We start from the raw sequence: 72,089 nt of genomic DNA, 5'->3' as shown, positions 1-72,089 counted from the left end.
GACCCTAGGGACACTCAGGATTCAAGGGGACTTAATCTCTCAACTCAGAACGCCCACAGGCCCTGTGGCGCGTTTTGAAGTTGGGGAAATAATTCCCTTTCAATCCTGAGGGACCCTGGGGTCCAACTAGCCCACCAGGTGCTTCCAGTAAGCACCACTGCTCTGCGTTGCAGAGAGGTGGTGCAGGCCATGCCACTTTTTACACCTCTCTGTAACGCAGCTCTGTGGCGCTTACTGGAGGTACATAGTGGTCTAGTTGGACCCTAGGGACCCTCAGGATTCAAGGGGACGTAATCTCCCAACTTAAAACGGCTACAGGGCGTGTTTACACAGAGGGGAAGGGAGGGGACGGGGCATGAGGTGACGTGTTCAAACACGCCCTGTGGTGCGTTTTAAGAGGTAGTTTTAATCCCCTGCCCTATTATATACTAGGGGCTTACAGAGGAGGTCATGCTAATCACAGGGGGACCCCAACACATAGTGTGCCCTAGTGTATGTAGGTGTTTTCACTGTATTCTGAGTGTCTTTTAACATAGCACTGGCTCTAGGACCGGTTAGTCAGACTCAGTTACCACAAGTATCCGTCTGAAAAAGTTGAGGGTACAGGATGATTTTGCAACAAGGCTTGTTTCTGCTCTTCTGTTTGTTCTTTCTGCACATTATACTTCTTCCTGCACTTTTCTTCGTCTTTGAGGACTTCTGTTGCTTCTTTCTGCATTTCTTTTTTTTTCTTTCTGTGCATTTTTCCTTCTTTCTTCACATGTCCTATCTCTGTAGGCATAGCTAGAAATGAGCATTTAAAAAACCTTTAAAATTCACTGAAAAAACCATAGGTTTCAGGGGCGTTATAGTTAGCTGGACTTTTCACTCGTACAAAACCATAGAAATTCCCCCGTTATAGTTAGTTCAGCTAACTATAACTTGCGCGCCCACAATGCACTGCTGATGACGTCACATATTACATCACTCATGACATGGTCAGTGACATCACTGATGACATCACTGATGACATCATCCTTGTGATAGAGTGGCAGACCTCCTCTCCCCCTAATATAACCTTTGATACACACATTCAAAAATAGAAATTAAAATTTTCAAAACAATAGACATACCAATACCAGTTACAACAACCTATTCAGTAATTGTAAGATCCACATCCACATGCACTCATTCACCAACAGTCCTATACAGTCACTCATACATGTACTCACTCATCATATGTACTCATACACCTATACATCCTGTTACACAATGCCACTCATCCATAAAGTTACTCACACACATAGTCACTCATGCTAATAAAGAATCAAACATCCGTTTACCTGCATATACAGTTATACACACACCACCACACTTACTTCTACAGAAACTTACACATACTTAGTCATTTAAACAATCACTTATAGAAACACATACTTATTCATACAGGAACTCTTTCAATCTCTCACTCTCACATATACTCACTTATATACACCAATAGTCACATATACTAGTTTAAAACATATGTAGTTACTCATAGAGACACTATTGAGACAGTCATTCACTCACTAACACAGCCATGCACACACTCATCCACCCATACAGTCCTGCACACATGCTGTCTTCAACACATACAAACAGTGAGTCACTCATTCATGCACCTATACACTACGTAATACCTCCCACCGAACCATACAGACATCAGACACTTATACTGATACTCAAAAAACCAACTAATAACCTATATAGACACTCATGTAGCTACTCACCAACCCATGCAGCCACTTATACACAAAGTGAGAGACTGATACAGATATTTACATATTTAAACATTACTCACTAAGCCATGTATTCACTAAGATACACTTATTCAGTCAGTTATACAATCAATTTTTCAAAAACAAATCATCCATTTAGACACTTATATACCCATTTATTCTTCCATCGACCTTGAGATATACATATATAAAACATATGTAATTTTCAGAAAAACACACATTCACTGGATGATGTCATCAGTGATGTCATCAGTGATGTCATTTGAGATGTCATCAGTGATGTCATGAGTGATGATACTGACCATGTCATGAGTGATGTAATATGTGACATCATCAGCAGTGCATTGTGGGCGCGCGAGTTATAGTTAGCTGAACTAACTATAACGGGGGAATTTCTATGGTTTTGTACGAGTGAAAAGTCCAGCTAACTAAAACGCCCCTGAAACCTATGGTTTTTTCAGTGAATTTCTAAGGTTTTTTAAATGCTAATTTCTAGCTATAACGTCTCTGAAACCAGCATGCCATAGACTTCAATGGTTGCAAAAGCGGTATTTTAATAAAGGCTTCTGACACAAATCAACGCGTTTCGGGGAAACCCCTTGATCACGAGTAGGAAATGTCATTATTTTTGGTGTTTAAATAATAGTCATGTGATTAAGCAACATAGTAAACAGACTTCAACGAGTTACTTCACTCGCAATTGTCCAACATAAAAGTGAAACAAACTTTACAATATTGTTATTCTTGTGTTTGGAATATTCAGCATAATTATTTAAACAAGATTTTTCAAACATGATTTTTATCACTAGTATTTTAAGTGAACTGTATCTCGTCCACAATTTCAAACAAAACTTTATTGTCCACATTCCATTTCTACAATGTAGTCCTTATTCATCAAGGCATTTGCCTGTCAGAGGTTGTATACTTTTGTATATATAATAGACTTTCACTTTCGTGGCGATAATCTTGCCCCAGTGGGCATTTTCAAACATGTCACAATATAAATAAAATATCTTTACACTTCCGCCTCAGTGGGCAAACGTATAATCATTTCTTGTTCATTTGGCCAATTTCAACTCTTACTAGAGTACTTCATTCAATGACTGCCTCTGTCAGGTGGCAAAATGAGGTTGGTGTTCAAGACAGTGAACAATGCTTCATGTTTTTCTCTTTCTTAACAGCATTCTATTCCTCCTCAGATCTGAACAAAACAAAGATTGTTTATTCTGTTTCACTTATAATATAAACAAACACAAAAAAACTGAATTAAAATACATTTAAAATCATGCTGCTAGGCAGCCAATTCAATCACATCGATTCAAATTTAATGTTGTTAAAATTCACCTAGTCGACACATACATATGCCTTAAGTGTCAAAACACAAGTAGTTCATCCTTTCAATTATGACAGTGGTCACGTTTCTTTAAAATTTAATACAGTTTTAGTAAGACAACCTTAAAATACAATGAACAGCCCAGCAGAAAAACCCCGAAAACTTCAGAAGATATCCTAACCTAAGTGGACTGAAAGTTCCTCATCACAATTATGACCTCCTGGGGCCATTGTTTGCTATTGAATGATCAATATAGATTCAAGGTGTCGCAGGTCTTGTACCCAATTACCTCCTCTAATATTCATATTCACTGTGTCTAAGACACAGAAAGTTAACAATCTGTCATCCTGATTGTGAAACCTCTGAAAATGTCTAGCAACCGGGTATTGCTTATCTCCGTTTCTTATGGCCCTCAGATGTTCCAGTACACGTTTTTTTGCTTTATGTAGTGTACTCCCTATATAGGTTTTCTCACAAGGACCTTGGAGAGCATACACTACGTGATCTGAATTGCACGACAAATATTTTTCAATAACAAAAGGTTTACATGTTGATGATAATTTACATTCCTTACAGTTTTTGCCATATTTACACGCCTTACAATTACGACATGTAAAAAAGCCTTTAATGTCAGATTTTTTACCCAGAGAAGTTTCAAGAGTTCTGCATATTGTATCTATTAGGGATTTGGCCTTTCTGAATGTTATTTGTGGATATGCTTCAATTTGGGGGGCTAAATTCTTATCAGTAGATAAGACTTGCCAAAATGTACCTAGGCTTTTTCTTACTTGTTTCGCTTGCCTGTTAAAGGTGGTGATAAACCTGATTTTCTGTTCTGAATTTGGTGATGTATTCTTCTGCTCTTAGCCTGAATCTTCGCTTTTTTGATAGAGGCCTTTGTGTACCCTCTCTGGAGGAATCTTTCTGTCATAACTGCTTCTTCCAGACCATACCTCTCCTCTGTGCTACAATTACGTTTTACACGTAGAAATTCCCCAAGGGGGATGCTTTGGATAGGACTTTCTGGGTGACAGGTTTTAGCGTGTAGCAAGCTGTAGCCTGCTGTCTCTTTCCGGAAGAGATTACTCTCCTTTTTCCCTTCTGATATAGTCAGTTTCAGATCTAAAAACTCAATGGATACATTAGAAAATTGGCTTTTGACCTTTAAATTAAATTAATTGTTGTTAAGAACATTAACAAAATTCTCAGCCTCTTCTTCACTGCCGTCCCATATGACAAAAATATTGTCTATGTAACGCGCCCATGTAACAACCTTTGTCTTTGTCTCTTCCATTTTCATAACAACTGATTCCTCCCAGAACCCCAAATAGAGACCCGCAAAGCAAGGAGCAAAGCAGGTCCCCAACAAAGTTCCGAGGGTTTGCCTGAAGATTTTTCCATCAAAGATAAAGAAATTCTGTGTAAGGCAGTTGAGCATCCTTGAAACCAACATTTCAGTATGTAATGTGTTGGAGACTGATCTTTCTTTAAGAAAATGTCGACAAGCCTGAAGCCCCAAATTATGGGGGATACATGTATACAAACTTGTGACATCTAAACTTAAAAGATTTTATCCAGTTTTCCATTCTATGGTTTCGAGGCGCCTAAGGAAATCCCCTGTGTCCTTAACATAAGATGGTAATTTTTGCACAAGGGGCTGTAGAAAAAAATCTACATACTTTGATGTGTTCTCTAGGCAGCTCCCCCTGGAAGAAACAATTGGTCTGCTAGGGGGATTCTGTTTGTCTTTGTGAATTTTTGGAAGTAAATATAGAGCAGGTAATTTTGGATTTTTACATGCAAGAAATTTAAACTCATCATTTTCGAAAATGCCTCTCTCCTTCCAATCAGCTAGTTGGACTTGGTAGGTATATGTGGATTTCTCATATTCTTTTCTGCTACTGATTGCATACTTTTCAGGGTCAGACAACTGTTTCATACCCTCATTAATGTACATATCACGTGATAAGACAATCACATTTCCACCTTTGTTGGATTTTTTTACAACTATTGAACTTTCATTTTTGAGATTCTCAATGGCATTCATTAGTGCATCTGACAGGTTTTTATTACCAAACCATCTTTCTGAGAGAGTTTGAGAAATTCCTGCATTACACCTCTCAAAAACTTCAATGGCATCATTCTTAATTTGTGGGAGAAATATTGATTTGGGTTTAAAACCACTTTGTACACTCATATCAATCGCACATTTTCCCTCAAAATTAGCAGCAGTAGCATCATAGTCATCACTTCCTAACCCCCTCAATGTATGCCAAAGTTCAACGTCACCTATACTGATAATACTTGGATTGTTATTCGTATTGTCTCTCATATCAGTAAGCTTAGTGGCATACCATTTCTTGATTCTAAGCTTACGAGTGAAATAAAACAAATCAATACGACTTTGGGTATAGTTAAAATTATAAGAAGGACAAAAAGATAAACCTAACAAAAGAATCTCTACCTCCATGTTGTTCAGTGGACGGCTGGAAAGGTTGATGACAGTATTCTGCTCCATTATTTTCTCTGTTGTTGGCCCCTTGTCCGACTTTCCACCAGGCTTCCCAAGTCTCCTAGCGATGTTGTATTTCCTTATGCGGCACCTCTGCCTCCTCTTCCACGACCTCGATTTGCTGCTTGTCTGTTGGCGGTCATCCTTCCCTTCACCATTAGTGTGAATTCCGTTAAAATACGTTCTTTTACTCCATCATGTCCTGATATACTTCACTATCACTGGCGATACTTTCATATCTTAAGTTCTCACTTGTTGCACCATCTTCATTGGTGTGTTTCCTTGTGTGGCTGGTACTCATTGCTTCTGTAGTTGTATGAGTATCACGTAATCAGTCGTATTTTTTGGCAAAAGTTAAGACTTGGCCCTTCTGGTAGTCGATCAAATCTCTATGAAATTTCTTTTGTTTTTTTGTTTTGATATCTTCTTCAATTTTATTGAGTTTTTCATCAAGCTTATCCATCTCTTTTTGAAATTCTTCCTGGCCACAACAAATTTTCAATTGCTTAGTCATGCTTTCTATCTCATCTGCTAGTTGCTCCACTTCTTTCCTTCCATATTTTACTAGCAGCACCAACATAATTGTGGAGCAGTTGTGATTATTTGCTGCCCAATCACTGATCAACTCTGGGTCCGGGTCATTAAAAGTGGGGGTTACAAAAATCCTCATCACTCTTGGTATTCGCCCTACGTCAATGTATTTCTGAAGCGCTGTTGCTTCCCACCATTTGTTCTGCTCTAATTTCAGGGCATTCCACATTCGATCCCAGAGTTGACGTTTATTTGGTGTTGCATTGTCATCCGTTACCAATTCACTCGCGGTCACTTTGATATTGTCCTTGTAGTTCTCAAACATTTTATCAGCTGCATCGCAATGTTTTAGGTTTCTGGACTGAGCCATAGTTGTTTTAAAAAATCAATGCGTTATATGCGTTACCGCTTGCAACTCCTGGTGGTAAAAGTTGATGATTTGACCGCGGGGAAGCCGTCTGCTTCAAATCGTCCTGACGTTTTGAAGGGTCCGACGCTGAGAACTAATCGACTTGCGTACCGTTCCTGATAGCCTCACAGCCTCTCGATACAAGAAGAAAAGTCGTTGTCTCCTTCGGCAGTGTTCTCATGAAGCGGGCAATGATTTCCAATTAATCCCTCAGCTGAGCGTTGCCATGCAACGCAGTCACCTCACCCTTGCCTCTCGCGGCAGTGTTCTACGACGGGACGCGAGCCCCTATAAATCCAAACACATGCTGATTCCTCCTTTAAAACAGCAGGTCGTAGACTTCAATGGTTGCAAAAGGCTTATGACACAACTCAACGCGTTTCGGGGAAACCCCTTGATCACCAGTAGGAAATGTCATTATTTTGGGTGTTTAAATAAACAGTCATGTGATTAAGCAACATAGTAAACAGACTTCAACGAGTTACATCACTCGCAATTGTTCATCATAAAAGTGAAACAAACCTTGCAATATTGTTATTCTTGTGTTTGGAATATTCAGCATAGTTATATAAACAAGGTTTTTCAAACATGATTTTTATCACTAGTATTTTAAGTGAACTGTATCTCGTCCATAATTTCGAACAAAACTTTATTGTCCACATTCCATTTCTACAATGTAGTCCTTATTCATCAAGGCATTCGCCTGTAAGAGGTTGTATACTTTTGTATATTTTAATTGGCTTTCACTTTCGTGGCGATAATCTTGCCCCAGTGGGCATTTTCAAACATGTCACAATATAAATAATGACATGCAGACTGAAACATGCACTTTCAATACCAGCAGCAGACTTCCCTGGTGAGCAGTAGCTTTACTGCAGTGATCTAATCAGCAACTAGAGTGCTAACATTCCGAATTTATGGCAAATTTGTGACACATCTGAATGCCTTCTTAATGGAATCAAAGTAAAATCCTGAAAGTATTTCCTACTGAGGAGACTGTAGTAAATGAGGAAATTAGGAAACTTCATAACAAATAAGTCTCCCAAGATGGCCACCAGAGACAAAAGAGCCCAAATGTAGCACAAATATCACCCAGATGTTGCCCAAGTATAGCCCAATGACAGAATGTCCCAGAGTGTCCTAAAGAACAACTAGAGCGCTAACAGTCTTACTTATGACAAAAGTATGGCACACCTGAAGCCATCTTGATTGGAATAAAGTGGTAACACTTAAAACATTTAATTTTCAAAGGAACACAATGAGGGGGCTCATTTTGCCATAGAAATTATGATTAGTGCTGCAGAAAGAAAAATTAGGGCACATTTTGACTTCTCAAATCCTCTTCTATTTCATTAAAAAATTCTGACATGCAGACTGAAACATACACTTTGAATGCCAGCAGCAGTTTTCCCTGGTGAGCAGTAGCTTTACTACAGTGATCTAATGAGCAACTAGAGTGCTACCATTCAGAATTTATGGCAAATGTATGACACATCTGAATGCCTTCTTGATGGAACCAAAGTAAACAAGCATTGAAAATGCAATAGGTCTCGCCCTCGTTTAAGTTAAAGCAATTCTGTTTGTAATTAGGTGGCTTTTTAGCTTTGCTTGTAGTAGTGTTTTTCAAACTTTCATGTACATAACATGCATATGTATGCATATATGTATATGTATATGTATGCATGCATTTATATTTATATAGATATACAGATTATATATATATGTTTATATATGCATGTACATAGATATACACATACATATATATAAATGCATTTGCTCCTCCTCACTCGAGTAACTGCCGCCGCACGCCAGACCAGAGGGTGCGTCGTCTTAAGCGAACTACTCCAGCAAAGTCCGCATACTATCAACCAGTCCTCTGCCAGCAGCCAAAGGATGACGACGCCGTGTCTGGGCTCGATAAAGTTTTATTAAATCAGCCGATTTGTACGCGTTTCGCCTGCCCAGCAGGCTTGATCACCCTGCTGGGCAGGCGAAACGCGTACAAATCGGCTGATTTAATAAAACTTTATCGAGCCCAGACACAGCGTCGTCATCCTTTGGCTGCTGGCAGAGGACTGGTTGATATATAAATGCATATGCATATATATGCATATATATATCGCCAAAACAAAGGGACCCAAAATTCCGGGGCACACTGGCAGCGGGTGCTCTGCATACGGGCCGGATCCAGGCCCCAAAATTCAATTGTAAATCCAAAGATGCGGCACTCAGGGAAGAGATTTTTCAAAAGTAAATTTATTTGCCAAACAGCTCCGCCAACGCGTTTCAGCCAACAAGGCCTTGGTCACGGTCAGTGAGTCCTTTCTCTATTGCACCTTATATACATCCACTAGATCGTAATGTTGCATTGTGGGTGATGTAGTGCATTAAAAAACAAAAAGTGTGTATAGATCCAGAAGGGTACTCAAATTCGACTGTTAAATAACAGGAAAAGAGAATTTCAACTGAGTTACGGTCTAGTACCAGACATTTCAAATAAGTGTGAATTATAGTGCTAGTAGAAAAACGATAAGTGACATTACTATCATGATATCTGACAGTGTAGATTACATGCTCAAGTAATTGTATAGTACAATTATTATATAAGTGGCATAATTAATGTAAAATGCAAAGGTTTCAAAGTCCTATGTTTTCTAGGGCGGAAGTAGAAAGAGGAGGAACACAAACAAGAAGAGAAAGCAAGTTAGTTGAGAGAGTAGAGGTCCCAATCAGGTTCATCGGAGATCAACAACTTCATCATGTAACGGGACTTTATTCCAGGTGTACATAAAGTTCTTCGTCATTATTCATGCCTCGCGGGTTCTTCGTTTTGAGTTTAATTATGTAGCGTGATTCAAGTTGGCGAAGTTTCCTGATTCTATTGCCACCTCGCTCATTCACTGGGATGGTGTCAATCCCATAGTAACACATTGATCTCCAGTCCCCCTTCTGGCAGAGTATCATGTGTTTAGCAGTTGCATAGGCGATGTCTTTATTTTTCACTGCTCGAATGTGTTCAAGAATACGCTTTTTTAGTGGGCAGATGGTGCTCCCCACATATTGCTGTCCACAGGTGCATTCAATGACGTAGATCACGAATTTGGTGTTACAAGTTATTCTTGTCCCTATTGTTACAATGTTTCCGTTAGGCTCTGTAATAGTTCTTGTGTTTTTGCCAATCTTGCATGCCTTGCACGAATTGCATTTAGTAAACCCATTTTGTTTTTCCGTTAGCCAAGTTGTTTCTTCTTTTTGTACAAAATGGCTTTTGACAAGCATATCCCTGAGAGATTTGGTTTTCCTGTATGTAACAGTTGGTTTGGTGCCAACTAGTTTTCCTATGTCTGGATCTTTCATGATTAGGTGCCAATGTTTTCTGATTTTGCCCATGATGGTGCTGCTTTCTTTACTGTAGGTAGTTACAAATCTCGGTATTTGTTTTTCATCTTCAGGTATTGGTGTCATTTTGGGTATTAGGGTCTCTGCTCGGCTCTTTTTGTCAATTCTTTTTTTGTTTTTCTTGAGAGTGGGTTCTGAGTAACCTCTCTCTCTGAACCTTTCCATGGATTCGTGAATTTTGTCTTCGGCATCTTCTGGTTTAGAGCAGTTCCGTTTTAATCGCATAAATTCCCCATAGGGAATACTGTCCAGAAGGGGCTTGGGGTGGAAGCTGGTTCCGTGCAGGATACTGTTTGTTGCTGTTTCCTTTCTGTATAATGTTGAGTGAATCTGATCGTTCTCAATGTAGATCAGAGTGTCCAGGAAAGGGATTTCGGACCTGCTCATACTGTATGTGAAGGATAGGCCGATTTCATTGTTGTTCAGTTTCTCAAAATACTTTTTGAAATCTTCATCTGTGCCATTCCAAATTAAAAACAGATCGTCGATGTAACGAACCCATAAAACAGTCTTTACTAGTTCTTCCTGGTTGTCAAGATTCCACGCAATAGTTTTCTCCCACCATCCCATGGTGATATTGGCGTAGTTTACAGAGAAGGAAATGCCCATGGCTGTTCCGCACATTTGTTTAAACAGTTCCTTATTGAAACAAAAAATGTTGTTCGTGAGACACATTTCGATCATGCTGAGAAGCATTTGAGTGTGTTTTTTTTCCGTGATTTTCCTTTGTCTCAAAAAGTAATTGCATGCTTCCAGGCCCACCTCATGTCGTATAGATGTGTATAATGAAACCGCATCTATGGTGATTAGCAGAAACTGATTGTTCCAGGATATCCCATTCAAGACACGCAAGAAGTCTCCGGTGTCCCTAATGTAGGAGCTCATGCTGCGGGCTATTGGAGCAAGGAAGTGGTCCACATATTCTGATACGTTCTCAAACATAGAGTCACATGAGGACACGATCGGTCTGCCCGGTGGATGGTGTAGGGTTTTGTGGATTTTAGGCAGAAAGTATATAGTAGGAATAGTAGGGAATTCGTTCGTCATGAATTTCAATTCCTCTGCACTAATTAAGTTTTCGTTGTGCCATTTGGTTAGTTTTTCATTAAGGTTCTTAATCATTGTGTTCATTGGATTAGTAGTAATCCTGTTGTAGTTTGAGGTATTGTTCAATTGTCTGTATGCTTCGTTCAGGTAATCTTCAGTGTTTAGAAGTACTATATTGCCGCCTTTATCCGCCGGTTTTATTATCAGATTTTTATTTTGCATCAGGTTTTTGATTGCTTCTCGTTCTTTTTTGCTCATGTTCTCTCTGTTTGTAACATTTCTGGTAGTTGTGATTTTATCCAGTTCTTCAATTACTGCCTCGCTGAATTGGTCGAAGCGATTTCCAGGTGGTAAGACAGGGCAATACTTTGATTTCTTCTTAAGTCCGCTGTCTGGTCTTTTGTCTGTTTCTATTGCCAGGTGTTTACTTTTGAAAAATCTCTTCCCTGAGTGATGCATATATATATGTGCATATGAGTGCGTGTAGAGAGAGGTGTAGAGGTAGAGGTGTAGAGGTAGAGGTAGAGAGGGAAAGGTAGAGAGGTAGAGAGTAGTAGAGAGAGAGGTAGAGAGAGGTAGAGAGGTAGAGAGGAGAGAGCGAGTAATAGAGAGTAGAGAGTGAGTAGTAGAGAGTAGTAGAGAGTAGTAGAGAGAGTAGCAGAGACTGAGTAGTAGAGAGTAGTAGAGGGAGTAGTAGAGAGTGAGTAGTAGGCCTGGGCGGCAAATTCCGTTCCGCTTGCGGAATTTGTGGAATTTGGGTAATTTTGCGTTCCGCGGAGAACGCGAAATTGCCCCAAATTCTGCTTTCCGCGACTTTGAGAAATTTTTAGCTTGTTCGCATTCTCAAAATGCGTGTTCGTGAGATATTTCTCCCCGAGCACGCAAACAGCGATTGTGATCAGGAAAAAGCATCGCGAACAAGCAATTCCGCATGTTCGCGGAATTTCTGCGTGTTCGCGGAGATTTTTTACCGTTTCGCGGAGATTTGCGTAACGGGATTACGCAAATTCCGCCCACCCCTAGTGAGCAGTAGAGAGTGAGTAGTAGAGAGTAGTAGAGAGTGAGTAGTAGAGTGAGCAGTAGAGAGTAGTAGTGAGTGAGTAGTAGAGAGTAGTAGAGAGTGAGTAGAAGGGAGTTGTAGAGAGAGAGTAGTAGAGAGTGAGTATTAGAGAGTAGTAGAGAGTGAGTAGTAGAGAGTGAGTAGTAGAGTAGTAGAGAGTGAGTAGTAGAGAGTGAGTAGTAGACAGAGAGTAGTAGAGTTGTAGAGAGTGAGTAGTAGAGAGTGGGTTGTAGAGAGTAGTGGAGTAGTAGAGAGTGAGTAGTAGAGAGTAGTAGAGAGTAGTGGAGTAGTAGAGAGTGAGTAGTAGAGAGTAGTAGAGAGTGAGTAGTAGAGCGAGTACTAGAGAGTAGGAGAGAGCGAGTAGTAGAGAGCAAGTAGTAGAGAGTGTGTAGTAGAGAGTGAGTAGTAGAGAGTAGTAGAGAGTGAGTAGTAGAGAGAGTAGTAGAGAGTGAGAAGTAGAGAGAGTAAGAGAGAGTAGTAGAGTAGTAGAGAGTGAGTAGTAGAGTGAGTAGTAAAGAGTAGTTGAGAGCGAGTAGTAGAAAGTGAGTAGTGGAGAGTGAGCAGTAGAGAGTAGTAGAGAGTGAGTTGTAGAGAGTGAGTAGTACAGAGTGAGTAGTAGAGAGTAGTAGAGAGTGAGTAATAGAGAGTAGTATAGTGAGTAGTAGAGAGTGAGTAGTAGAGAGAGAGTAGTAGAGAGTGAGCAGTAGAGTAGTAGAGAGTGAGTGGTAGAGAGTAGGAGAGAGTAGTAGAGTGAGTAGTAGAGCATAGTAGAGAGTGAGTAGTAGAGAGAGTAGTAGAGAGTAGTAGAGAGTGAGTTGTAGAGAGTGAGTAGTACAGAGTGAGTAGTAGAGAGTAGAAGAGAGTGAGTAATAGAGAGTAGTATAGTGAGTAGTAGAGAGTGAGTAGTAGAGAGAGAGTAGTAGAGAGTGAGCAGTAGAGAGTAGTAGAGAGTGAGTAGAAGAGAGTGAGTAGTGGAGAGTGAGTAGTAGAGAGCGAGTAGTAGAGAGTGACTAGTAGCGAGTGAGTAGTAGAGAGTGAATAGTAGAGAGTAGTAGAGTGAGTAGTAGAGAGTGAGTAGTAGAGAGAGAGTAGTAGAGTAGTAGAGAGTGTATGGTAGAGAGTAGTAGAGAGTGAGTAGTAGAGAGAGTAGTAGAGAGTGAGAAGTAGAGAGAGTAAGAGAGAGTAGTAGAGTAGTAGAGAGTGAGTAGTAGAGTGAGTAGTAAAGAGTAGTTGAGAGCGAGTAGTAGAAAGTGAGTAGTGGAGAGTGAGCAGTAGAGAGTAGTAGAGAGTGAGTTGTAGAGAGTGAGTAGTACAGAGTGAGTAGTAGAGAGTAGTAGAGAGTGAGTAATAGAGAGTAGTATAGTGAGTAGTAGAGAGTGAGTAGTAGAGAGAGAGTAGTAGAGAGTGAGCAGTAGAGTAGTAGAGAGTGAGTGGTAGAGAGTAGGAGAGAGTAGTAGAGTGAGTAGTAGAGCATAGTAGAGAGTGAGTAGTAGAGAGAGTAGTAGAGAGTAGTAGAGAGTGAGTTGTAGAGAGTGAGTAGTACAGAGTGAGTAGTAGAGAGTAGAAGAGAGTGAGTAATAGAGAGTAGTATAGTGAGTAGTAGAGAGTGAGTAGTAGAGAGAGAGTAGTAGAGAGTGAGCAGTAGAGTAGTAGAGAGTGAGTGGTAGAGAGTAGGAGAGAGTAGTAGAGTGAGTAGTAGAGAGAGTAGTAGAGTAGTAGAGAGTGAGTAGTAGAGAGTGAGTAGTAGAGAGTAGTAGAGAGTGAGTAGAAGAGAGTGAGTAGTGGAGAGTGAGTAGTAGAGAGCGAGTAGTAGAGAGTGACTAGTAGCGAGTGAGTAGTAGAGAGTGAATAGTAGAGAGTAGTAGAGTGAGTAGTAGAGAGTGAGTAGTAGAGAGAGAGTAGTAGAGTAGTAGAGAGTGTATGGTAGAGAGTAGTAGAGTGAGTAGTAGAGAGTAGTAGAGAGTGAGTAGTAGAGAGTGAATAGTAGAGAGTAGTAGTAGAGAGTAGTAGAGAGAGAGTAGTAGAGACTAGTAGAGTGAGTAGTAGAGAGTGAGTAGTAGACAGAGAGTAGTAGTGGGCGAGTAGTAGAGAGTGAGTAGTAGAGAGCAGTAGAGAGTGAGTAGTAGAGAGTGAGTAGTAGAGAGTGAGTAGTAGAGAGTAGAGAGTGAGTAGTAGAGAGTGAGTAGTAGAGCGTGAATAGTAGAGAGTAGTAGAGAGTGAGTAGCAGAGAGAGTAGTAGTAGAGAGTGAGTAGTAGAGAGTAGTAGAGAGTGAGTAGTAGAGCGTGAGTAGTAGAGATTGAGTAGTAGAGAGTGAGTAGTAGAGAGTAGTAGAGAGTGAGTAGTAGAGATTGAGTAGTAGAGAGTGAGTAGTAGAGAGCAGTAGAGTAGTAGAGAGTGAGTAGTAGAGAGTAGTAGAGAGAGTAGCAGAGACTGAGTAGTAGAGAGTAGTAGAGTGAGTAGTAGAGAGTGAGTATTAGAGAGTGAGTATTAGAGAGTGAGTAGTAGAGAGTAGTAGAGAGTAGTAGAGAGTGAGTAGTAGAGTGAGCAGTAGAGAGTAGTAGAGAGTGAGTAGTAGAGAGTAGTAGAGAGTGAGTAGTAGAGAGTGAGTAGTAGAGAGTAGTAGAGAGTGAGTAGCAGTGAGAGTGTATTAGAGAGTAGTAGAGAGTGAGTAGTAGAGTGAGTAGTAGAGAGTAGTAGAGAGAGAGTAGTAGAGAGTGAGTAGTAGAGAGTGAGTAGTAGAGAGTGAGTAGTAGAGTAGTAGAGAGTGAGTAGTAGAGAGAGAGTAGTAGAGAGTGAGTAGTAGAGAGTAGTAGAGAGTAGTAGAGAGTGAGTGGTAGAGAGTGAGTAGTAGAGAGAGAGTAGTAGAGAGTAGTAGAGTTGTAGAGAGTAAGTAGTAGAGAGTGGGTTGTAGAGAGTAGTGGAGTAGTAGAGAGTGAGTAGTAGAGTGAATACTAGAGAGTAGGAGAGAGCGAGTAGTAGAGAGTAGTATAGTGAGTAGTAGAGAGTGAGCAGTAGAGTAGTAGAGAGTGAGTGGTAGAGAGGAGGAGAGAGTAGTAGAGTGAGTAGTAGAGAATAGTAGAGAGTGAGTAGTAGAGAGAGTAGTAGAGAGTAGTAGAGAGTGAGTAGTAGAGAGTGAGTAGTAGAGAGTAGTAGAGAGTGAGTAGAAGAGAGTGAGTAGTGGAGAGTGAGTAGTAGAGAGCAAGTAGTAGAGAGTGAGTAGTAGAGTGTGAGTAGTAGAGAGAGAGTAGTAGAGAGTGAGTAGTAGAGAGTAGTAGAGTGAGTAGTAGAGAGTGAGTAGTAGAGAGAGAGTAGTAGAGAGTGAGTAGTAGAGTAGTAGAGAGTGTATGGTAGAGAGTAGTAGAGTGAGTAGTAGAGAGTAGTAGAGAGTGAGTAGTAGAGAGTGAATAGTAGAGAGTAGTAGTAGAGAGTAGTAGAGAGAGAGTAGTAGTGGGTGAGTAGTAGAGAGTGAGTAGTAGAGAGCAGTAGAGAGTGAGTAGTAGAGAGTTAGTAGTGGAGAGAGAGTAGTAGAGAGTAGTAGAGAGTGAGTAGTAGAGAGTGAGTAGTAGAGCGTGAATAGTAGAGAGTAGTAGAGAGTGAGTAGAAGAGAGTAGTAGTAGAGAGTGAGTAGTAGAGAGTAGTAGAGAGTGAGTAGTAGAGCGTGAGCAGTAGAGATTGAGTAGTAGAGAGTGAGTAGTAGAGAGTAGAAGCGAGTGAGTAGTAGAGAGTGAGTAGTAGAGAGTAGTAGAGAGTGAGTAGTAGAACTTGAGTAGTAGAGAGTGAGTAGTAGAGAGCAGTAGAGTAGTAGAGAGTGAGTAGTAGAGAGTAGTAGAGAGTGAGTAGTAGGGTAGTAGAGAGTAGTCAGTCAGTGTCAGTCAGTGTCAGTCAGTGTCAGTCAGTCAGTGTCAGTAAGTCAGTCAGTCAGTGTCAGTCAATCAGTGTCAGTCAGTGTCAGTCAATCAGTGTCAGTCAGAGTCAGTCAGTCAGTGTCAGTCAATCAGTAGTGTCAGTCAGTCAGTGTCAGTCAGTCAGTGTCAGTCAATCAGTGTCAGTCAGTCAGTTTGAGTCAATCAGTGTCAGTCAGTGTCAGTGTCAGTCAATCAGTGTCAGTCAGTGTCAATCAGTCAGTGTCAGTTAGTCAGTGTCAGTCAGTCAGTGTCAGCTAGAGCAGCTCTGCTGACCTGGTTCTCTGGCTCTAAAGCAGCTCTGCCGACCTAGTTCTTTCTCTCTAAAGCAGCTCTGCTGCCCTGGTTTCTCTGGCTCTACAGCAGGTCTGCTGACCTGGTTCTCTGACTCTATAGCAGCTTTGCTGACCTAGTTCTTAGGCTACTGCGCAGCTCTGCTGATCTGGTTCTCTGGCTCTACAACAGCTCTGCTGACCTGGTTCTCTGGCTCTAAAGCAGCTCTGCTGACCCTGTTCTATGGCTCTAAAGCAGTCCTGCTGACATGGTTCTCTGGCTCTAGAGCAGCTCTGCCGACCTGGTTCTCTCCCTCTAGAGCAGCTCTGCTGACATGGTTCTCTCCCTCTTAAGCAGCTCTTCTGACCTGGTTTCTCTGGCTCTACAGCAGCTCTGCTGACTTGGTTCCCTCGCTCTGGAGTAGCTCTGCTGACCTGGTTCTTAGGTTCTAGAGCAGCTCTGCTGACCTGGTTCTCTGGCTCTAAAGCATCTCTGCTGACCTGGTTCTATGGCTCTAAAGCAGCTCTGCTGACTTGGTTCTCTGGCTCTAGAGCAGCTCTGCTGACCTGGTTCTCTGGCTCTAAATCAGCTCTGCTGGCCTGGTTCTCTGGCTCTAAAGCAGCTCTGCTGACCTGGTTTCTCTGGCTCTACAGCAGCTCTGCTGACCTGGTTCTCTGGCTCTAGAGCAGCTCTGCTGACCTAGTTCTTAGGCTCTAGAGCAGCTCTGCTGACCTGGTTCTCTGGCTCTACAGCAGCTCTGCTGACCTGGTTTTCTGTACTCACGATGCACACACCCGACTTCGAGACAATATATTTAAAAATAATATAAGTTTATTAAAGGTACAAATATATTATTTTTATGAATATCTTACATAATCTCTTGCCCTAATATGTATATTAAAGACACATACATAAAATTTTGGAACATAAGTTTTTTTTTGCGGGAGTCGCACACCCAGCGTGCCCCAGCACGTATATGACATCACACGGGACCCACAACCGTGCAAACATCTCGTACTGTAATGTGCATGTGTCGCAAATGCGCGGGAGCAGGAGTTGCGGACTGGTCGCATACCAATCGCGCTCATCACGTGATATTAAATGTATATGATGTAACTGAAAAACACGCAGCCGTCACACACCATACGTGGATCCTTCATGACTTTTCTAAAATTGTGGCTAGAATGCGCTCACTCACTGTGATGTGTACGCTTTGAGTGCGCGACTCCGAAAAAAATTGGATTAAAAAAAAAGAAATGAATATAAATATATTAAAATAAAAAATGAAAACAAGAAAATTAATCAATATTTCAGTTTTAATTTGTATTAAATTTTTATTGTGCAATTTTCAGAAAAATATATGATGTTATTTAATGAATAAAATATTAATAAATAAACAGTTAAAAAACTGTAGAAAATCAGTACAAAAAAATAGGTATAACTACTATCACACTTAAAAATTAGCATTTAAAAATCCTTTGAAATTCACTGAAAAAAACATAGGTTTCAGAGATGTTATAGTTAAAAATTAGTATTTGAAAAAGCTTAGAAATTCACTGAAAAAACCATAGGTTTCAGAGACGTTATAGTTAGAAATTAGCATTTAAAAAACCTTAGAAATTCACAGAAAAAAAAATAGGTTTCAGGGGTGCTATAGTTAGCTGGCCAGTTCAATCGTTCAAAACCATAGAAATTCCTCTGTTATAGTTAGTTCTGCTAACTATAACTCGCTCACTCACAATGCACTGCTGATGGATGTCACATATTGCATCATTCATGACATGGTCAGTGACATCACTGATGACATCTCAAATGACATCACTGATGACATCATCCACATGACAATCTGATACACCTCATCATACACTAGTATAACCTTTCATAACTCACTGTAAAATACAGAGTACCATATTTGAAACCATTGACACACCAATACCAGTTACTACATACCCACTCACTGATTCCTAAGTCTACACACAAAACTACCCATTCAACAACAGAATCATTTATACATGCAGTCACTAATTAATAGAACACTATCAAATGCACTTATACACATATATAGACATTGACACATCAGCAGTCATCTTAGTCGGTTTTGCAGTCATCCTACTCACTCATGAAAAATTATTCGCACTTAAATTTACTCACTTACACAATTATCCAACAACACCTCATTTATTCAAACACATAGTAACTCATACTTAATATGTTAAAAAAGCACCATTACAACCATACACTCATTCATATAGTTACTCTCACAATCACTGACTCTTACACATACATATTTATATACACCAACTCTCACATACAATGCCTTTTATTTTTTTACTTTGTTGAAGATGTACAACTAAAACATATATTCGCTCACCAACACACAAATAAATACACTCAGTCACCCAAACAACTTTTTCCACATGCACTCTTAAACCTATACACCTAGTCAATCAACCATTCACACACCTATGCATAGAGTTACACACACCCCATCCAACCACACACAAACTCAGTGTCCATACAAATACTCACCCAACTAATCAATAACTAATATACACACTCATGTAGTTGGTGACCAACTGGTGCAGCATGTTATACAACAACAGAGACAGTGATGCACACATTCACATAGTTTAGTTACTAATCCATGTATTAAGTGAGACACTTTTAATTACTCACTTAAACAGACAGTCAGGCAGCTACTAAATCCTCCATCCAGACAGTTATATATCCACTCGATCTTCAATACAGATTGGTATATATATAATACATATTTAAATTTCAAACTAAACCGCAATCACTGGATGATGTCATCAGTGATGTCATCAGTGATGTTATTTGAGATGCCATCAGTGATTTCACTGACCATGTCATGAATGATGCAAAATGTGATATCATCAGCAGTGCATTGCGGGCGCGCGAGTTACAGTTAGCAGAACTAACTAAAACAGAGGAATTTCTATGCTTTTGTACGAGTGAAATGGCCAGCTAATTATAGCACCCCTGAAACCTATGTTTTTTTCTGTGAATTTGTAAGGTTTTTTTAATGCTAATTTCTAACTTTAACGTCTCTGAAACCTATGGTTTTTTCCGTGAAAAAAAAAATAGTATATATATATATATATATAATTTTCTTCTCAATGTATGATCTGAGAAGAGTAAGTGAGAGAGAGAAGTGTGGGGATAACAGGAACCCCGATTCTGTGGGAAACAAGGCCCTAAAAAGATCTTGGCCCTAAAGATCACCAATTGTTTTGGACATTTTAATTATAACGATATTCATGGTACTATACCAATGATTCTTTTGACTCCATCAAATCAGTTTAGATCAAATCGATAGTTGTGATTGTACTATACATTAACAACCGTAACATACAGATAATTGTCGCATATATACAGTGCATGATGTATAAATAGATTTTGTCACCATTACTTATTAATGTTTGATTCACATTGACTAACATGTTAATATGTGGTTGAACATCATTGCAATCACATTTAAAAATGCTGGTATTCATGAAATCTCAATGAATGCATTTATAATTTGTTTTGAAATAACACTGTCACGAGGTGTTCTGTTTGTGATATAATTTTGAACTACGAATCCCAGAAATCCATGGGTTATGTTTGTTATACAGGAAATGACATAAAAACAGTTGCGAAAAGTAATGCCACCTACCGTGAGCAAGGCCGCTAGGCTGAAACGCGTTGGTGTGACAGACTGGGCTCTGTTAAATAAATAATTTAAAAGGTTCCAGAGTGCGGGTGTCCTTTGTTTTCAAAATATATATATATATATATATATATATATATGAATGTAAATTCGTCTCTAATGCTGCCTTGGTTAGGAAGACGAAAGAACGGACCCAAAACTTCGGTGCCAATCACTGAGATTTTAATTCAAATTTCTCTGTACCAGTCCGCCATGATGCGTTTCAGCCCCAACTCGGGCCTTGATCACATGACACGTTGCAGTGGGGAATAACAGTTTTTAAAGGGGAAACAGCACCGGAAATGACCTCATCATGGACATTGAGGAGTTACTACATATCCATAGTTACAATCTTATTGTATAAAATACAAAAATAATTGTGCGCAAATGTGGATGATTCACAATTCATACTCGTATTTACAAATAAATAATTGTATAAATATACTATGAACATATATACAACATAGAAAAATATTTATATACAATTTCATATCAAAAATAAATTCATGACATATATAATATATATATAAAAAAGTTTTCCTCTAATACATCCACTGCTACTGTTTAAATGTCCTAGTTGCATAAAATGAATCTTTACTTCCAACAAGATTTAATTAAACGATTCATTGCGCACTACGATAGTTCGTAATATCTTAACCTCGATTGCGCCCCAGTGGGCCAACTAGTCTTAGATTTCATTTCTATCTTGGTAACATCATCCAAATTGGTCCCCTAATGTCTTGCTAACGAATCTAACGGATGTTGATGTATAAATACTTACACAACCATTTTATCAGTAAAAGACAGGTAATTTCTACCCTATCCAATCATTAGCCCCCCACTTTACACATTTTCAAAGACTGTCAGTCAATTTCTTAACATTCAAGATTGGAGTATATATAAAACCTACTGGTGGTCGCCAGTAGGTAGTTATAGTTAGGACCTATTATCCATAGGAAATCCCCAAGATTCTATTTGGAATAACTTTGGCGCCGGTTGACGAATCTTCACAACATTTTTAAAACTGGTGGGGCACTCCGGTCCGCTCCTATCCTGAAAGTCTCGGAGTGATTCGTCAAGCGGAGGCCGAGAAAAAAGGGGGTCCCAAAACGTGTTTTCCCCATGCAATTTTCCATAGGAACCTCTAATCGCAGCTACAGCCCGAACTGCTGAACGGAATTACACCAAATTAGGCAAAAAGGTAGCCCTTGGTTGAGAGTCGTGCCTTTTGGTTAAAAGGTGTAAATCCGTTCAGTAGTTCCTGAGAAAATCAAAATTAAAATCACCTATATATCTGCGTGGAGTCTAACCACACATCTCATCGTGAGATCTGATTGGCTGTCAGCACTTCATCCAAGAAGTGTTGGCAGCCATCTTGGGACCAATATACATGATAGCACCTCATTAAAAAGCATTGCAGTTAATAGAAGGTTTTAAGACTTTAGTTACATTCTAAATCATTTGTTTATGGTACCATACACATTTGAGGAATTGTGGTATGTTCTAAGGTGATTTTACCATGTGAAAAAGCATTCCGCTGGGATATCATGAATCATGTTTGAGATAAAACTATTTTCTCATGCTTTTCCCACAGAGGTTTGGAAGGTGATCTATAAGCTAACCTGAGAGCATATTTTCTGTAAATTCACATTATCTTTCTCAGTAATGTGAGAATGAAGTCTGACATTCTCAGTAAAACATGTATATCCGACAAGGGCAGAGACTGTCAGTTGATTCCTTTGTGTTCTACTGCAGCTTCCCAGAACGTTCTAAAGAACAACTAGAGCGCTAACAGTCCTACTTATGACAAACATATTGCACACCTGAAGCCATCTTGATTGGAATGAAGTGGTAACTCTTAAAACATTTAATTTAAAAAGGAACACAATGAGGGGATTCATTTTGCCATAGAAAGTATGATTAGTGCTGCAGAAAGAAAAATTAGTGCACATTTTGAGTGACTTCTCAAATCCTCTTCTATTTCATTTAAAAATTCTGACATGCAGACTGAAACATGCACTTTCAATACCAGAAGCAGACTTCCCTGGTGAGCAGTAGCTTTACAAGTGCAAAAAGGACTGTTGATGGACAGAATGCAGAACAATGTCATGCATTCACCCCAGTACAGAGATCTGGGCCTAAATCTATCTTTTTTTGCTCACCTTGCCATTCCAGTTTGGACCCAGCCATATGCAAATCAGTATTGACCCTGTGCCCAATGGGAACAGTCCAGCCTGAACTGCCATGCCAGGTCCTCCCTGGACTGGAAACAAGCATCCTAGGACCGGTTTCGGGGTTTCACCCCTCTTCAGCCAGGATAGCTTGATTTCAGTAGCATGGCGAGCACGGGACTCACGTCTCAGCATACCTGTCCCACTCGGGGGGACAAATGCTAAAAGAACTGTTGATGGACAGAATGCAGAACAATGTCATGCATTCACCCCAGTACAGGGATCTGGGCCTAAATCCATGACTGAACTGGGGTGGCGTGGTGAGCAAAATAACGATGGATTAAACCCAGATCTGTGACTGGGGGTGAATGTTTTGCCAATATGCAACATTCCGTCCATCATCTTGTGTGTTTTGCTGTTCGCCCTATGCCCTGACGTGGGTCCCGTGCTCACTACGCCACTGGAGTCAAGCTATCCTGGCTGAAGAGGGGTGAAACCCCGAAACCGGTCCTAGGATGCTTGATTCCGGTCCAGGGAAGACATGGCTTGGCCGTTCGGGCTGGACTGTTCCCACGAGGCACAGGGTCAAGACTGATTTGCATATGGTCATGTCTGAACTGGGGTGGCATGGTGAGCAAAATAACGATGGATTAAACCCAGATCTGTGACTGGGGGTGAATGTTTTGCCAATGTGCAACATTCCGTCCATCACCTTGTGTGTTGAGCAGTAGCCTTACTACAGTGATCTAATGAGCAACTAGAGTGCTATCATTCTAAATTTATGGCAAATGTGTGACACATCTGAATGCCTTCTTGGTGGAATCAAAGTAAAAAACTGAAAGTATTTCCTACTGAGGAGACTGGAGTAAATAAGGAAATTAGGAAACTTCTTAACAAATAAGTCTCCCAAGATGGCCACCAGAGACAAAAGAGCCCAAATGTAGCACAAATATCACCCAGATGTAGCCCAAGTATAGCCCAATGACAGAATGTCCCAGAGTGTTCTAAAGAACAACAAGAGTGCTAACAGTCTTACTTATGAAAAAAGTATGGCACACCTGAAGCCATCTTGTTTGGAATAAAGTGGTAACACTTAAAACATTAAATTTGCAAAGGAACAAAATGAGGGGATTCATTTTGCCATAGAAATTATAATTAGTGTGGCAGAAAGAAAAATTAGGGCACATTTTGACTTCTCAAATCCTCTTCTATTTCATTAAAAAATTCTGACATGCAGACTGAAACATGCACTTTGAATACAAACAGCAGACTTCCCTGGTGAGCAGTAGCTTTACTACAGTGATCTAATGAGCAACTAGAGTGCTAACATTCAGAATTTATGGCAAATTTGTGACACATCTGAATGCCTTCTTGATGGAACCAAAGTAAATAACTGAAAGTATTTCCTACTGAGGAGACTGCAGTAAATGAGGAAATTAGGAAACTTCATAACAAATAAGACTCCCAAGATGGCCACCAGAGACAAAAGAGCCCAAATGTAGCACAAATATCACCCAGATGTAGCCCAAGTATAGCCCAATGACAGAATGTCCCAGAGTGTTCTTAAGAACAACTAAAGCGATTACTGTCTTACTTATGACAAAAGTATGGCACACCTGAAGCCATCTTGATTGGAATAAACTAGTAACACTTAAAACATTTAATTTAAAAAGGAACACAGTGAGGGGGTTCATTTTGCCATAGAAATGCTGATTCGTGCTGAAGAAAGAAAAATTAGGGCACATTTTGAGTGACTTCTCAAAACCTCTTCTATTTCATTAAAAATTCTGACATGCAGACTGAAACCTGCACTTTTAATACCAGCAGCAGACTTCCGTGGTGAGCAGTAGCTTTACTACCGTGATCTAATTAGAAACTAGAGTGCTAACATTCAGAATTTATGGCAAATGTGTGACATATCTGAATACCTTCTTGATGGAATCAAAGTAAAAAACTGAAAGCATTTCCTACTGAGGAGACTGCGGAAAATGAGGAAACTTCATAACAAATGTATCTCCCAAGATGTCCACCAGAGACAAAAGAGCCCAAAAGCAGCACAAATATCACCCAGATGTAGCCCACATGTGGCCCAATGACAGAAGTGTGCAGAATACTCTTTATTTCTTGTGTTTTTGCAGTTTTATATAGTGCAGAATTGTCAGGTATTGGAGTGCTTTACATGAGCATTGGTTACATCACACAAGAACGAATTCATTTTGGTTGTAGACATGGGGAGATTAAGTGATTTGACAAGAATCACAGAATGTCGAGCTGAAGCAGAAACTCCAACCTGGTTCCCCAGTTGCAAAGTCTGCAGCTCTGGAAGTAACACCACATCCTCTCCCCTAAGTGCAACATTTAATCAAGTGGTCAACTGGATAAAAAAACATAAAGATAACCAATAATTTAAAAGTGCTTTGTTGCTATTTGAAAACTCAGAAAATATGTCCTCATTTTAGTTTTTTAGAGCACTAACCATAATTTTGATGCAAATAAGACCCTCTCATATATGTAATTTCTGAAGGAAATGCTCTAGGTATTACAGTTTTGATTACATCAAGATTACGTCAGGCGTTCCACATTTTTGTAATAAATATAGAATGTTAGCAATCTAGTTGTTCTTTAGGATACTGTTGAGAGGCAGAGGCCAGGGGCTCGGACTCTGAAAATTGAAGGCAGGTAGGAGGGTGCAGAGGCAAATATTTGACCACACTGGGCAGGCAGGAAGGGCAGTGGCAGCACAACAGACTATGGAGGGCAGTGAAAAGGGGGGCAGCGGCAACAAACCAACAATACAGGACTGGCAAGAGAGGCTGTGGAAATACAATAGACCATTGTGGGCAGAAGGAAGAGGCATACAACCATACATGCCAACAGACCCGATTCAGCCAGGAAACGTCCAATGTTTTTAAGCTCAAATGGGCTTTATTTGATCTGTCTCCTGTCTACAATCTCCTCTTTTTAAATGTAACTCAAAGGGGAAAATCAATACCCCAGTTTTTTTTTCCAAAATATCCATCTTACCAAGTTCAAATTGTTCACAAGTATGGTACATTGGATCATGGAAGGCAGGAGGAATTGGGGTAGGGACATGGACTTGGATAAGAGCGGACAGGAGGGACATGGAGAGGTGCACCAAACTGACCCTACAGGGCAGGCATCAGGGTTTGCATCAGCACAATACACCACACAGTGCATGCGGGACGGGAATGCAGCACAAAAATCCATAGAAAGCAATAGGAAGGGGACAGGTCCATGCACATGGACAACAGAGAACAGAGGGGAAAGAGGCAATGGTAGCTGGCTGACCATAATGGACAGATAGGAGAGAAAGCTGCAGCATAACAGGCCATAAAGGGCAGGAGGGATGGATCAGGGGCATTACAATGGAACAGACAAGCCAGAAGGGAGGGAATAGGGGTCTGCACATGGAAACAGGGCTGGGGGCAAGGGGGCAGGGCAGGAGCAGCAAGATGACCATGGAGGTCAGGCAGGATGGGCACTAGAAGCAAGACACACCATGGAGAGCAACAGTGAGACTATGATGGCAAACACACAGACCATGGAGGGAATGTGGGAGGGGGTCAGGGGCAGCTAGATGACCACACAGGGAAGGTGAGAGGGGCTGTGGCAGAACAGAAGACCATGCATGGCAAGTGGGAGGGTTAGTGGTAGCACAATGGCTATGATGGGCAAGAAGGAGGGTGCAAGGGCATGCACAAAGGACCATGGAGGATAGAATGGAGGCTCTGGACCTGGGCACAGACAAGAGAGTTCAGGGGAAGTGGCCTCACAACAGACCATGCGGGGCAGGCAGGAGGAGCAGTTGCAGCACAACAGACCAGGGAGGGCAGAAGGGTGTGGCAGTAAAATGGACCATGGAGGGCAGGAGGAAGGGTATAGGGGCATGGAATGTGGGCAGGCAGGGTGGATGTGGCAGAGACAGGTTACAGTCATCTGACAATGCTAGGCAGGTGGGAGGGGAGTGGCAGCTCAACAGAACACTCAGAGTAGATAGGAGTGGCAGGTCCATGGAACACGGTGGGCAAAAAGGATGGAGCAGGGGCATGCACAAAGACATCGGAGGGCAGGGGGAAGGAGAATAGGGGCAGCAAGCTGAGCACAGAGGATAAGCAGGAGGTCAATAATGGGGCATAGAATTGGGCAATGGAGGGCAGGAGGAGTGGACTGGTACATCATGCTAAATGGAGGGCAGTGGCAGCACATCAGACCATGCATGGCATTAGGGAGGGAGCTAGTCCATGGATTCAGACAACAGAGAATAGGGAGGAGGTGGATGGGGCAGCAAGCTAACTGTTCAGAGAAGGCAGGAAGGCCAGTGGCAGAACAACGGCCGCACAGGGCTGTAATAAGGGAGCAGGGACATGGTCTTGGACAATGAATGGCCAGGAAGAGGGAAGGCAGGAGCAGCAAACTTGGGTGGGGGCAGCACAATGCCAGGCCCTGCTTCCAACTCCCCACCATCCATTGTGATATGCATCTTACTTAACGTTAAAAAAAACATAGAAATTTGCTGAAAAAAACAAAGATTACAGGGACGGTTTAGTTAGACTCAGAATTCACTCATACACAACCAGTGAAATTCAGCAGTTATAGTTACCTGAGCTAACTATAACTCACGACCCAGCAATGTACTGCTAATGACCTCAGACATTACATCATTCATGACATGGTCAGTTTCATCACTCATGACATCACTCATGACATCTCAAATGAGCTGTGAATGGAATGGAACTATAATCGCTAGAACTTTATTTAGGGATAGTGTGTGTATATTAACACCCCCATAATACGCAACGTGCCCAGATTAATTTGGCCGATAGCCTTTCATGTTAAAGTAATGTGTAGACTATTGTTTATGTTGATGTTTGCAATTCTAAGTATATTTATTATTAATGAGTCACGTTGACGAACATACAGGTATGGCGGTCACGGGGCAAGATATGCTGAAATGACATTGTGTGCATATTAACACTTGTTTTCTTTTCTTTATTGTATCAATTCCTGAATTTTCACATTGTGACCAGGCCAATATGGCCACCAGCTTTTTGGATTAAAGCAATATGTAATCCTTTGTTAATGTTGGCAACTGGAGGCATTTGTACATTTAAATGAGGATGCTACAATGACGTCTTGTATCGTTATCAAGGTTCGGACGAGCCGAAATGCGTGGATCACGTCCTTTGCAGATTAAATACTTCCAAACTACAACCTGAGTGCTGATTCCTTCCTTGTAAGAGTGAGAGGAGACTAAATACATATATATTAAATTCACTGATAAAAAACAAGTTTCAAGGACATTATAGTTAGAAATTAGCATTTAAAAAACCTCAGAAATTCACTGAAAAAACAACAGGTTTCATGGACGTCATAGTTAATTGGACATTTCACTCATACAAAACAAGAGAAATTCGGCCGTTATAGTTAGTTGTGCTAACTCTAACTCACGCCCCCGCAATGCACTACTGATGACGTCACATATTACATCACTTATGACATGGTCAGTGACATCACTGATGACATCACTGATGACATCTCAAATGACATCACTGATTACATCATCTACGTGATCATCTGATGCACCTCCTCACACCCTAAAATACAGACTACCATTCTCGAAACCATAGACACACCAATACTAGTACAGCTACAATATTCTGTGCACTATGCATGCAGACCTCTAATCAGCTATATAGCATTGATACAGTCTTTTAAGTAATCAGTTAGTACCTATGCAGTCTCTAATTACGGTACTCAACTTACACAGGAACAGAGATGCTAGTTCCCAAATCCACCCCGACAGCAATCCAGAGCTTAGTGTGACAAGTCTCTAGAGTGGCTATCTAGGGGGAAGGGGGAAAGTGGATAAAATAACAAAAGAGAGAAGAGACTGTTCTGCGGCTTCCTTCAGGAGTCCGTCCAGCAGACTTCTTTTGCTGAAGAGATAACCTGTAGACAAGAGTTATTGTTATCATAAACTTTTAGTCCTTAACCAATCTTATCTCTTAACCCCTATTGCCTTATTTCCTTACCATGCCAATTTCAGAACTCAGCTTCTCTTCTATTTCTTTTCAGTGTGTGTGCTTTTATTTCCTTAACTATATTCTTCGTCTGCAATTAAAAAAGGAAATAGCTAGAACCCAAGGTTTATCTGCCTCATATAAATCTTTCTCTCTGTGCTTCTCACTTACTTTCCTATTTTTCTTTTCACTCTCCTATGTTTTATCTTCCTTGGTATCTGCCTTGATTCACCGCTTCTTTTTCTTTTTACGCACCTGCAATATATTTACATTTATCTGTTCAGAACTTCAGCTTTCTTTTTAACTAGATGTTATCTATTTTAATTTGGTATTCTACTTACTGAGTTTGGGGTCTTTTCCTATTGGTAATTATTCATCTGTGTGTTTAATGCTTTCTCTTCTTTTCGTGGTGGTATTTTACTCTCTGTACTTAGCTACTGTTCGACGACTTATTTCTGTGGTAAGTATGGTTTTATCTTATTCTAATTATTTGTAGTTGCTCAAGCGTTCTAACCTATATTGCAAATCTCTCTTCGAATTTTCAGGACTTGCCGTACTACTCGTTACCTCTGTGAAGAATTACAGTACAGCCACTTTCCTCACAGTAAGTTCCATGACTCTAATGATTTCAGTAATTTACTTCAGTTCTCTGACGTGACAAATATACATTCGTTAACTTAGCTTCATTTTTCTTGTTCTTCCTTCAGATGCTCCTGTTGACGCTGCTTCCTCTCCCTGACGACTCGGTGCGAATTCTTCACAAACTAAAATTTGCTGTTCTCCTCAAAAGTCACTTTACTTCATTGAACTCGGATTTCGAACTTGTATCTACTGACTTCTGAAAGCCCTTCAGAATAGATTCTGAAAAGCCTTCGAGCGGAAACTGAAACACTTTTAGTCAGTGCGCTCTGAAAAGCGCACCTGACTCTCTAGAATTCTTGGTGAAGTGCGCGGTTCCTAGGCAGTGCGAGCCTCACCTAGGATTCCAGCGCGTTCTCTGCCAAACACTAGAACGCTAACAGTTACTCGGTTCTGGTGGCCTTTTCTGGCGCCATTTCCGAGTCAGCTCCACCCATGTACCTTCCATTGCTCGGGATGTACAAACTTTGAATCTTTGATGCGTAATTAAACCTATCTGTAATCTTGGGGTCCTGACAGGGTCCTTCAATAGTTACAGTGGGAAGTGTTATGAACCAATTAAATCTTTTTTTTTAGGTCACATGGGATCCGCGCACTCTTTGCTCACGAAGCACACACTCGACGCGACTTCGGAAAAATATATTTAAAAATAATATAAGTTTATTATAAGTACAAATATATTATTTTTATGAATATATTAGATAGTCTCTTGCCCTAATATGTATATTAAACACATATGCATATCATTTTAGAACATAAAGACATTTCGCGGGAGTCGCGCACCCAGCGTTCCCCAGCACGTATATGACGTCACGCGGGACCCGCCACTGGGAAAGCTTCGCGTACCGTAATGCGCATGTGTCGCGAATGTGTGGGAGCAGGAGTAGCGAACTGGTCGCATACCAATCGCACACATCACGTAATATTAAACGTATATGATGTAACTGAAAAACACGCAGCCGTTGCACACCGTACGCGGATCCTTCATGACGTTCCTAAAATGGCGGCTATAATTCGCGCACCCACCGTGATGTGTACGCTTTGGGTGCGCGACTCCGAAAAAATATTGGAAAATAAATTAAAAAACAAAATAATATAAATATATTAAAATAAAAAAATAAAACAAAAAATGTAAACAATATTTCAGTTTTAATTTTTTGAAATTTTTTTGGGTGCAATTTTCAGAAAAATATATAATGTTATTTAATGAATAAAATATTTATAAATAAACAGTTAAAAAACTGTAGAAAATCAGTACAAAAAAGTAGGTATAACTATTACACTTAAAAATTAGCATTTAAAAAACCTTTGAAATTCACTGTAAAAAACCATAGGTTTCAGAGACGTTATAGTTAGAAATTAGCATTTAAAAAACCTTAGAAATTCACAGAAAAAAAACATAAGTTTCAGGGGTGTTATAGTTAGCTGGACATTTCACTCGTACAAAACCATAGAAATTCCTCTGTTATAGTTAGTTCTGCTAACTATAACTCGCGCACCCGCAATGCACTGCAGATGATGTCACATATTACATCATTCATGACATGGTCAGTGACATCACTGATGACATCTCAAATGACATCACTGATGACATCACTGATGACATCATCCATGTGCCAATCTGATACATCTCATCATACACTAGTATAACCTTTCATCACTCACTGTAAAATACAGAGTACCATATTTGAAACCACCAATACCAGTTACGACATACCCACTCACTGATTCCTAAGTCTACACACACAACTTCCCATTCAACAGCAGAATCACTTATACATGCAGTCACTAATTAATAGAACACTATCAAATGCACTTATACACATATATAGACATTGACCCATCAGCAGTCATGTTAGTCAGTTATGCAGTCATCCTACTCACTCATGAAAAATGTAATCACACTTACATTTACTCACTTACACAATTATACACACAACACCTCATTTATTCAAACACATAGTAACTCATAGTTAATATGTTAAAAAATCACCATTACAATTATAAACTCATTCAAATAGTTACTCTCACAATCAATGACTCTTATATATACTTATTTATATACACCAACTCTCACATACAATGCCTTTTATGTTTTTAACTTTGTTGAAGATGTACAACTAAAACTTATATTCGCTCACCAACACACAAATAAATACACTCAGTCACCCAAACAACTGTTTCCACATGCACTCTTAAACCTATACACCTAGTCAATCCACCATTCCCACATTCCCACATCTATGCATAGAGTTACACACACCCCATCCAAACACACACAAACTCAGTGTCCCATACAAATACTGACCCAACTAATCAATAACTAATATACACACTCATGTAGTTAGTGACCAACTGATGCAGCATGTTATACAACAACAGAGACAGTGATGCACACATTCACATAGTTTAGTTATTAATCCATGTATTAAGTGAGACACTTTTAATTACTCACTTAGACAGTCAGACAGCTACTAAATCCTCCATCCAGACAGTTATATATCCACTCAATCTTCAATACAGATTGTTATATATATAATACATATTCAAATTTCAATCTAAACCACATTCACTAGATGATGTCATCAGTGATGTCATCAGTGATGTCATTTGAGATGTCATCAGCGATGTCATCAGTGACCATGTCATGCGCTGGTTATAGTTAGCAGAACTAACTATAACAGAGAAATTTCTATGGTTTTGTACGAGTGAAATGTCCAGCTAACTTTAAGATCCTTGAAACCTATGTTTTTTTCTGTAAATTTCTAAGGTTTTTTAAATGCTAATTTCTTACTATACCGTCTCTGAAACCTAGGGTTTTTTCAGTGAATTTCAAAGCTTTTTAAAATGCTAATTTCTAACTATAACATCTCAAAAACATATTGTTTTTTCAGTGAATACATATATATATATATATATATATATATCTCAAACACAAAGGTTGCCCCGTTGGAAGGCCTCACTCAAGGGGGTTTCACACTCGTTTGCCGCCGGCAGTGGCACCGCAGCCTGTCATGCTTTACTCCATCTCGTGCCAAACGCGTTTCGGGCGTACCTCCCGCCCTTGATCACTGGCTGAAACAACAGGAGACACAGGCTGATTACTTGCACGTAATTTATTTGGAAATTCAGTCCCGCCCAAATGGGCGTCATCAGGGAGCATTATGGTCTTTGCAGTTCCTTGTTGGACAAAGTGCAACTACCCAGTGGTTGCCAGTATTTCCCATTGTTAAAATGTCAAGCCCCAGTGGGCAGAGTACAGCGTGATGAGAGCCGCAATGACACCAATATATACCTGCGGCTCAGGCCCCCCTCGTTCAGTTCACTGCTCAAAATCACGGGCAATGTAGATCCGCTCCTCTTAAAGCGGCGGGGCCTTCCGCGACCGGACTAGCCGCATATTACATCAAACACAAAGGTTGCCCCGTTGGAAGGCCTCACTCAAGGGGGTTTCACACTCGTTTGCCGCCGGCAGTGGCACCGCAGCCTGTCATGCTTTACTCCATCTCGTGCCAAACGCGTTTCGGGCGTACCTCCCGCCCTTGATCACTGGCTGAAACAACAGGAGACACAGGCTGATTACTTGCACGTAATTTATTTGGAAATTCAGTCCCGCCCAAATGGGCGTCATCAGGGAGCATTATGGTCTTTGCAGTTCCTTGTTGGACAAAGTGCAACTACCCAGTGGTTGCCAGTATTTCCCATTGTTAAAATGTCAAGCCCCAGTGGGCAGAGTACAGCGTGATGAGAGCCGCAATGACACCAATATATACCTGCGGCTCAGGCCCCCCTCGTTCAGTTCACTGCTCAAAATCACGGGCAATGTAGATCCGCTCCTCTTAAAGCGGCGGGGCCTTCCGCGACCGGACTAGCCGCATATTACATCAAACACAAAGGTTGCCCCGTTGGAAGGCCTCACTCAAGGGGGTTTCACACTCGTTTGCCGCCGGCAGTGGCACCGCAGCCTGTCATGCTTTACTCCATCTCGTGCCAAACGCGTTTCGGGCGTACCTCCCGCCCTTGATCACTGGCTGAAACAACAGGAGACACAGGCTGATTACTTGCACGTAATTTATTTGGAAATTCAGTCCCGCCCAAATGGGCGTCATCAGGGAGCATTATGGTCTTTGCAGTTCCTTGTTGGACAAAGTGCAACTACCCAGTGGTTGCCAGTATTTCCCATTGTTAAAATGTCAAGCCCCAGTGGGCAGAGTACAGCGTGATGAGAGCCGCAATGACACCAATATATACCTGCGGCTCAGGCCCCCCTCGTTCAGTTCACTGCTCAAAATCACGGGCAATGTAGATCCGCTCCTCTTAAAGCGGCGGGGCCTTCCGCGACCGGACTAGCCGCATATTACATCAAACACAAAGGTTGCCCCGTTGGAAGGCCTCACTCAAGGGGGTTTCACACTCGTTTGCCGCCGGCAGTGGCACCGCAGCCTGTCATGCTTTACTCCATCTCGTGCCAAACGCGTTTCGGGCGTACCTCCCGCCCTTGATCACTGGCTGAAACAACAGGAGACACAGGCTGATTACTTGCACGTAATTTATTTGGAAATTCAGTCCCGCCCAAATGGGCGTCATCAGGGAGCATTATGGTCTTTGCAGTTCCTTGTTGGACAAAGTGCAACTACCCAGTGGTTGCCAGTATTTCCCATTGTTAAAATGTCAAGCCCCAGTGGGCAGAGTACAGCGTGATGAGAGCCGCAATGACACCAATATATACCTGCGGCTCAGGCCCCCCTCGTTCAGTTCACTGCTCAAAATCACGGGCAATGTAGATCCGCTCCTCTTAAAGCGGCGGGGCCTTCCGCGACATATATATTCACTGAAAAAAACATAGGTTTCAGGGGCGTTATAGTTAGTTGGACATTTCACTCGTACAAAACCATAGAAATTCCCCGTTATAGTTAGTTCAGCTAACTATAACTCACACTCCCACAATGCACTGCTGATGACGTCACATATTACATCACTCATGACATGGTCAGTGACATCACTCATGACATCATCCAGTGAATGTGTGTTTTTCTGAAAATTACAAATGTTTTATATATGTATATCTCAAGGTCGATGGAAGAATAAATGGGTATATAAGTGTCTAAATGGATGATTTGTTTTTGAAAAATTGATTGTATAACTGACTGATTAAGTGTATCTTAGTGAATACATGGCTTAGTGAGTAATGTTTAAATGTGTAAATATCTGTATCAGTCTCTCACTTTGTGTATAAGTGGCTGCATGGGTTGGTGAGTAGCTACATGAGTGTCTATATAGGTTATCAGTTGTTTTTTTGAGTATCAGTATGAGTGTCTGAGTGTCTGTATGGTTCGGTGGGGGGTATTACATAGTGCATAGGTGCATGAATGAGTGACTCACTGTTTGTATGTGTTGAAGACAGCATGTGTGCAGGACTGTATGGGTGGATGAGTGTGTCCATGGGTGTGTTAGTGAGTGATAGACTGTCTCAATAGTGTCTTTATGAGTAACTACATATGTTTTAAACTAGTATATGTGACTATTGGTGTATATAAGTGAGTATATGTGAGAGTGAGAGATTGAAAGAGTTCCTGTATGAATAAGTATGTGTTTCTATAAGTGATTGCTTAAAAGACTAAGTATGTGTACGTTTCTGTAGAAGTAAGTGTGGTGGTGTGTGTATAACTGTATATGCAAGTAAATGGATGTTTGATTCTTTATTAGCATGAGTGACTATGTGTGTGAGTAACTGTATGGATGAGTGGCGTTGTGTAACAGGATGTATAGGTGTGTGAGTACATATGATGAGTGAGTACATGTATGAGTGACTGTATAGGACTGTTGGTGAATGAGTGGATGTGTATGTGGATCTTAGAATTACTGAATAGGTTGTTGTAAATGGTATTGGTATGTCCATTGTTTTGAACATTGTAGTTTCTATTTTTGAATGTGTGTATCAAAGGTTATATTAGGGGAAGAGGAGGTCTGCCACTCTATCACAAGGATTATGTCATCAGTGATGTCATTAGTGATGTCATTTGAGATGTCATCGGTGATGTCATGAGTGATGTCACTGACCATGTCATGAGTGATGTAATATGTGACGTCATCAGCAGTGCATTGCGGGGGCGCGAGTTATAGTTAGCTGAACTAACTATAAAGGGGGAATTTCAATAGTTTTGTACGAGTGAAAAGTCCAGCTAACTATAACGCCCCTGAAACCTATGGTTTTTTCAGTCAATTTCTAAGGCTTTTTAAATGCTAATTCCTAACTATAACGCGCCTGAAACCTATCATTTTTTCATTGAATTTCAAAGGTTTTTTAGATGCTAATTTCTAACTATGCCTACAGAGATAGGACATGTGAAGAAAGAAGAAAAAACACACAGAAAGACAAAAAAAGAAATGCAGAAAGAAGCAACAGAAGTCCTCAAAGACGAAGAAAAGTGCAGGAAGAAGGATAACGTGCAGAAAGAACAAACAGAAGAGCAGAAAGAAGCCTTGTTGTAAAATCATCCTTTACCCTCAACTTTTTCAGACGGATACTGGTGGTAACTGAGTCTGACTAACCAGTCCTAGAGCCAGTGCTATGTTAAAAGACACTCAGAATACAGTGAAAACACCTACATACACTAGGGAACACTGTGCGTTGGGGTCCCCCTGTGATCAGCATGACCTCCTCTGTAAGCTCCTAGTATATAATAGGGCAGAGGATTAAAACTACCTCTTAAAACGCGCCACAAGGCGTGTTTGCACACGTCACATCAGGCCCCGTCCCCTCACTTCACCACTGTGTATACACGCCCTGTGGCCGTTTTAAGTTGGGAGATTAAGTCCCTTTGAATCCTGAGGGTCCCTAGGGTCCAACTAGACCACTAGGTACCTCCAGTAAGCACCACAGAGCTGCGTTGCAGAGAGATGTAAAAAGGGGCACGGCCTAGACCACCTCTCTGCAACGCAGCGGAGTGGTGCTTACTGGAAGCACCTGGTGGGCTAGTTGGCCCCCAGGGTCCCTCAGGATTGAAGGGGAATTATTTCCCCAACTTAAAACGTGCCACAGGGCTTGTTTGCACACGTTAACTCAGGCCCCGTCCCCTCCCTTCACCACTGTGTAAACACGCCCTGTGGCCGTTTTTAGTTGGGAGATTAAGTTCATTTGAATCCTGAGGGTCCCTAGGGTCCAACTAGCCCACTAGGTACCTCCAGTATGCGCCACAGAGCTGAGTTGCAGAGAGGTGTAAAAAGTGGCACGGCCTGGACCACCTCTCTGCAACGCAGCTCAGTGGCGCTTACTGGAAGCACTTGGTGGGCTAGTTATCCCCCAGGGGCCCTCAGGATTGAAGGGGAATTATTTCCCCAACTTAAAACGCGCCATAGGGCGTGTTTGCACACGTCACCTCAGGCCCCGTCCTCTTCCTTCCGCACTGTGTAAACATGCCCTGTGGCCGTTTTTTAAGTTGGGAGATTAAGTCCCCTTGAATCCTGAGGATCCCTAGGGGTAAAATAGCCCACTAGGTACGTCCAGTAAGCATCATTGCAGAGAGGTGTAAAAAGGGGCACGGCCTGCACCACCTCTCTGCAACGCAGAGCAGTGGCACTTACTGGAAGCACCTGGTGGACTAGTTGGCCACCAGGGACCCTCAGGATTGAAAGGGAATTATTTCCCCAACTTAAAACGCGCCACAGGGCGTGTTTGCACACGTCACCTCAGGCCCCGTCCCCTCCCTTCACCACTGTGTAAATGCGCCCTGTGGCCATTCTAAGTTGAGAGATTAAGTCCCCTTGAATCCTAAGGGTCCCTAAGGTCAAACTAGCCCACTAGGTACCTCCAGTAAGCGCCACAGAGCTGCGTTGCATAGAGGTGTAAAAAGGGCCGTGGCCTCAGAACACCTGTCTGCAACGCAGCTTCCTGGCGCACACTGGAGATACCTGTTGGGCTAGTTGGCCCTCAGGGACCCTCAGTATTGAAGGGGAATTAATTCCCCAACTTACAACTGGCCAGGGGGCGCGTTTGCAGAGTGCTGCAAGGAGGGGGAGTGGCCTCCATCGCAATGCCGGTCTTTTATTTATTTTATTTTTTTAAGAAGGAGGGCTGTGCGGCCCCCCTTCTTTTTCTAATTTACTGGCCCTGGGGACCCCATCCCCCAGGGCCTGCACCCTAATTTCTTTTGTTGAAAAAAATACATTTGGCCCTCCCAAGACCTTAATCGGCCCCGGGGACCCCAACCCCCGGGTCATGGCCTTTTTTTAATTTAAATTGTTTAGGAGGGGGATGCGTTGCCCCCCTCCTCAGGCCACTTATGGCTCCGGGGACCCCATCCCCCGGGGCCGGCCTTTGTTTTTTATTATTTTAAAAATATATATATTGATAGACACACCTAGGACATGCTGGACAAACCGTATGTACCTATCACCATGACGATTTCCGTGATATTCATTAAAAGGTGACTATGCATAGAATGAATCCACATGGAATGTATTTACACCGCTAGTGAAGCTCTGACGTGTCTGACGCCCTACTGTGCCTAATCCCGGCGCCCCCGCCGGTGGGTACTCTCCAAGTAGACACCCTTGTCATTTATTTATACAAACATGGATAGCTATTGACGGGCACTTTAAATATACACGCACACCAAGCCATTCAAAGGGGATTCGACAAAAATTTGACCAAACTATGCAAGAAACCCCCCTCACGGTTAATAAAAAACACATCCACTGCAGGATGTGTAATACTTTTTATTTTACTCTCTGGAAAGGAGACGAACCTCACTTGAGAGTCACAGCGTGCTCCTGGCTGAGCCCAATGCTGTGTTACACCCACCAGTGCCCGCCGATTGCCTCACACCTCTGTGTTGTATTCCACCAGCTAGTGCGTATGCTATGACACTCTCTAGCCCATGTGCACTGTAACACCACCCCGTGAATATGTCAAGCCACACTTGCCTTCACACGGGTTATATTGCCCCATCTAACGTGCCTTCCTCGATGTGTATGTTATAACGCACAGCGCTATGCCATACATATTACAATCTGGGATCCATATCTTTGTCACAGTGCATATGCAACGTTACACTCCCCAGCACATATTTTATATTACAACTTTAGAGACTAGTTATGTTACACAACACTGCCCTGTGCATATCACACTCCAAGGCGCATTTCGCATAGCACGCGCTAGTGCCTGTGCTATCTCGCGCTCTCCAAGGAATCTGTCATTGCGCACAATGTATTGCATATTACATTTCACGCCCAGGTTCATCTTATATCACACTTTTTGGTGCATAGTTTATACCATATACTACATCTAGTTTTCATTTTCAATCGTGCTCTCAGGACTATGTTCTATATAACACTGCGTCCACCTACCCTTTTCACGGGCATTACATTTTGCGATGGGGGTGGAGGGTCAGGGGGTGTTTCTGCCAAGTGAGCCCGGAGTCACAGTCACAAACATCCTCTTCTTCCTGAATAAAAGTGAGATTATGCTGCATACTTGTTCATATTTTAAGTAGTTCGCACAGACACACATTTTAAAAACAATAAAGTTCCTAATACCCACCTTCTCTGAACAGTTAGCTTGCTGCCCCATCCACCTCCTCCCTATCCTCTGTTGTCTGAATCCATGGACTAGCCTCCTCCCTCCTGCCATGCATGGTCTGATGTGCTGCCACTGCCCTCCATTTATCATGATGTACCAGTCCACTCCTCCTGCCCTCCATTGCCCAATTCTATGGCCCATCATTGACCTCCTGCTTAGCCTCTGTGCTTAGCTTGCTGCCCCTATTCTCCTTCCCCCTGCCCTCCGATGTCTTTGTGCATGCCCCTGCTCCATCCTTTTTGCCCACTATGTTCCATGGACCTGCCACTCCTATCTACTCTGAGTGTTCTGTTGAGCTGCCACTCCCCTCCCACCTGCCTAGCATTGTCAGATGACTGTAACCTGTCCCTGCCACCTCCACCCTGCCTGTCCACATACCATGCCCTTATCCCCTTCCTCCTGTCCTCCATGGTCCATTTAACTGCCACACCCTTCTGCCCTCCCTGATCTGTTGTGCTGCAACTGCTCCTCCTGCCTGCCCCGCACGGTCTGTTGTGAGGCCCCTTCCCCTGACCTCTCTTGTCTGTGCCCAGGTCCTGACCCTCCCTTCTATCCTCCATGGTCCTTTGTGCATGCCCCTGCACCCTCCTTCTTGCCCATCATAGACATTGTGCTGCCACTAACCCTCCCGCTTGCCATGCATGGTCTTCTGTGCTACCATGGCCCCTCCCACCTTCCCTGTGTGGTCAGCTAGCTGCCCCTGACCCCCTCCCACCTTCCCTCCATGGTCTGTGTGTATGCCACCATAGTCTCATTGTTGCGCTCCATGGTGTGTCTTGTTTCTAGTGCCCATCCTGCCTGACCTCCATGGTCATCTTGCTGCTCCTGCCCTGCCACCTTGCCCCCAGCCCTCTGTTTCCATGTGCGGACCCCCTATTCCCTCCCTCCTGGCTTGTCTGTTCCATTGTAATGCCCCTGATCCATCCCTCCTGCCCTTTATGGTCTGTTATGCTGCAGCTTTCTCTCCTGTCTGTCCATTATGGTCAGCTAGCTACCATTGCCTCTTTCCCATCTGTTCTCTGTTGTCCATGTGCATGGTCCTGTCCCCTCCCTATTGCTTTCTATGGATTGTTGTGCTGCACTCTCCTCCCGCATGCGCTGTGTGGTGTATTGTGCTGCTGCAAACCCTGATGCCTGCCCTGTAGGGTCAGTTTGGTGCACCTCTCCATGTCCCTCCTGTCCTCTGGTATCCGAGTCCATGTCCCTACCCCAATTCCTCCTGCCTACCATGATTCAATGTACCATACTTGCGCACATTTTGAACTTGGTAAGAGGGAGATTTTGAAAAAAAAACTGGGGTATTGATTTTCCCCTTTGAGTCACATTCAAAAAGAGGAGATTGTAGACAGGAGACAGATCAAATAAAGCCCATTTGAGCTTAAAAACATTGGACGTTTCCTGGCTGAAACGGGTCTGTTGGCATGTATGGTTGTACTACCACTGCCTCTTCCTTCTGCCCACAATGGTCTATTATATTGCCACAGCCACAGCCTCTCTTGCCAGTACTGTATTGTTGGTTTGTTGCCCCTGCCCCCCTTTCCACTGCCCTCCATAGTCTGTTGTGCTGCCACTGCCCTTCCTGCCTGCCCAGTGTGGTCAAATTGTTGCCTCTGCACTCTCCTACCTGCCTTCAATTTTCAGAGTACGTGCCCCTGGCCTCTGCCTCTCAACAGTATCCCAATGAACAACTAGATTGCTAACATTCTATATTTATTACAAAAGTGTGAAACGCCTGACGTCATCTTGATGTAATCAAAACTGTAATACCTAGAGTATTTCCTTTAGAAATTGCATATATGAGAGGGTCTTATTTGCATCAAAATTATGGTTAGTGCTCTAAAAAACTAAAATGAGGACATATTTTCTGAGTTTTCAAATAGCGACAAAGAACTTTTAAATTATTTGTAATCTTTATGTTTTTTTATCCAGTTGACCACTTGATTAAATGTTGCACCTTGGCGAGAGGATGTGGTGTTACTTCCAGAGCTGCAGACTTTGCAACTGGGGAACCAGGTTGGAGTTTCTGCTTCAGCTCAACTTTCTGTGATTGTGGTCAAATCACTTAATCTCCACATGTCTACAACCAAAATGAATTTGATCTTGTGTGATGTAACCAATGCTCATGTAAAGCATTCCAATACCTGACAAGTCTGCACTATATAAAACTGCAAATACACAAAAAATAACTGTTTTGCACACTTCTGTCATTGGGCTACATGTGGGCTACATCTGGGTGATATTTGTGCTGCATTTAGGCTCTTTTGTGTCTGGTGGCCATCTTGGGAGATTTATTTGCTATGAAGTTTCCTAATTTCCTCATTTACTGCAGTCTCCTCAGTAGGAAATGCTTTCAGTTTTTTACTTTGATTCCATCAAGAAGGTTTTCAGATATGTCACACATTTGCCATAAATTCTGAATGTTAGCACTCTAGTTGCTCATTAGATCACTGTAGTAAAGCTACTGCTCACCACGGAAGTCTGCTGCTGGTATTAAAAGTGCATGTTTTAGTCTGCGTATCAGAATGATTTAATGAAATAGAAGAGGATTTGAGAAGTTACTCAAAATGTGCCCTAATTTTTCTTTCTTCAGCACTAATCATAATTTCTATGGCAAAATGAACCCCTTCATTGTGTTCCTTTTTAAATTAAATGTTTTAAGTGTTACCAGTTTATTCCAATCAAGATGGCTTCAGGTGTGCCATACTTTTGTCATAAGTAAGACAATAAGCGCTCTAGTTGTTCTTAAGAACACTCTGGGACATTCTGTCATTAGGCTATACTTGGGCTACATCTGGGTGATATTTGGGCTACATTTGGGCTCTTTTGTCTCTGGTGGCCATCTTGGGAGATTTATTTGTTATGAAGTTTCCTAATTTCCTCATTTACTGCAGTCTCCTCAGTGGGCATACTTTCAGTTTTTAATTTTGGTTCCATCAAGAAGGCATTCAGATGTGTTACACATTTGCCATAAATTTAGAATGTTAGCACTCTAGTTGCTCATTAGATCACTGTAGTAAAACTACTGCTCACCAGGGAAGTCTGCTGCTGGTATTCAAAGTGCATGTTTCAGTCTGCATGTCAGAATTTGTTTATGAAATAGAAGAGGATTTGAGAAGTCAAAATGTGCCCTAATTTTTCTTTCTGCAGAACTAATCATAATTTCTATGGTAAAATGAACCCCCTCATTTTGTTCCTTTGTAAATTAAATGTTTTAAGTGTTACCACTTTATTCCAATCAAGATGGCTTCAGGTGTGCCATACTTTTGTCATAAGTAAGACTGTTAGCGCTCTAGTTGTTCTTTAGAACACTCTGGGACATTCTGTCATTGGGCTATACTTGGGCTACATCTGGGTGATATTTGGGCTACATTTGGGCTCTTTTGTCTCTGGTGGCCATCTTGGGAGATTTATTTGTTATGAAGTTTCCTAATTTCCTCATTTACTGCAGTCTCCTCAGTAGGAAATACTTTCAGTTTTTTACTTGGTTCCATCAAGAAGGCATTCAGATGTGTCACACATTTGCCATAAATTCTGAATGTTAGCACTCTAGTTGCTCATTAGATCACTGTAGTAAAGCTACTGCTCACCAGGGAAGTCTGCTGCTGGTATTCAAAGTGCATGTTTCAGTCTGCATGTAAGAATGTTTTTATGACATAGAAGAGGATTTGAGAAGTCAAAATGTGCCTTAATTTTTCTTTCTGCAGCACTAATCATAATTTCTATGGCACAATGAATCTCCTCATTGTGTTCCTTTGTAAATTAAATGTTTTAAGTGTTACCACTTTATTCCATTCAAGATGGCTTGAGGTGTGCCATACCTTTGTCATAAGTAAGACTGTTAGCGCTCTAGTTGTTCGTTAGAACACTCTGGGACATTCTGTCATTGGGCTATACTTGGGCTACATCTGGGTGATATTTGGGCTACATTTGGGCCCTTTTGTCTCTGGGGCCATTTTGGGCAACTTATTTGTTATGATGTTTCCTTATTTCCTCATTTACTACAGTCTCCTCAGTAGGAAATACTTTCAGTTTTTTACTTTGATTCCATCAAGAAGACATTCAGATGTGTCACAAATTTGCCATAAATTCAGAATGTTAGCACTCTAGTTGCTTATTCTATCACTGTAGTAAAGCTACTGCTCACCAAGGAAGTCTGCTGCTGGTATTGAAAGTGCATGTTTCAGTTTGCATGTCAGAATTTTTTAATGAAATAGAAGAGGATTTGAGAAGTCACTCAAAATGTGCCCTAATTTTTCTTTCTGCAGCAATAATCATACTTTCTATGGCAAAATGAACCCCCTCATTTTGTTCCTTTTTAAATTAAATGTTTTAAGAATTACCACTTTATTCCAACCAAGATGGCTTAAGGTGTGCCATACGTTTGTCATAAGTAGGACTGTTAGCGCTCTAGTTGTTCTTTAGAACACTCTGGGAAGCTGCAGTAGAACACAAAGGAATCAACTGACAGTCTCTGCCCTTGTTGGATGTACATGTTTTACTGAGAATGTCAGACTTCATTCTCACATGACTGAAAAAGATAATGTGAATTTACAGAAAATTTGCTCTCAGTTAGCCTATAGATCACCTTCCAAACCTCTGTGGGAAAAGCATGAGAAAATAGTTTTCTCTCAAACATAATTCATGATATCACAGCAGAAGGCTTTTTCACATGGTAAAATCACCTTAGAACACACCACAATTCCTAAAATGAGTATGGTACCATCAACAAATGATTTATAATGTAACTAAAGTCTTAAAACCTTCTATTAACTGCAATGCTTTTTAATTAGGTGCTATCATGTATATTGGTCCCAAGATGGCTGCCAACACTTCTTGGATGAAGTGCCTGCAGCCAATTAAATCTCACAATGAGATGTCTGGTTAGGCTCCGCCCAGATATATATGTGATTTTACTTTTTATTTTCTCAGGAACTACTGAATGGATTTACATCATTTAAGCAAAAGGCACATGCCTGACCTGAGGACTACCTCTTTCCCAAATTTCAAGTAATTCTGTTCAGCCGTTCGGGCTGTACCTTCGACTAAAGGTCCTATGGGAAAATGCATGGGGAAAACGCGTTTTGGTACCCGCCTTTTTTCTCAGCCCCGAAGGGTGAAAAAAACATTTATTTATTTTTCAAAAAATCGCGGGGTGCGCGCACGGTGCACGCACCCCCAGCCGCCATTTTGAATGTTAGAGGCAGAAGAGAGCTAAAAACACAAGTGGAGAACGTGAAAAGGGGGCAGGGTAGAGAGTCCCTGACCCCCTAGGCCTTCTCAGGGGGACCATGAAAGACCCCTTAGGTCACAAAAAAAACCCCAAATTAAAAAAAATATCGCGGGGTGTGCGCACGGTGCGCGTACGATGCGCGCTCGGTGGAAAAAAAATCATAAAAAAATAGAATTAAAAATCAAGTTTAAGTGTTTAGATGTTGGTTGGCTCTAAAAAGACCCGTTGTGTTCATGGAGTGTTTTTTTGTACCTACAAGTAAGTACCGATGCAGAGTCTAAAGTTCAAGAGTAAGACTCTGTTGCCTTCATCTGTGAAATGAACACCGTCTCCTCTATAAATGCCTTGCATGTTGTAACGCAAGTTGTTGTGGTATATAGAACCCATACCATAGTCTCTGATGAAAGCAGAAACAGACTTATTGACGTGCTTTCTTGCTTTGTCAATCTGCGGACAATATTGGTTGGACCAGTTCCACTTTTGCCTTTGGCATATATTAGAATATACAAAGGTAGTTTGTGGAAAAAGTGACATCAATTGCACAAAGGTGTCCTTAACAAGCATTTCCAGACCTACCCCAGTTAAAGTGCCTAGGTCATTTCCACCACAGTGCACAATTATAAGGTGAGGCTGTGGGAGAGGTAGAAAGGATTTCACCAAAGGCATTAATTGGTGCCACTTTAACCCTCTCTGACCAATCCATTTAATGTCTACATTTGGCAAAGCAAGGTCTTTCAAAATACCTCTTTTTTCTGCATACTTTTCACTCCAGAAGACATAGCTATGACCTACAATCCACACTGTGAACATCTTTCAAGGAGATCTGGATGCACTCAGAAGGTGTCTTTCAGTAGAATGGCAATATGAAAAGAAAGATAGTTGTAAAATGGAGGCTTACATACTTTTTTTTAAATAAAAGGAGCTCATTGGCTGTTTCAGACCATTCTACACTAAACACTAGGCTGTATGTTTAAATTTTTTAAAGCATGTTTTGTACTGGTTCCGAAAAATGTGTTCCCACAGAACATTACTATGGATTTGCTGTTAGGTTTGAAAAGTCAAGCACTCTTGCTCTTTGGATTAGAAACATTGTGTGCTGAACTTCTGACCTCTCTGCTCACACCAGTGTTCCATGACCTGTTGCTATGGTAGGAGGCAGAAGTCATGTTGGGGGTAGGGATCATTTGGAAAGGGTTGAAATTTGCAACCAATAGAAATGTGTGTTTCCATTTGAAAAAAATGTGGGAAGCACTGTGATTTGAAGTTAACATGTATATGTGTGAAAAAAGAGAGGGAAACATTGCCATTTACTGGTTCTGCTGAGAGGTGTACAGTTCGAGATTCTGACTTTGATAATCTGCTGTGTGAGTGCCACATTTCTTTCTCAACTAACTACCTTTAAAGGTGAGTTATGAATTTGAGAGGGGATGTATGTGGTGCATTTTGATATAAAAATATAAATGAGATTCTTGTTTTAAAGTTGTGTTTTACATTTTATGTTTTGGAAGATATTTAACTGCCTTGAACTTGTCAGATATTATGGAGTATGTCTTCACCATGAGTAAAGGTGTACTGGTATCACCCAGGAATATTGTTTTCTGCCTAGAATCACACCATGAGTCTGTGTGCACAAAGGAATTGTTGTCAAAGATTTTATTCGTGGTGGTCTGGTTCTGTAAGACTTGCATTCGTAGGAAAGGGGCAGCTTGTTTTCTTGAACTGTGATGGCTAGCATTCAGCACAAATCAATATTTCACAAATGAAAGGCAAATGCTAACACATTTGAAAACAACAGGGTAGATTTTCCTTACACTCCTGCAATGGGTGAGGTAGATCCTATGTATTACAAACTCCAATTAAAACTTATCACATATGTACTCTTACATACATCTCTGCAGTCTTCATGCAGTTGTGCAAGAGTCCATGCAGATCTCTCTTGCACCTGACAATACACAGTCTCCAGAAGCACGCTCTTATCACACAGGCAGTAGCTTCTCCTGCACTCCCATGCTAAGTATTCAGCACTGTGTGGTATTTCAGATAGTAGTGTGTAACGCTACCACATTCAACATCACCAAGGCTCATTTCCTTTGCTCTAGTCTAATCACTCACCCAGGTTCCACATGCTCATGGTCTCAAGTAGCTGTTAGGACATGTGCTCTTTTCTGCCTCTCTAAACTATAAGGAAAATGTGTCAGGCTGTTACAGTAATTATCACTTGCAAAACCACAGTGGTAAATGTGCTTTGAAATTACCAATCAAAAATCGTTTTCTGCTTAGAATCACACCATGAATCTGTGTGCACACAGGAATTGTTGTCAGAGATTTAATTTGTGTTGGTCTGGTTCTGTAAGACTTGCATTCGTAGGAAATGGGCAGCTTGTTTTCTTGAAATGTGATGGCTAGCATTCAGCACAAATCAATATCTCACAAAAGAGAGGCAAATGCTAACACATTTGAAACCAACAGGGTAGATTTTCCTTACACTCCTGCAATGGGTGAGGTAGATCCTACTTGTTCAAAGCTCCAATTAACCCTTACCCCACATGTACTCTTACATACATCTGTGCAGTCTTCATGCAGTTCTGCAAGCGTCCATGCAGATCTCTCTTGCACCTGACAATACACAGTCTCCAGAAACATACTTTTAGCACACAGGCAGTAGCTTCTCCTGCACTCCCATGCTAAGTATACAGCACTGTGTGGTATTTCAGATAGTAGTGTGTAACGCTACCACATTCAACATCACCAAGGCTCATTTCTTTTGCTCTAGTCTAATCACTCACCCAGGTTCCACATGCTCATGCTCTAAAGTAGCTGTTAGGACATGTGCTCTTTTCTGTCTCTCTAAACAATAAGGAAAATGTGTCAGGCTGTTACAATAATTATCACTTGCAAAACCACAGCGGTAAATGTGCTTTGAAATTGCCAATCAAAAATCGTTTTCTGCCTAGAATCACACCATGAGTCTGTGTGCACAAAGGAATTGTTGTCAGAGATTTTATTCGTGGTGGTCTGGTTCTGTAAGACTTGCATTCGTAGGAAAGGGGCAGCTTGTTTTCTTGAACTGTGATGGCTAGCATTCAGCACAAATCAATATTTCACAAATGGGAGGCAAATGCTAACACATTTGAAAACAACAGGGTAGATTTTCCTTACACTCCTGCAATGGGTGAGGTAGATCCTATGTATTACAAACTCCAATTAAAACGTATCACACATGTACTCTTACATACATCTCTGCAGTCTTCATGCAGTTGTGCAAGAGTCCATGCAGATCTCTCTTGCACCTGACAATACACAGTCTCCGGAAGCACGCTCTTATCACACAGGCAGTAGCTTCTCCTGCACTCCCATGCTAAGTATTCAGCACTGTGTGGTATTTCAGATACTAGTGTGTAACGCTACCACATTTAACATCACCAAGGCTCATTTCCTTTGCTCTAGTCTAATCACTCACCCAGGTTCCACATGCTCATGGTCTCAAGTAGCTGTTCGGACATGTGCTCTTTTCTGTCTCTCTAAACTATAAGGAACATGTGTCAGGCTGTTACAGTAATTATCACTTGCAAAACCACAGTGGTAAATGTGCTTTGAAATTAACAATCAAAAATCGTTTTCTGCTTAGAATCACACCATGAATCTGTGTGCACACAGGAATTGTTGTCAGAGATTTAATTCGTGTTGGTCTGGTTCTGTAAGACTTGCATTCGTCGGAAATGGGCAGCTTGTTTTCTTGAAATGTGATGGCTAGCATTCAGCACAAATCAATATCTCACAAAAGAGAGGCAAATGCTAACACATTTGAAAACAACAGGGTAGATTTTCCTTACACTCCTGCAATGGGTGAGGTAGATCCTACATGTTCAAATCTCCAATTAACCCTTACCCCACATGTACTCTTACATACATCTGTGCAGTCTTCATGCAGTTCTGCAAGCGTCCATGCAGATCTCTCTTGCACCTGACAATACACAGTCTCCAGAAACATACTTTTAGCACACAGGCAGTAGCTTCTCCTGCACTCCCATGCTAAGTATACAGCACTGTGTGGTATTTCAGATAGTAGTGGGTAACGCTACCACATTCAACATCACCAAGGCTCATTTCTTTTGCTCTAGTCTAATCACTCACCCAGGTTCCACATGCTCATGCTCTAAAGTAGCTGTTAGGACATGTGCTCTTTTCTGTCTCTCTAAACAATAAGGAAAATGTGTCAGGCTGTTACAGTAATTATCATTTGCAAAACCACAGTGGTAAATGTGCTTTGAAATTGCCAATCAAAAATCATTTTCTGCCTAGAATCACACCATGAGTCTGTGTGCACACAGGAATTGTTGTCAGAGATTTAATTTGTGTTGCTCTGGTTCTGTAAGACTTGCATTCGCAGGAAAGGGGCAGCTTGTTTTCTTGAACTGTGATGGCTAGCATTCAGCACAAATCAATATTTCACAAATGAGAGGCAAATGCTAACACATTTGAAAACAACAGGGTAGATTTTCCTTACACTCCTGCAATGGGTGAGGTAGATCCTATGTGTTACAAACTCCAATTAAACCTTATCACACATGTACTCTTACATACATCTCTGCAGTCTTCATGCAGTTGTGCAAGCGTCCATGCAGATCTCTCTTGCACCTGACAATACACAGTCTCCAGAAACATACTTTTAGCACACAGGCAGTAGCTTCTCCTGCACTCCCATGCTAAGTATACAGCACTGTGTGGTATTTCAGATAGTAGTGTGTAACGCTACCACATTCAACATCACCAAGGCTCATTTCTTTTGCTCTAGTCTAATCACTCACCCAGGTTCCACATGCTCATGCTCTAAAGTAGCTGTTAGGACATGTGCTCTTTTCTGTCTCTCTAAACAATAAGGAAAATGTGTCAGGCTGTTACAGTAATTATCACTTGCAAAACCACAGCGGTAAATGTGCTTTGAAATTGCCAATCAAAAATCGTTTTCTGCCTAGAATCACACCATGAGTCTGTGTGCACACAGGAATTGTTGTCAGAGATTTAATTTGTGTTGGTCTGGTTCTGTAAGACTTGCATTCGTAGGAAAGGGGAAGCTTGTTTTCTTGAACTGTGATGGATAGCATTCAGCACAAATCAATATCTCACAAATGAGAGGCAAATGCTAACACATTTGAAAACAACAGGTTAGTTTTTACTTCCACTCCTGCCATGGGTCAGGTAGATCCTATGGGGCATATTTATAATAACTGACGCATCCCTGCATATCAGCAGGGATGCGCCAGTTATTTTGCGCCCCAGCTCCGCCACCATGGATGCGCCGCATTTATAATGCGGCACACCATGGGGCAAAAACGGCACAGATGCGTCACGCATCTGTGCCGTAAAAGTGGCGCATTGTTGGAGTTGCGTCGCAAGCGTGACGCAGCTCCAGCAAGGCTCTGGAGGGCCCTATCTGCACAATGCTGCGTCAATCCTTACGCCTGCTTCAAGCAGGCGCAGGGTTTTGACGCAGCATGGGCTCAAAAGTGACTGAGTGAAATCTAGTAGATTTCACTCAGCCACTTTTAGGAGGCGTTCCTGCGCCGGAACGCCCACACCTGCCCTGGAACGCCTACATGTGGCGCAGGGCTTTACAACGTGACGCATCTCCCAGATGCGTCACGTTGTAAATACCCCGCACCATGGCGCAGGATTTGCGCCGCTGCTGCATCACAAAAGTGACGCAACGGCGGCGTAAATGAGGCGCAAGTTAAATATAAATCTGCCCCTATATGTTCAAAACTCCATTTAACCCTTACCACACATGTACTCTTCCATACATCTGTGCAGTCTTCATGCAGTTGTGCAAGCGTCCATGCAGATCTCTCTTGCACCTGACAATACACAGTCTCAAGAAGCACGCTCTTAGCACACAGGCAGGTGCTTCTCCTGCACTCCCATGCTTAATATTCAGCACTGTGTGGTATTTTAGCTAGTAGTGTGTAACGCTACCACATTCAACATCACCAAGGCTCATTTCCTTTGCTCTAGTCTAATCACTCACCCAGGTTCAGCATGCTCATGCTCTCAAATAGCTGTTAGGACATGTGCTCTTTTCTGCCTCTCTAAACTATAAGGAAAATGTGTCAGGCTGTTACAGTAATTATCACTTGCAAAACCATAGTAGTAAATGTGCTTTGAAATTGCCAATCAAATATTGTTTTCTGCCTAGAATCACACCATGAGTCTGTGTGCACACAGGAATTGTTGTCAGAGATTTAATTTGTGTAGCTTTTATTGTGTAAGACTTGCAGTTGTAGGAAAGGGACAGCTCATATGATAGGTTTTGAAAAGCTCATAAAAAATATAGTAATATATATAAATTACATAAAGTTATTTTTTTTTAGTTTCTTTCAGGTATTGCTGAACAAGACTAAAATAAATTAAAGATGCCTATCAAATCAAGAAAGAGAAAAGAACAGCAACAACATCTATATTTGAAGACAACTGGACAACAAAAATTAGTTGAAGAACCTCATGTTGGAAAAAAGAAAAAGCCTTCTGGTAAGCAGACTAAGGATTTTTTTTTAAATATCCTCAAGCAAAGAAAAAATGTAAAAAATGTATCCACTGGAAATAGTGTTTCAAGTAGAAAGCAACAAGACAATCGACAGAATATACTAAATGCTAATGTACAATCAGAAGTAAGAAAGAATGACTTAAAAAGAAAAATAGATTTTAAAAACATTCGTAGAAAAATGTTTCAGAGAAGAGTGATGTTCAATTTGCTAAAGGATGTGAAAAAATATAGGAAGAAAGCCAAATTTTATAAGAAAAATAAACATATTGAATCAATTGTTGCAAAGGCTTTGGAATTAAAAAGAAAACTATTCATTTTAATGTTGAACAGGATCCGTACATTAGATAAATTAGTGAATGTAATAAAGTCAAAAAGCAAAAAAAAAGAGAAGTGAAAAAAAAAACTTTTGTAAAGTGTTCTTAGGAGAATGGAAGCATAGTTCAAGAACTGAACCATTTTTTAATGAAGAGAGTTATCTTCAAAGTAATAGTTTGCTGCATGCAGTTGACACCAGTGGTCGAGCATATGAAGTTAAGGATGGTTGTGAAATGGAAAAGGAGAAAATGGTTCCAAGAAATGAGGAAGAAGTGTTAGCTGATGAGGTTATGGGGAGTCGTCCGAAAGCCCCAGTGTACACTTGGAATTGTAGTAGTATTTGTACTGTACGACAGGAATCTATTGATACATTTCGTGACTTTCTAAGAGAATATAGTAAAAAAGTGTTAAACAGAAGATTAAGGTGCTTCAAAGACTAGATCCATGCAGAGTGAGAGCGAATACTGGTTTGCAAGGACATTCTCTGGCTTGTCTTTCTAGGAAAGTTTGTCAAAGTGTTTTTCACCATTTTAGGATGCTGGCAGTTCATCATACTGAAATGAGAAAGTTTGTGAGAAGATTGTATTTTGCTAAAAGTCCAGCACTAAAGTTACATGAGTTGAATAGTGCTCTGTTCCGTGGATCTGTATCAGATGTGAAGAAGGTTTGTGAGGATATTGAGTTTTGTTACTTTGGTCCAGAGCAAGAAAGTGCAGGAAATGACACAGTTATTGAAGAAAATGTTGAAGAGAATGTAGAACCCACTGTTAGTAAAAATTTTGAAGATCAAATGACAAAATGTACTATCATCTCTAATGAAAGACCAAATATTACTTGTATTTGTTGCCGGAGAAGCCATTATAAAACTCAAACAAGGAATGTTGATCTCTATAAAAAAAGTGAAAAAGAAAATAATTATGAGTGGAAGGATTTTGCTACATATTTGTTTCTGGAAAATTGTTTTGAATTGGGTGAAGATCAGCGTATTTGTAAATACTGTTATAGCAAGTTAGAAGAAAATAAAATGCCAGCTAGAGCTGTACATAATAATTTAGAATTGGTTGATATTCCTGCAGAACTTAGTGATTTAAATACGTATGAGTCTATACTCATTCAATGTGTCCATCCATTTCAGACTATAGTTCGTATGGAGCCCAAAACAGGCAAATTACCTCCTTCAGATTTACAAAGAGGTTTAAAAGGAAGAGTTGTCTGTTTGCCATTAGATTTGAAAAAAAATATTGAAACAATTGATGCAGATAGTTTGGAAACTGTACCGTTTATTTATTCTGGTTAATGGTGTACCTACAAAGAATAAGAACATTTGGCAGGAGCTGGTGGATGTACGAAAAGTACAAAGAGCAAATTTATATTTGAAAAGAAATAATAAATGGTATGAATCAATTTATATGGATGAAGATGAAGAAGTTTTACTAGCAGACACAGGAATACCAACTGGGCAAATTGAAAAAGTGGATAAGTCAAAAGAAGAAGAAATTTATGAACATTTCAGCATACATCCTCTTCATTCTAAAGAAATTATGGGAAACACTATTGATCTGTTTCAGATGAAAAAAGCAAAAGGAACTCCTGTGAGTGTATGGGAGGAGAGCTTGGAAGCTCGTTGTTTTCCCCAGCTGTTTCCTACAGGAAAAGGTGGACGATATGATGAACGTCCAGTACAGATTCCTGCTTCTGAGTATCGGACTACAAGATTATATGCAGAAGATCCAAGATTTCGTCAAAGTATTCCTTATTTGTTCCATCTTTTATTTGAAAGTGATTTATCTGCACTATCTTATGCAGTAAATCACATTTTGAAAACTGGAGTACATCTACATAATGTGTCTGCAAAGGATTTTCTGAACAAAGTGCAACAGCGAGATGATCATTTGGAATCTCAATTGATTAATCTGATGGCTTGTCAGCGTGGGACTAATGAATATTGGTACCGACGCCATGGAGAATTGAAATGTATGTTACGGAATTTAGGAACTCCTACATGGTTCCTTACCCTTAGCTGTGCAGAGTACGCTTGGGATGATTTACTGGATTTTCTTCGAGAGGCAAATTCAAATATTGAAAACATCCAATACAAGACAGCAGGAGAATTGTGCTCATTGGATCCGGTTAATGTTTGCAGATATTTCAATCATAGATTTGAGGCTATGATGTCCTTCATCTGCAATAAAAAAAATCCACCTCTTGGAGAAGTTGTGGATTTCTTTTGGAGAAAAGAGTACCAAGCAAGAGGTGCTCCTCATATTCATATGCTGTTGTGGATCAAGGATGCCCCAAAATTTGGAACAGATTCTGATGATGCAGTTTTATCTTTCATTGAAGGATATGCAACATGTGCTATACCTAAAAGCACAGAAGAAAAAAACTTAAAAGAGCAAGTTTTATGTTCTCAAAGTAATCGGTGTGGAAAATACTGTCGACGAAAGTACAAGAGTAAAGATAAATTCTACACAAAATGTCGATTTGGATTTCCACGACCTGTTCTTTCAAAAGGAAGAGTAAACAGTTTTATGTCAGCTGTGCGACATACTATTACAAGAAAATCGCCTAAAAATACCTACAACCTAAGAAGAAAAGAAGAGTCAAAATATATAAATGACTGCAACCCAGTCATTTTATCCATGTGGAATGCTAACATGGATATTCAGTATGTAGCTGACAATTCTATTGCTGTTGCTCGGTATGTCACATCTTACATCACTAAATCTGAGAAAACGGAATTGAAAGAAATGTGGGAAGAGATTTCTCACGAGAAGACTGTCAGTAAAAAGCTATACAGTTTCAATTTAAAGATGTTATCACATCGAGAAATTGGGTCATATGAATGCTCAGATAGGTTATCATCTGCAAGTCTGTACTCCAAATCCAGAAGAATAATTTGGGTAAGTTTAGGCCTTGCAGGAATGCAAAAATCGGGTACTGAAATCTATTCGAGAAATTGAATATTTAGCAGAGTACGAACCTGAAAGTACAGACATTTTAAGAACAAACATGTTGGACACATATTACCCAAAGAGAAGTCATCATCTTGAGAAGATGTGTCTCTATGAAGTGCTGCAGAACTACATTTATAAACGGAATGCCACAGAAGACATCAACAATGGAAAATATAAAGTAATTGGTGAGGAAGGATGTTTGGTAAAACAAACAAAAGGAAGTTTGATTAATCACAAAAAGCTGAGTTGCGACACTACTGACAGGAAGGAATTTTACCACTTAGCACTTTTACAGTTGTTTAAACCATGGCGCTCAGAGGATGAATTACTTGGACATTTTCAAAGCTATGAAGATTCCTTTATTGCATGCAAAGATACCATAGAATGCAGTACTTTCACAACTTATGTACAAATGTTAAATGAAGAAATTGAACAAGAAGCAACAATTGCAGCTGAAGTAGCTAGAGACAGTTCTCAAGACAGTCAAAGTTCTGGGACGCTCAGTCAAGATCCCCTAGGACAACCAATCATAGAAATTGAAGCTGCAATAGCCATGACTGAAGTGGAAACAGCTATGAATCAAGCTCAGGAAGATTTAATAAACTTACCAAATTTGGAACAGCAACTGAATGATGAACAACAACAAATTTATGAGGAAGTCACAAAACAAATTGATCATGGATTACTACATGAAAATAAAGAGTTTTCATGCACATCATTTGAACCAATCAGAATGCATGTGAGTGGACAAGCTGGAACTGGAAAAAGTTTCTTGATTAAAGTAATTAGAAGCTACCTACAGAAAAAAACTGATTCAACTTTGTCTTGTGTTGTTACTGCTCCAACTGGGTTAGCAGCATGTAACATAAAAGGAATTACCCTCCATCGTTTGCTAATGTTACCAGTAGAGCATGAGAACAAAATACAATACCACAAGCTAACAGGAGAAGCATGTTTTGAAGTTTCAAGAGTATTGAAAAAAATGAAAGTTCTGATTATTGATGAGGTAAGCATGGAATCAAACTTAATGCTTGCCTTTGTGCATTTAAGAATGCAGCAAATTCTAAAGACAAACTATGACGTGCTATTTGGAGGAAAACATGTTATAGTTTTTGGGGATCTACTGCAGCTCACACCAGTTAAAGGACAACCAGTATTTCATACTCTTACACATGAAGACACGAAAAAGTCGTTAGGAAGTATAGGTAATGTGAATATTTGGACATACTTTGAGTACAAAGAACTCATTACCAATATGCGGCAAGCAAATGATGATGATTATGCAAGTATTCTCAAAGATGTCAGAATTGGACTACTCACAGAACATGGAAGAAAAGCTTTACAGAGTTGATTGCTATGTAATTTGTATCCAACAGAACAAATAGTTCCAGAGAAAATATACAAGAAAATTGCTGGAAAGAATACTGTAATCTGCTTAATGCCAACACTACATGAATGTTCTATATTCAATCAAGAACTTTTGAAATTGGAAAATAAAGAGATTGTAAAACTGAAAGCTGTGGATAAAATACAGCATGAAGGAATAACTATTATATTGACAAGCAAATTGACAACTAAATTGGATTCTCTAGAGAAAAACATATCGAAAACAGCTGGTTAAGAAAAGCATCTTTATGTATGCATGAACTGTCGAGTAATTTTAAGACGTAATTTGGATGTAGAAAAAGGTTTAGTGAATGGAGCTATGGGTAAAGTTGTGGGTTTTGTAATTACTAGAAAAAAGATGGAATTGAATTTTCAAAAATAAAATTTGATCAGATTGAAGAGGTTAAAGACATTAGTCGTTGTTCAGTTCGTTTCTTGCTTGTGAAAGACTTATATGTACGTAGGAGGCAGTTTCCGTTTTCTCTAGCATATGCTGTAACTATTCACAAATCTCAAGGATTAACTGTAGATAGTGCTTTTGTAAACATTGGATCTAGTGTGTTTAAAGAAGGTATGGCATATGTTGCTTTGCCACGCGTGAAAAAAATATCTGGTTTATTCATGATATACTTTGATGAGTCAAAAGTTAGTGCTGATGCAAACTGTGTAAAGGAATATAATAGATTAACCCCTTCCATGCGGGGCGGATTCCCCCACTGTGCTGAGCGCTGCTTGCGCGGGCGTGGTCATGACGGAACGGTTCCGTCATGAGCACAGCTCAACCGACGCTCATGACGGAACCGTTCCGTCATGAGCGCCGAAGGGGTTAAGAAGAAGCTATGCTCCTCATTTAGGTCAGTATCCTGTGTTTGAAAAACTTGTTGTTTGTTGGAAAAGGAGAATTGAGAATATCTGTAATGAGGATGTACAGAAGAGAAAACAAAAGGAGAGTGATGTGATTGCAAGCAAAAAGAAAAAGGACAATGTTGAAGAGGATGTTGATTGTCATTTTGAAAATAGCTCTGGTGTCAACTGCTACGCTAATGTAGTGCTGAATGTTGTATTTTATCTTGAAAGTTTGCAAGAGCAGATAATACTAAATCATGAAAAAAGTTTCTGTTCTTTGCTGAGTTTTCTTTATGAGAAGCTGAGTAATGATAAAACTAAAATAGAAAGTGCTTCTGAAGTTAGAAATCTTTTAGATGTATGTTCAGGATGTACACAGTTTACTCAAAATGTCCAGCAAGATGCACAGGAATTCTTAATGTATATGCTTATGGTACTGGAAGATGAAGGGGTAGAAATAGAAAATATGTTTGGTCTCTCTTATAAATGGGAACATAGTTGTGAAAACTGTTTGAACACATGCAGCTCTAATGTTGATTCTGAAAGGTTCATATATTTAACATTACCAGAGAGTAAATCAGTGCCTTTTAGTAAATTAGTTAAAGATGCAAATCACAACATGGAATGTTCTCAATGTAAATCAGAAATGTTATCAACGTTATTTTTAAAGAAATATGGACAGTATGTAATTTTAATGATGCAACGTTGTAGAGCTGATTGAACAAAATTGGACACTTTAATAAAGAAGTTTACAGGAAATCAATTATCAATATCACGAAAAACTTTTGTTGCAGTTGCAATAATTTTCCATGATGGACCTTCTATAACTTCTGGTCATTAAACAGTTTATCTAAAATGTGAAAAAGGCTGGACACTTTGTAATGATTCACAATTGATTTTCAAGCAACGTTTGCCTGCAGAATTACCAAATTCCTACTTAATTTTTCTAAAACCAAAATTTTAGATACAAATTGCAGCATCTGAAGAAACCATTATTTCGATTTTATAGGATTACCATTGGATATTTCACCAAAAAAGAATTTAAAAATTACCATTTGGCCTCATGGAAAGGTAACTGTTTCTATTGTGGACTTCTTTGACAGATATTATTTTGGTGTATGAGCTTAAGCAACAAAATTTACAGACGTTATTTATTGCAAATAGTTATTGTTCTTAGATGATATTTTTAATATATATGTTACATTTCTATCAAGGTATGTTTTACTGAGTAGAGATTCAGGGCTTTTTTTAAACAATCTTTCAGATTGTTAATTTTTTTGCCCGCTGTTAAGTGATGAATGCAATTGATTTCACAATTTGCAGTGTAATTCAATAAATTCTGAAAACAGCAAAAAAAGGGCAAAAAATTACTTTGTTAAATATGAAAATATGTGTACTGTATTCTAGAATGTATTGTTAAATATTACTACTTTTTTTCTTTTTTTTCAGATCGAGAAAGAAAATTTAGGAAATGTAATCCTTTTTTCTAGCAATTAAAAAAACCATTTATTTATAATTAAGTTATTTTGTTGGTCAGGTAAGTTTGAAATATCTGTATTTCTCACCCCTTCACTTTCATGCTCCCTTTTCTTCACTTCTCCTCACTCTGCTTTTCTCATTCCCCTTCTCTCTCTCTTCTTCCTTTACTGCTCTTTCGTAACTCCCTCACTCCTTCTATACTACTCCCCTAGGTTTACTGCCTCCATCACTACTTTTTCAACCATGTATCTCTCCCTGTCTCCATGTGTCTCAGTCATTCTAACTGCCTTACTCCTTCTCAGTTCCTTGCTCTCTGTCTCTGTTTCTGTCTCTCTCCCTTTGTCTGTCTTACCCTTAATTTGCTTAACATCTCTGGGGAAAATTAACAAGGCCCCTGCACCACCACTATGTCACTTTTCATAACGTACTGGTGGCGCAGGGAGCTCCTCCATATTTACAAGGAGAGGAAAAGCCACCCTGCGTGACTTTTCCTTTCCACATAAATACAGCCACTTCCCACGCAGCACTGTGTGTTGAAGGGGTATTCCATGGGTGTTGTTGTGGGTGTTCCCACGCAACACTCAAAATCGTAACTTTGGAGATGCGTGTGAATGCTACGCTACCCTAGAGGTGGCGTAGCGAGGCACAACAAGGAGAAATGTTTTTATTTCTCCTCATTTTTTCCTCTTTTAGTGTGTCCTCCATTCTACAGCACGCATTGAAAGCAGAAAAAGCCTCTTTTGTGCAGGAAGGTGTCCCTTCCTGCACAAGAACAATCTCCCCACCACGCAGGCATCCTTAAACCATGGTGCAAGGGAGCCTGCGCCGGTGCATGACTGCAGTTTGTACGCCTGCACAGGGGAAGCATAGAGATGCGACAAAAAAATCGTATAAAAAATAGAATTAAAAATAACGTTTAAGTGTTTGGATGTTGGTTGGCTCTAAAAAGAGCCATTTTGTTAATTTAGTGTTTTTTGGTACCTATAAGTAAGTATCGATGCAGAGTCTAAAGATCAAGAGGAAGACTCTGTTCCCTTCATCTGTGAAATGTACACCGTCTACTCTATAAATGCCTTGCCAATCCCCTCACTATTTCTTCTTATTTCGTGGGACAAGGAGCAGAACAGGTATCAATATTAGTTGTAAATGGCAGAAGAGCAATCTACTTCAGGGAGTGAGGAGGACATCTGGATGCACTCAGAAGCATTGGTTCATAGTAGTTTCTCTTCCAGAATCTTCATACACCATAGCTACTCCCCTCACTATTTCTTCTTATTACCTGGGACAAGGATGTGAGCAGCAATCAATTTTACTTGAAAATGGTAGAACAGCAGTGGAGTGAGGAGGAGACCTGGATGCACTCTGAAGATGTCTTTCAGTAGAATGACAAAATGAAAAGAAAGGTAGTTCTAAAATGGAGGCTTATATACTTTGTTTTTTAATAAAAAGAACTCATTGGCTGTTTCAGACCATTTTACAATAAAAACTAGGCTGTAAGTTTACATTTTTAAAAGCATGTTTTGTATTGGTCCAGAAAAATGTGTTCCCACAGAACATTACTTTGGATTTGCTGTTAGGTTTGAAAAGTTAAGCAATCTTGCTCTTTGGATTAGAAACATTATGTGCTGAACTTGCTGAACTTCTGATGTCTCTGCACACACCAGTGTTCCATGATCTAATGCTATGCTAGCAAGCAGAAGTCATGTTGGGGGTAGAAATCATTTGGAAAGGGTTAAAATATGCAAAAAAAAAGAAATGGGTGTTTCCATTTAAAAGAAAGGTGGAGAACGTGAAAAGGGGGTAGGGTACAGAGTTCCTGACCCCCTAGCTTTTGTCAGGAGGTCCCTGACGGACCATGAAGGGTGAAATTTTTTTTTTAAAAATGTGAGCGTTTAGATGTTAGGTGGCTCTAAAAAGAGCTGTTGTGTTAATTGAGGGACAGAGGAAAAAAAAACATGGCAAAAAGTATAGGGTGTCACACGTGTGCTGCTGTATCTTCCTCTCTATTAGCGGAATGCTGGTGTCCGCATAAGAGATAAGAGCATGACACAAGTTGCACCGCATATGCACCCTCTCAAGCAGAGGGTGTATATCCAGAGAAACCGAAGAAGGTGAAGCTGACGCCGCAGATGAAGTGCTCTGCTGAGCTGCCGATAATGTACTTGGCTGAGCTGCTGCGGATGTGCTCGGCTGAGCTGCTGGAGGGTTTTCTCTAGCAGCTCGAGCATAAGCCACAAGATGTACATCTCTAACGTGCCTGATCATAGTGAAGATACTAAAAGAGTATTTCTTTTTAGGATCTCCTCTTGATAAGACACGATCACAAAGAGTGCAGGTGACTTTGGGAGCATTCACTTTCTTCTGCCCCAGTGGAAATGTAAAAAATTGCCATATAAAAGAGTCTTTCTGTTTCCTCTGTCTCTGTCTCACCAGAGTCTCCTGCTCACTCCCAGAAGATGACTGCTGCTCTGCTGCTCTGCCATTCTGAAGTACTGAAGTACTAGAAAAGCTGCTCAGCTCCTTCTCCCAGGGAATCAGAAGTAATAATGAGGGGAGTGGATGTGGTGTTGGACGTTTCTGGAACTGAAACTACTATAAACCAATGAAAGGTGTTGTTTCTTGATCACATGAATTGCCGTGCGCGCACCGTACGCGTACGGTGCGCGCACGGTACAAGCACCCATGCGTGAAAGGAGCACGTGCGCATGCGTGTAAGGAGCACGCACGTACGCATCACATACGAAGTACGCATGCACACGTAAATCACGTACGCATGCGCACACGGAGCACGTACGCATGCAAGCCACGTGCGCGCACCGTACACGTACCGTACCGTACGGTGCGCGCACGGTCATATACCCTTAAAGAAAAAAAAACCAAGGTTTAGAGGTTTATAGAAGATATTAACTATGCTGTTCAACTATATCTAAAATAAAATAAAAAAGCTGAGCCATTCCATATTGCAGGATACAGTAAATCTATAATTATATACATAGGTAGCATATTGTAAAATAAATAAATAAAAAATATAATAAAACATTCATAAATTAGCATTTAAAAAACCTTGCAAATTCACTGAAAAACCATAGGTTTCACACATGTTATTATAGTTAGGAATTAGCATTTAAAAAACCTTGCAAATTCACTGAAAAAACCATAGGTTTCACACACGTTATAGTTAGGAATTAGCATTTAAAAAACCTTACAAATTCACTGAAAAAACCATAGGTTTCACACATGTTATCGTTAGCTGGACATTTCACTCATACAAAACCATTGAAATTCCCCCGTTATAGTTAGTTCAGCTAACTATAACTCGCGCGCCCGCAATCCACTGCTGATGACGTCACATATTACATCACTCATGACATGGTCAGTGACATCACTCATGACATCACTGATGACATCTCAAATGACATCACTCATGACATCACTGATGACATCATCCATGTAATAAATTAGTGCATCTCTTCACACCCTAATATAACCTTTGATACACCAACTTAAAATTTCAGAGTTCCATTCTCAAAACCATACATACACCAATACCAATAACTACATACCCACTTATTAACTGTTAGGTCTACATACACCTCCACTCATTCACCTGTACAGTCACTCATACTTACAGTCACTCCGTACAAGACTATCATATGCATTTATACACCTATATAGACACTCACACACCGCCAATCATCCATTGAGGTACTGACACACCTAGTCAGTCGTGCAAGTAATTAAACACAGTCCAACTTACTCACCTATACAGTTAAACCCACTCAAGTTCACTTACTCATAAAAATAGTATCACATTCTTACACTCTTATAGAATCATTGATACAAGCACACAATCATCCATACAGTCACTGTCACAATCACACACTCTCACATCTACCCACTTATATACTCTTACACGCATATATACTGCCATTCATGTAGTTAGTCACAAATGTACCACTGAGATATACATTCAATCCCTAACACACCCATACATATACTCACTCAAACATACAGTCCATCACAGATGCACTCTTAAAACAATGCACCCATAGAATCACCCACTCACACATTTATGCATAGAGTCACACACACCCTATCCACACAAACTGTCAGACTCTAATTAGGGTACTCAAACTTACACAGGAACAGAGATGCTAGTTCCCAAATCCACCCCGACAGCAATCCAGAGCTTAGTGTGACAAGTCTCTAGAGTGGCTATCTAGGGGGAAGGGGGAAAGTGGATAAAATACCAAAAGAGAGAAGAGACTGTTCTGCGGCTTCCTTCAGGAGTCCGTCCAGCAGACTTCTTTTGCTGAAGAGATAACCTGTAGACAAGAGTTATTGTTATCGTAAACTTTTAGTTCTTAACCTCTCTTATCTCTTAACCCCTATTGCCTTATTTCCTTACCATGCCAATTTCAGAACTCTGCTTCTCTTCTATTTCTTTTCTGTGTGTGCTTTTATTTCCTTCACTATATTCTTCATCTGCAATTAAAAGGAAATAGCTAGTACCCAAGGTTTATCTGCCTCATATAAATCTTTCTCTCTGAGCTTCTTACTTACTTTCCTATTTTTATCTTCCTTTGTATCTGCCTTAATTCACAGCTTCTTTTTCTTTCTTTTTTTTGCACACCTGTAATATAGTTACATTTATCTGTTAAGAACTTCTGCTTCCTATTAAACTAGATGTTATCTATTTTAATTTGGTATTCTACTTACTGAGTTTGAGGTCTTTTCCTATTGGTAATTATTCATCTGTGTGTTTAATGCTTTCTTCTCTTTTCGTGGTGGTATTTTATTCTCTGTACTTAGCTACTGTTCGACGACTTATTTCTGTGGTAAGAATGGTTTTATCTTGTTCTATTATTTGTAGTTGCTCAAGAGTTCTAACCTATATTGCAATTCTCTCTTCGATTTTTTCAGGACTTGTCGCTACTCCTCGTTACCTCTGTGAAGAACTACAGTAAAGCCACTTTCCTCACAGTAAGTTCTAAGACTCAATTGCTTTCAGTAATTTACTTCAGTTCTCTGACGTGACAAATATACACTCGTTAACTTAGCTTCATTTTTCTTGTTCTTCCTTCAGATGCTCCTGTTGACGCTGCTTCCTCTCCCTGAATTTTTTTTTTTAAAAATGTAAGCGTTTAGATGTTAGGTGGCTCTAAAAAGAGCTGTTGTGTTAATTGAGGGACAGAGGAAAAAAAAACATGGCAAAAAGTATAGGGTGTCACACGTGTGCTGCTGTATCTTCCTCTCTATTAGCGGAATGCTGGTGTCCGCATAAGAGATAAGAGCATGACACAAGTTGCACCGCATATGCACCCTCTCAAGCAGAGGGTGTATATCCAGAGAAACCGAAGAAGGTGAAGCTGACGCCGCAGATGAAGTGCTCTGCTGAGCTGCCGATAATGTACTTGGCTGAGCTGCTGCGGATGTGCTCGGCTGAGCTGCTGGAGGGTTTTCTCTAGCAGCTCGAGCATAAGCCACAAGATGTACATCTCTAACGTGCCTGATCATAGTGAAGATACTAAAAGAGTATTTCTTTTTAGGATCTCCTCTTGATAAGACACGATCACAAAGAGTGCAGGTGACTTTGGGAGCATTCACTTTCTTCTGCCCCAGTGGAAATGTAAAAAATTGCCATATAAAAGAGTCTTTCTGTTTCCTCTGTCTCTGTCTCACAAGAGTCTCCTGCTCACTCCCAGAAGATGACTGCTGCTCTGCTGCTCTGCCTTTCTGAAGTACTGAAGTACTAGAAAAGCTGCTCAGCTCCTTCTCCCAGGGAATCAGAAGTAATAATGAGGGGAGTGGGTGTGGTGTTGGACGTTTCTGGAACTGAAACTACTATAAACCAATGAAAGGTGTTGTTTCTTGATCACATGAATTGCCGTGCGCGCACCGTACGCGTACGGTGCACGCACGGTACAAGCACCCATGCGTGAAAGGAGCACGTGCGCATGCGTGTAAGGAGCACGCACGTACGCATCACATACGAAGTACGCATGCACACGTAAATCACGTACGCATGCGCACACGGAGCACGTACGCATGCAAGCCACGTGCGCGCACCGTACACGTACCGTACCGTACGGTGCGCGCACGGTCATATACCCTTAAAGAAAAAAAAAACAAGGTTTAGAGGTTTATAGAAGATATTAACTATGCTGTTCAACTATATCTAAAATAAAATAAAAAAGCTGAGCCATTCCATATTGCAGGATACAGTAAATCTATAATTATATACATAGGTAGCATATTGTAAAATAAATAAATAAAAAATATAATAAAACATTCATAAATTAGCATTTAAAAAACCTTGCAAATTCACTGAAAAACCATAGGTTTCACACATGTTATTATAGTTAGGAAATAGCATTTAAAAAACCTTGCAAATTCACTGAAAAAAACATAGGTTTCACACACGTTATAGTTAGGAATTAGCATTTAAAAAACCTTACAAATTCACTGAAAAAACCATAGGTTTCACACATGTTATCGTTAGCTGGACATTTCACTCATACAAAACCATTGAAATTCCCCCGTTATAGTTAGTTCAGCTAACTATAACTCGCGCGCCCGCAATCCACTGCTGATGACGTCACATATTACATCACTCATGACATGGTCAGTGACATCACTCATGACATCACTGATGACATCTCAAATGACATCACTCATGACATCACTGATGACATCATCCATGTAATAAATTAGTGCATCTCTTCACACCCTAATATAACCTTTGATACACCAACTTAAAATTTCAGAGTTCCATTCTCAAAACCATACATACACCAATACCAATAACTACATACCCACTTATTAACTGTTAGGTCTACATACACCTCCACTCATTCACCTGTACAGTCACTCATACTTACAGTCACTCCGTACAAGACTATCATATGCATTTATACACCTATATAGACACTCACACACCGCCAATCATCCATTGAGGTACTGACACACCTAGTCAGTCGTGCAAGTAATTAAACACAGTCCAACTTACTCACCTATACAGTTAAACCCACTCAAGTTCACTTACTCATAAAAATAGTATCACATTCTTACACTCTTATAGAATCATTGATACAAGCACACAATCATCCATACAGTCACTGTCACAATCACACACTCTCACATCTACCCACTTATATACTCTTACACGCATATATACTGCCATTCATGTAGTTAGTCACAAATGTACCACTGAGATATACATTCAATCCCTAACACACCCATACATATACTCACTCAAACATACAGTCCATCACAGATGCACTCTTAAAACAATGCACCCATAGAATCACCCACTCACACATTTATGCATAGAGTCACACACACCCTATCCACACAAACTGTCAGACTCTAATTAGGGTACTCAAACTTACACAGGAACAGAGATGCTAGTTCCCAAATCCACCCCGACAGCAATCCAGAGCTTAGTGTGACAAGTCTCTAGAGTGGCTATCTAGGGGGAAGGGGGAAAGTGGATAAAATACCAAAAGAGAGAAGAGACTGTTCTGCGGCTTCCTTCAGGAGTCCGTCCAGCAGACTTCTTTTGCTGAAGAGATAACCTGTAGACAAGAGTTATTGTTATCGTAAACTTTTAGTTCTTAACCTCTCTTATCTCTTAACCCCTATTGCCTTATTTCCTTACCATGCCAATTTCAGAACTCTGCTTCTCTTCTATTTCTTTTCTGTGTGTGCTTTTATTTCCTTCACTATATTCTTCATCTGCAATTAAAAGGAAATAGCTAGTACCCAAGGTTTATCTGCCTCATATAAATCTTTCTCTCTGAGCTTCTTACTTACTTTCCTATTTTTATCTTCCTTTGTATCTGCCTTAATTCACAGCTTCTTTTTCTTTCTTTTTTTTGCACACCTGTAATATAGTTACATTTATCTGTTAAGAACTTCTGCTTCCTATTAAACTAGATGTTATCTATTTTAATTTGGTATTCTACTTACTGAGTTTGAGGTCTTTTCCTATTGGTAATTATTCATCTGTGTGTTTAATGCTTTCTTCTCTTTTCGTGGTGGTATTTTATTCTCTGTACTTAGCTACTGTTCGACGACTTATTTCTGTGGTAAGAATGGTTTTATCTTGTTCTATTATTTGTAGTAGCTCAAGAGTTCTAACCTATATTGCAATTCTCTCTTCGATTTTTTCAGGACTTGTCGCTACTCCTCGTTACCTCTGTGAAGAACTACAGTAAAGCCACTTTCCTCACAGTAAGTTCTAAGACTCAATTGCTTTCAGTAATTTACTTCAGTTCTCTGACGTGACAAATATACACTCGTTAACTTAGCTTCATTTTTCTTGTTCTTCCTTCAGATGCTCCTGTTGACGCTGCTTCCTCTCCCTGACGACTCGGTCCGAAATCTTCACAAACTAAGATTTGCTGTTCTCCTCAAAAGTCACTTTACTTCATGGAACTCGGATTTCGAACTTGTATCTACTGACTTCCGAAAGCCCTTCAGGGTAGATTCTGAAAAGCCTTTGAGCGAAAACTGAAAAAACTTCTAGTCAGCGCACACTGGAATGCGCACCTGACTCTCTAGAATTCTTGGTGAAGTGCGCAGTTCCTAGGCAGCGCGAGCCTCACCTAGGATTCCAGCGCGTTCTCTCCCAAACACTAGAACGCTAACAGCTACTCGGTTCTGGTGGCCTTTTCTGGCACCATTTCCGAGTCAGCTCCACCCATGTACCTTCCATTGCTCGTGGTGTACAAACTTTGAGTCTTCGATGCGCAATTAAACCTATCTGTAATCTTGGGTTCCTGACTGTACCCTCCAACAAGGTAGGCTCTCTCCTCTGGGGTTTAGTTGGTGATCGTAGGTGAAAGGCCTTAACTAATCTTGGAGCATGGACATCTTCCTCTCGTTCCCAAGACCTTTCCTCGGGCCCAAACCCTTCCAGTCCACCAAATAGTATAACTTCCCTTTTTGTATTTTGGAGTCTAGAATTTCCTTGACTTCAAATTCAGTACCAGTCTCTAGCTGAAGAGGCCTTGGAGGCAGGTTTTTTCGCAGATCTTCTGGAGCCTTCTTCAACAGGGATATGTGGAAAACTGGATGTATTTTCAACTTTGGTGGCAATTGAACTCGGTAAGTAACCAGATTTATTTTCTCCTCTACCAGATATGGACCAATAAATCTCGGTTGAAACTTCCGATTACCTGTCAATCTCAAATTCTTAGTACTTAACCAAACCTTGTCTCCTATTTCCAATGAGGGGCCTACTCGTCTCTTTCTGTCTGCATAACTCTTATATTTTTCTTTAGCTAGTTCAAGATTTTCTATTGCCCTCTTATGTACCTGATCTAACTGTGTTACAATCTCCTCCACCGCCAGAACTGAGATCTCGGTTTGCCTGAGGGTCAAGTTGGGATGTCTTCCATAATTCATAAAGAAAGGGGAATACCCAGTGGAAACATTCTTTGCATTATTATGGACGAACTCTGCTGCCCACAAATAATCCGACCAATTTCCTTCTTGTTTCAAAAGAAACAATCTCAGATATTGTTCAAGTTCCTGGTTCACCCTCTCGGTTTGACCGTCAGTTTCTGGGTGGTAACTGGTGGAAAAACGGACTTCTGTACCCAACCCTTCCATGAAAGATTTCCAAAAGTGGGAAATGAACTGTGGACCCCTATCTGTGATTACTATTTTAGGGATTCCATGTATTTTCACTATTTGAGCACTAAAATGAGTCGCCAACTGCTTCGCTGTTGGCACTCCCTTTAAAGCTGTAAATGAGCCATTTTAGAAAGGGAATCTACTACCACTAAGATGGTATTGTAGCCCTGACTAAGGGGTAAGTCAGTTATGAGGTCCAATGTAACTGTGTGCCAAGGATAAGGTGGAGTGGGTAAGGGCATAAGTAAACCTTTTGGGGCCTGCCTTTCGGATTTTCCCTGAGCACAGATCTCACAAGTCTTAACATATTGCTCAATACTCTTCGACATTTCAGGCCACCAGTAGTGTCGCTGGATCAGTTCTCTGGTCTTTGCCTCTCCCTTATGTCCTGCCAACTTTGCATCATGGCATTCCTTGATAATCTGTTGCTGCAACTCTTTAGTGGGGATATACAGAGCTCCTTGGAAGTAGTGCAACTGATTACGAACTTCTCTTCCTTCCTCCTTCGCCCACTCTTTCAACGTCTTTTCATCCATTGCGTCAGTGATACCCTGTTCAAGATCAACTGAAGTGATTGCTCCAATAATCTTCTCACTTGGGATAATGGATTGATTTCCTAGAGGTGTCTTTTGATTTTCTGTGTCTATCCTAGACAAGGCATCTGCTTTTCCGTTCTGGGCCCCTGGTCGATAAGTAATGACGAAATCGTAATCAGCAAAGTAGAGCGACCATCGCAATTGTCTTGGTGTTAAGGTTCTGGCTGTTTTTAGAAATTTTAAATTTCTATGGTCTGTATATACTGTGACTTGATGCTGTGCCCCCATTAAATGATGTCTCCAATCTTTGAATGCGTCTTTTATGGCCAATAGCTCCTTCTCTGTGATGGTATAGTTTATTTCTGCCGGAGTTAATTTTCTTGACCTATAAGCGACTGGATGCAGCTGCCCCGTTTGCTTGCTTCGTTGGGACAAAATTCCTCCCACCGCCTGATCTGAGGCATCGGTCTCCACATAAAATGGTTCAGTCGGATCTGCATGTTGTAGGATTGGGGCTGACGTAAAACTTCTCTTTAGGGATTGGAAGGCTTCTTCAGCTTCAGTTGTCCATTCAAATTTGACCCCTTTTTTCAATAGACGGGTGAGTGGCAAAATCTTATGCAAAAATTCTCCAATGAATCTCCGGTAAAAATTGGCAAAACCAATAAAGCTTTGTACTTCTTTGACGCTCTCGGGGGACTTCCAATTTATCACCGCTTCGATCTTCTTGCGGTCCACAAGAATGCCTGTTGGTGAAATTGCAAAGCCCAAAAATTCAACCTGAGGGACACTGAAGGCACACTTCTCTAGCTTTACAAACAGTCTGTTTTCTCTCAGCTTCTGTAAGACCCTTCTAACCTGATCCTGATGTTCTTCCTTGTTCTCTGAGTAGATAAGGATGTCATCGATGTACACCAGTGCACACTGGTCGATGAATTCCTTCAATACATCGTTAATGAAGTGTTGAAAGGCTGCGGGAGCGTTACATAGCCCATAGGGCATAACCTGATATTCAAATAGGCCGAACCTCGTTCTGAAAGCTGTCTTCCACTCATCGCCCTCCTTCATTCTCACCAGATGATACGCTCCCCTCAGATCCAACTTCGTGTAAATTGTTGCTCCTTTCACTTGATCTAGCAAAACAGATATTAGCGGCAATGGATAGCGGTTCTTTTTTGTAATCCTATTGATGGCTCTGTAGTCGATGCAGGTCCTCAAATCTCCTTCTTTCTTTGGGACAAAAAATAGGGGCGAGGAGACTGGGGACTGCGAGGGACGAATGAAGCCGTTTGCTAGATACTTATCTAAATACTCTTTTAGGTGATGGTGTTCTTTTTCCGTAAGGGCATACACACGGCTGCAAGGTAGATTTGAACCGGGTTCTATCTCAATCTTACAATCATAAGGTCTGTGGGGTGGTAATTGTTCTGCCTCCACTTCATTGAATACGTCTTCAAAATCTCGATATTCCCCTGGTATGTCTTGCACATGGATTACACAAATTGATTCTCCCGTCTGACACAACGAATGTGCAGGATTCACCTCTTGCTCCTGCAGCTGGCCCTTGAAACAATTTGCCAAACAATAATCTGATCCCATCTTAATGGCTCTGGTACTCCAGTTGATTGTTGGATTATGTTCAGTAAGCCAGGAAAGCCCAAGGATCAACTGGAATTGGGGGGCATCGATTAAGTTAAACTGGATCTTCTCCTCATGCCCGTCATTCGAGATCAGATGAATTAATTCTGTGTGACTGATTATTGGACCAGAGGACAGGTTGGTTCCATCCACTGCCCTAACGGGCTCTGCTTTTAACTTTTTGATGGCTTCGATTCCCACCTTGCTCGCAAACTTTAGATCGCAAAAGTTTCCGGTGGCTCCTGAGTCGATCATCACTGAGACTTCCCTCAGCGTCACGTGTCGAAACCTGATTTCCATTGATAAAGTTAGATGTGGCGCTGCAGACTGTAGAATATTGGCCAACCTATGTTCTTTTGGAGTCTGATCGAAAATCGCATCCACCTGTTCAACTCCTCCAACAGATGGTGCCTTTAGTTTTCCATCGGCTTGAAACTTCCCTTGGGTTTCTTTGGACATGCACGTACAAAATGACCTCCCGATCCACAGTAAATGCATAGGTTGTTGGTTCTTCTCTTTTCCTTCTCTTCTTTGGAAAGAGGACCCCGTATTGTACCAATCTGCATTGGTTCGATGCCCTGCTGACCTTCATTGCTTCGTCCTCCTTCCGACCTTACTCGATCAAATCGTGGAATCACTGACTTGAAATCTTTCCTTTTTTCACCTTTTCTTTCCCCATGTCGGAAATCGATTTCCAGCACTAAATCCACCAACGCGGAGATTTCTGTGGGTCTATTGGGTATTCCGGCCAATGCATCCTTTAGCTCATCTCTTAAACCTCGATAAAACACCGCTGCTCTCTTACTCTCAGGCCAGTTGGTTTCCACCACTAGTTTATTGAATTGAGCTAAATAAAAGACCACATCGCGGTGCCCTGTTTCAGGCCGAGTAGTTCGTTGTCTACGGCTTGGGATATCCGCCTTCTGTCAAATATTCGAAGGAACTCTTCTTTGAAGTTCTCATTATTCCGCAATATGGGATCGTCTTTTGAAATCAGAGGCAAAGACCAGGATGCTGCATCCCCACTTAAGTATGACAACACAAAGGCCACTCGAGACTGAGCATCTGGAAAAATGGAAGGGCGGCACATGAAATGTAATGAGCACTGCGTAATGAATATTTGAGCCTTCTGCGGATCCCCACTAAAACACTCGGGTGCCGCTAATGGAATGACAGGTGAGAGGGAGCGAATCACCTGAGTTATCATCCTATTAGTCCCTTCTGTCAATGAAGCTTGAGCGTCCGACCCTGAACCAAAAGGTTGTCTAAGCCTTTGCGCCAATTCTACGGTTTCTTTTCTAGAATTTACTACTTCTAATCTGAGGTTCTGGTTTTCTTCTCGGACTGCACTTAACTCTTTTTGTATGGTATCTGATATTATTCCTAAACCTTGTACGTCTATTCCCTCAGCCATCTCTGTTCGGGTGTTAAATGCAACGTGGGCACTTCACTCTGTCAGACTCTAATTAGGGTACTCAAACTTACACAGGAACAGAGATGCTAGTTCCCAAATCCACCCCGACAGCAATCCAGAGCTTAGTGTGACAAGTCTCTAGAGTGGCTATCTAGGGGGAAGGGGGAAAGTGGATAAAATAACAAAAGAGAGAAGAGACTGTTCTGCGGCTTCCTTCAGGAGTCCGTCCAGCAGACTTCTTTTGCTGATAACCTGTAGACAAGAGTTATTGTTATCGTAAACTTTTAGTTCTTAACCTCTCTTATCTCTTAACCCCTATTGCCTTATTTCCTTACCATGCCAATTTCAGAACTCTGCTTCTCTTCTATTTCTTTTCTGTGTGTGCTTTTATTTCCTTCACTATATTCTTCGTCTGCAATTAAAAGGAAATAGCTAGTACCCAAGGTTTATCTGCCTCATATAAATCTTTCTCTCTGAGCTTCTTACTTACTTTCCTATTTTTATCTTCCTTTGTATCTGCCTTAATTCACAGCTTCTTTTTCTTTCTTTTTTTTGCACACCTGTAATATAGTTACATTTATCTGTTAAGAACTTCTGCTTCCTATTAAACTAGATGTTATCTATTTTAATTTGGTATTCTACTTACTGAGTTTGAGGTCTTTTCCTATTGGTAATTATTCATCTGTGTGTTTAATGCTTTCTTCTCTTTTCGTGGTGGTATTTTATTCTCTGTACTTAGCTACTGTTCGACGACTTATTTCTGTGGTAAGAATGGTTTTATCTTGTTCTATTATTTGTAGTTACTCAAGAGTTCTAACCTATATTGCAATTCTCTCTTCGATTTTTTCAGGACTTGTCGCTACTCCTTGTTACCTCGGTGAAGAACTACAGTAAAGCCACTTTCCTCACAGTAAGTTCTAAGACTCAATTACTTTCAGTAATTTACTTCAGTTCTCTGACGTGACAAATATACACTCATTAACTTAGCTTCATTTTTCTTGTTCTTCCTTCAGATGCTCCTGTTGACGCTGCTTCCTCTCCCTGACGACTCGGTCCGAAATCTTCACAAACTAAGATTTGCTGTTCTCCTCAAAAGTCACTTTACTTCATGGAACTCGGATTTCGAACTTGTATCTACTGACTTCCGAAAGCCCTTCAGGGTAGATTCTGAAAAGCCTTCGAGCGAAAACTGAAAAAACTTCTAGTCAGCGCACACTGGAATGCGCACCTGACTCTCTAGAATTCTTGGTGAAGTGCGCAGTTCCTAGGCAGCGCGAGCCTCACCTAGGATTCCAGCGCGTTCTCTCCCAAACACTAGAACGCTAACAGCTACTCGGTTCTGGTGGCCTTTTCTGGCGCCATTTCCGAGTCAGCTCCACCCATGTACCTTCCATTGCTCGGGGTGTACAAACTTTGAGTCTTCGATGCGCAATTAAACCTATCTGTAATCTTGGATTCCTGACACAAACACTCAGGAACCCATACAGATACTCCGACAAGCAATCAATAACTCATACAGACACTTATATAGGTATTCACAAAACCATGCCGCCACTTATACACCAACATACAGACACATACAAACATTTACACAGTTTAGAAACTAGTCTGCAGTAAGATACATTTAATGACTCACTTATAGAGTCAGTTACGAACCACAGAAAATCATCCATTTACACACTTGTACACCCACTCATTCTTCAACAGGCCTTTCCCTATATATATTAAACATATTAAAATT

This window comes from Triturus cristatus, chromosome 11, assembly GCF_964204655.1.
Source record: "Triturus cristatus chromosome 11, aTriCri1.1, whole genome shotgun sequence".
Classification (NCBI taxonomy): Eukaryota; Metazoa; Chordata; class Amphibia; order Caudata; family Salamandridae; genus Triturus; species Triturus cristatus.
The sequence above is the reverse complement of the archived record's forward strand: the minus strand, read 5'-3'. Positions refer to the sequence as shown.